The sequence below is a fragment of the Molossus molossus genome, unplaced genomic scaffold (assembly GCF_014108415.1).
Source record: "Molossus molossus isolate mMolMol1 unplaced genomic scaffold, mMolMol1.p scaffold_m16_p_1, whole genome shotgun sequence".
NCBI classification, from domain to species: domain Eukaryota; kingdom Metazoa; phylum Chordata; class Mammalia; order Chiroptera; family Molossidae; genus Molossus; species Molossus molossus.
In genome coordinates this window covers 214,009,656-214,070,603 of record NW_023425344.1, presented here as the reverse complement: position 1 = coordinate 214,070,603, position 60,948 = coordinate 214,009,656, and the positions used below count along the sequence as shown (strand labels likewise).

At 40.4% G+C, this 60,948-nt stretch overlaps 1 pseudogene; it reads left to right on the top strand.

Annotated features, from left to right (window-relative positions):
* Positions 1-2,734: 2,734 nt before the first annotated feature.
* Positions 2,735-56,839, top strand: LOC118623460 (annotated as a pseudogene).
* The last annotated feature ends 4,109 nt before the right edge of the window (positions 56,840-60,948 follow it).

The following is a 60,948-nucleotide window of genomic DNA, read 5'->3' as shown; positions in this document are numbered from 1 at the left end:
CAGAACAGAAGCAGACTCCTAGATACAGAGAACTTTTTGTTGCTTGCCAGATGGGAGGGAGCTGGGGGGATGGGTGAAAAAGATGAAGGAATTAAGAAGTACAGATTGGTTGTTAGATTGATGAACCTCAAAGGGAAGAGGGGAGGGAAGATGGGGAGGGATAAACCAAAGAATTTATATGCATATATGCATAACCAATGGACACAAACAATAGTGTGGGGAGGGCAGGAGCAGGGTAGGATTGGGGAGGAGGGGGTCAATGGGGGAAAAAGAGGGGACATCTGTAATACATTCAACAATAAAGATAAGTTAAAAACAAAAACAAAAACAAAAAGTAAAAATAGCCTCCCTTAGTTTCTGTCCTTAGATTTAAGATCCTTTCTGATTTGTGAGACGTTTAGAGAAGCAACACTGCCACCTTCTGGTATATGCATGCCATTTTTCTTTCAGTCCACTCATGGCACTCCTGGCCACCCATTTATAGTTCATGTTTAGTCAGTACAGCTCTAAAGTTTTGAAAAGTTTAAGTCAAGTCTAAATAATATATTAGACAAGATAGATGAAGACCAACGACCTGGAAATAGGCTCTTCTGACTTGTACCTTTGTTGGAGAGGGATATGATTTTAATATAATATAGAAAATCTTATAATATAGAAAATACAGAAAAGCTGACATCACATCTCACTGTGATGTCAGCTTCAAGACCTACTACTTTCCTGGAGTATTCTAATAGACCTTTAACATGACCAAGAATGTTCTGGCATTAGGGCTGGGGATGATGGGAGTGGGTGAAGAAAGATTATGGTGAAAAATTCACAGACATGTTGCCTCAATCATAAAAAATAGGAGTGAGCAAGCTGGTCAGACAGGTAGCCTAAACAGGTGAACAGGATTTTTCACACTGTGTTTTCAAATTTTGTAGCTCACCTTATTTGGGGTTAAATGTATTTTAGTTACATGGAAACCATGTAAACTCATGGTTTTCCCAGAGCTCAGCATATAGCAGGTGTCAATATGAATTAGTTGCATGAATGAATGTGAAAATATCTTTACTTTTATAATTCATATCTGAAATACTCTGCTGGGACTGGTGCTGAAGAATGTGTAGTTCATTTCACCAATCTTTTTGATTCCCCAATCCAAGCCTAATGTCACTGCTCATAAGGGAAGGAAAGTGCTCATGGATCAATCCTATTCATTTTTCTTCTACTTCATCTATGTAAGGAAACATTGGAGACATTAGAATAGCAAACAAGAGTAATATCTTTTCAAGGGAATGCTGTAACCGCTGGGGATTGTCTGCCTGTAGTAATATGCATCTTTGTCTTTGGCTGGGCTATTTTATAATTCCAGCAAACACAAAGTTAACTTGTAAAAACCTGAGAGCAATGAAAATGTGTCAATAGACATACAAATAAACTCTGTCCAGTAAAGGGTTAATTGACTTTCTCCCTCTTTCTCCACAAAAGTACTAGTTATGTTTCCATTTGCAAATTTGTTTCAGTATTCCTGATTTATAAACGCCTCTGCTTTTTGGCTTCTCCTTTGAACTGGTTGTTAATGGAGCCGTACTCTCTCAATCAACAAGCAATTGTACTCTTATCTGTTTAATGGAATTTCCTGTTGAGTTATTTGAGGCCCTCGTTTTACTGGTTCCCTCATTTAATTAATGAGTTAAATGAAAGATTTGACACATGTTTGTTTTTATACTTGTGTGAGAGTCATGATTGTACTTTCTTTTAAAGTTCCTTGAACACTCAATGATAAGATCCAAGTTGAGGGAGGAGTCTGGGCCTCTTCCCGTTTGGTTTTTACGGGAGTCGCAGCACAGGTAATCCAAAGTTTAGTTCCCTCGCCCTCCTTTGAAGTCGAGGGGATGACTCAGAATGACTGAGACTGTATGATAACAAAGGCAGGAGACTGTGCACCTCCAGTGTGATCTCCCCGCTAGGTGGCGCTGCACGAGCCCTGGCGATCCTGCGCCCGTGGAAACCACTTCGGGAACCTGCTCCGCGGAGGCACTTCAGCAGCCCGCTGCGTAGCCTCTGCGCTGACCTTGGGTTTGCAGCGCGGGCTCCATTTCACTACTCATCGCTTTGCTGTCGCTCAGATCTACTTCAGATTCTTGCTCTCCCATGTACTAGCTGTGGGATCTGGTGGAAGTTACTAGCTGGTTCTGGTTTACTCATCTGTAAGTTAAGGCTGATAGGAAGGGTGAATAAAATAATGCCTATTGTGCCTGGCACATAAGCTCTCCACAAATTTGACCAATTATTGCCACACAGAGAGAAAATCATAGACTGGGAGCTGGAAGCCCTGCTTTGCACGTTAGCCCTGCTGAGCTGTAGCTATGCAGTAAACGATGAGCGTGGTGTGTGATGGTCATGGCTGGCTCAGACAGGACTACACCACGTGGGCCCGAATAGATCCTGACATAGATCTACGGGGGCTGGGTAGACTGTATCAGGCGATTTCCCAGGGCGAGTAGACCAGGCCTCTCAATTACTTGATTGTAGGGAGGTCCAAGGAGTCCCTGGATAGGGCCCAGAACTCAAGATATGGTGAGTACCATGTGGTAGCCAAGGGCAGTGGCTGTGTATCGACTGCTCTGGAAGTATTTCAGTGTTTATTAACTAGTATGGTCCTGCCGAGTAAAAATCAGCCTTGCGAGAGGGTGAGTGAGATGAACTGGGTTTGGGGCTCATCGTGCCAGACAGCCAAAGTGCTGTAGGGATGGCCATAGGCAAGCAGGTAGTCAGGTAAGCAGGTAGTGTGTGTGCGATGGAACAGCTAATATGGAGAATTCTTCAGAAATGGGCTGGTTCTACCCCTCCACCCTTCTAATACACCTTTCACCTGCCAGCCGATATTACTATTGAACCAGGCCGGCAATAAACTAGAGGCTTCTTAAGTATGGCAGAGGCACAGCCACGCTTTAGAGATGCCTCAAAGTCGCAGTGATGGAGCCACGTCTATTCATGGCCTTCCCCTCAACCAATAATTTCTACACAACAGAAAGAGCTGACTCTGAAATTTGCATGTTAGGCACAGAAAAAAAGAATTCTGACAACAGTGAACTGATGTAGTAAAATTTTAATTTTAAAATGTTATTTAAAAAAGGTTTTGAAGATACTGTGTATTATTATTTTGGTTACTTTGCCATGTTATTGATGTTTAACTTCAAATATCCAGTAGAGGGCATAAAAGGAACTGTTTGGCTCCCTCCGCGGAAGATGGGATTTGAACAACAAAAATGAAAAAGCAAATGGATTATATATCGCAGCTTTTACACAGGGAACAACAAATAACATTAAACATCAACTTGAAATATATTACAACCTTTGCTTTGTCTTATCTCCTATCTATAGCCTTCATTTGAAATAAAATACTTGTCTCATTTCTCTAGATTATGAAATCATAAAAAAAAAAAATCAGCGAATTGATTCAGCTCTATTAGAGACAAATCTGAACAATATACAAAACCTTAGTACATGATGACATTGTATCTAAAATAAGCAAAGTGCCACCTTCTAGCGGAAACTCTTCTCTGGAATATACACTGTTCTCAGCCGGGCCCTCCACATCCCACCCACGCTCCAGAGCTGAAACCAGGCTTTGCCAGCGGCTCAAGAGCCTTTCCCCAGCCCGGGCTAAACCTGTCTGAGGACGGACTCAGGGGCTTGCTCACACTTCTCCGTTGTTGGTGGGCACACAAGAAAAACACACTATTGTCCTATTATTTAATGAGTGCCTACAGTGTGCTAGACATAGGCACTTGGAAAATAATTTAAACTTTTCTATAAAAACCCCAAGAACCTGGCAGGGTAGCTCAGTTGGTTTGAGCATCTTCCTGATACATCAAGGTTGTGGGTTTAATCCCCGGTCAGGGCACTAAAGGAGAAACATCTGTAACAAAAATAAATTAATAAAAATAAATTTTAAAAAAATTAACCAGTGAATGCATAAATAAGTGGAACAACAAATCTCTCTCTCCCTCCCCCTCTCTCTCTTAAAAAAAAAAAAAATCAATCAATAAAAACCCCAAAAAGCCAACTTCACTATTTCCATTTTGCTGAGGCTCGAAGGGCTGAGATCTCACAGCGTTTCTCTGCTTGGCAGTCATCACTATTTCTCATAGAACCTTTGGGATAAGAAATGAACCTTCCTTACGAATAGACCAGGATCTAGAAGCCTTAATTTAAGTCATAAAATAACCGGTCTGATCACTTCTATATTTACACATTTTGGATATTATCTTTTCCTATGTTTTACATAGCCAAATCCTGCATCTGGTTGATAATAATGTGTGAATTTATTTATTTATGCACTTTCCCTCCTGATTAGCATTTTAATAGCTTTTAAAACTAACCAGCACTCTCACACTTATAAAACTGTGATCTGTCCCAGAGTGGGAACCTTGTCTTGTGTCATTCTCTTTATAACTTGGGGTCCCAGTGTTTTTCAGATGATGTTTAAGGAGCACCTGCATTAAAATACTTTGGAGAACTTGTTTAAAATAGAGATTGTTAGAGCCCTGGCCGGGTAGCTCAGTTGGTTAGGGTATTGTCCCAATACACCCAAGGTTGTGGATTTGATCCCCAGTCAAGGCATATACAAAAATCAACAAGTGAATGTATAAATAAGTGAAACAACATCTCTCTCTCATCAATCAATAAAAAAAAAAAAATAATAATGAAATAGAGATTATTGGGCCATAGCAAAGATCAGTTGAGTCCGAGTTTCTTGGGTCGAGGCCCAGGAATCTGTACCTTCACATCCTCCCGATATTTCTTAGACACACGAAAATCGGATACACTTACTGGCTTAGGTAATGAGAATGACCAATGTTCAGACAGCACTTAGTGAACTTTAATTGTCAATGACTATGACTTAGGCATCAGCCCACTTCCACATGGTATTTGCTGGCTAATGGCCAACCACACAGGTGAGTAGAAAGACGTGGCCTTAGAAAGCATAAGTTAAAAAAAAAAAAGGAAAGCAGAAGTACCTACATCTTGACAATTTATTTAGCTTCAGTTTCCAACATCTGTAAAACTTTGCAGTACTTTTTAAAGATAAAATACATTAATCACAGACCTAGGACAGTATCTGGTCTATATCAGAACCTGATAATGGTAGACACAATAACTCAATATGAAATCCCATCAAATAGATATAATACCAATACTTCATATTTGAAAAAATAAGGCTCCTATAAAGTGAGATGCTTATAGAAACTGGATTTTATCATTTGCATTAAATCTGAACTCTAAAGAAAAATCATAATTAAATATATCTTCTAGAAATCGTTTTCCCAGTAAAGTGATAGATAAGTAGGACATACTTCCTTTATAAAACTGTTGCCAAATTTTGGGAGACAAATCTACACGGGCCTCTCACATTTCTGTATGTCTTGTGAGAAAGGCACTGATTGCTTTTTGTTCTGTGCTACCTTTACAAGGAAATTTGTATAGCAAACAGCATTGTAAAATAGTGTCTCCCTCTGGAGCAAAGGCAAGCATGCTCATTACCCATTATAAAAAATTTAGGGTCCCTAAGATCAGGGTTCCTGCCCTGAAATGCAATGAACTACGTGCAAGCTGTCTTTGGGGCCCACTGTCATACCTATGCAACCTGGGCACAAGGAGAACTGATGCAAATATACTGATTCTCACGCTGCTCGCTATGTCGTGATAACAAAATCCTTGTTCTCTGACCCAGGAATCTCATAGTTTTTGTTCCCAGCACCCATGAAATTGTGGCAGGCTAACTTGTAAAGTTTCGAGTAGGCTAAATCTTGGACCCTTCACAGTTCTTGATGAAAGCACCTTGATCACAGGTTCAGTATGTTTTATCTTGTTGCTTAGCCGACGTGCTTGTCTGGTGAAATCAACAATGAGAACTAACAGAAGTAGGTGACTTGACCAATACCACAGAGCTGGTTCCAAGCTGAGTCTGGAATGCTGGACTCATGACTTCCAGCCCTGTGCTGTTGTCTTTAGGCACTGACCCTTGGTTTAACAACCCAGGCAAAGAATATGCAAAGAGAACACGATTTTATTAGGGTAGTTAGACATTCTATCATGCAACAGGAATGCTTCCCACTAGGCCACTGGGAGTCGGATAAAGTCATCCTTAGGCCATTTCCTCTGCTAGCTTTCCTATGTAAAGACTGATGGACTGCGCTTTTTCAGCAGTACTTTCACAGAAAATTCAAGTTCGTGGATTTCCCAATGATGTGCACCACGTACGAAGGAAAGCAGAGTAGAGAATACATCGCCAACAAGCGTTGGGACGGACGGATGTGCGTGAGTGAGGAATGCTGGGTTACACTGGATCTGAGGTGATGATGTTCCCCGATAGGTAACTGGAGTACTGTGTGTGGGAGGCTAGATTACGTTTGGGATGGATGGTGGCAGGGGTGCAAAATTGGGAGGAAAATATAAAAGAAATAAGTCCATTGAAAAAACTATTTCTTTATAAGCTGTTCAATGTCTTGGTCAGTGAATGAAAAACTTAAAATCTTAAAAGTGAAAACAGCTGGAGAGCATTAAACCATCACCATGAGTTAGCAGACAAAGGCCACAAGAGATTGGGAGAGAGTCTCCAAAACAAAGAGCGTTTGATTTAAAGTTCCGTCAGGAAACTTGGCTTTGTGTTGGACATGGCTCCTACTGAGGAGCCAATAAAATACATGCATATTCTTCACTTTAGCTTAGAGCGTTCATGTGCCAGTAGCATTCCTTGGAGGACACAAGGAGTCCTTTTTTAGTTAGGTTTAGTATAATTAGGCAGCGACAGGGTGAAGCCAGAGCAGATACCGAGAGCAAAAGTGGTACCGAAAGACTCTGTCCTTAAATGACTTACAATCCAGCAACAGAGGCAGATACATAAACAAATAAACTACAGCAGAGCAAAAAAAAATGTGCAATAATATAATATTTATGAGATGCAGAAGAGGGTCATAAAAGTAATGAAAGTAATGTAGTAGACAGTAATAAAAAGGTCACAGAAAAAAGTAACATCTAAGTCACTGGTAAACCCTTTGGTTCATTTTTTGAAGATGACCTAAAATGGTCTGGTTTTCCCTGTGAACAGCATGTCCTTCTTTTGAGTAAAGGATAGCCTCTTTCTTCATCCCACCTCAGGGAGAAATAACTGGAAGGCCGGAGTAAGCTGTTAGCCTCTTCGAGATGCAGATGCTGTCAGATTGTGCAACCCGAGGTTATGCACCAGGACAATTTGCTTCTTGATTATGTCATAACTATGCTGAGGGCCACTTCATGTACATACTTCAGGTTCCAGTTGAGTTTAACAGATGAACCACTGAAGACTCTGGTAACACGGAAGAAGCTGCAACATCTTTCAGACCTAAAGGTTCACATCATGGGTACCTCTGATCCCGATGACAAGTGCTAATTCGGAACATGTAACACACGGACATCGTGGCTAGCTTTTCTTTCCACTTTAGTCATTCTAGTTTCCTCGCTAGATTCTTCGTGATAGTGCTTAGTACTTCCACAGCTGTCTTCCCCCTTATGTTTAGGAGCATCCCCTGGACAAAATGCTAAGACACTTGGACTTCACGTCATCAAAGTTCTTTGGCGGTTTCCTAACAACTTCAAACATATAAGAAACCTTATTATTTTTTTTCTTCAACTTCCTTCCTCATTCTTATCCAAAAGAGGGTCTGTCCACTAAGTGTTTAAAGGTCGACTTGTTCTCCCGGGAGTTTAAGGTGGAAGTGGGGTGGGCAGGTGAGGCATGCCAAGTGGAAGAGACAGGATGCACATAGACGTAAGGACGTTTGAAGAGCAAGGCCTTGGACGTCACTGCAGAACAACGTGCCCAGGCAGGGCAAACGAGTAGGATGGGGCAAGAGAGGGGGACAAGGGTCAGTTTCGGGGTCAGGAGGGAAGGAGGACTCAAAAGCTGCCAAGTTCACACCTTCAGGAAGTTTCTCCTCTACTTTTTATGACAAGTGGCTGTTTGTCTTTCCCTGCTTTTTTCCCCCCTCTCTGTCCATAAGCCAGGCTTCAAGATAAAGAATCTTCCTCGTTTCAGTAGAATTCCCAGCCTGTTGTGGGAATCAGAGCTGAAGGACAGTGATAGAAGTGACCTCTGCAGCCAAAGTCCCTCTCCTGTCCCAGGGACAGCTGACACTGTCACTCCACGCCGTCGGCCTCTTCGTAAGGGTAGCTGGGAAGAGTTAGCAGCTGACAGACTGTGTGTAGGGTGCAGGGAGACTATTACGCAGAGGAAGATTTGAACTGATCTGCCAAGTGGAAGATTCTTACAGAAGAGAGTCCTATCAAAGGCTTGAGTCCCTGCCCCAGGCATCAACCTGAAGTAGCAGTGAAGACACCCATGGTCACTGCAGCATTATTTACAATAGCCAAGGTACAGAAGCAACTTAGGTGTCCACTGAGAGAAGAATGCATAAAGAAGATGTGAGATTTATATATATAAATGTAATATTCCTCGGCCATAAAAAACAACAAAATCCTGCCACTTACAATAACATGGCTGGAACTGAAAGGTATTATGCTAAGTGAAATGTCAGACAGAGAAAGACAAATACTGCATGATTCTACTTATATGTGGAATCCAAACACAAAATTATTGAACAAACAAACAAAAAACAGAAACAAACTCATAGATGCAGAAGACAAACTGATCATTGCCAGATGGAAGGTGGGGTAAGGGGAAAGGTAAAAAAGGTGAAGGGAATTAAGAGGTACAAATCGCCACTTATAAAACTAGTCACATGGATGTAAAATACAGCATAGGGAATATAGTCCATAATATAACAACTATGTATAGTGCCAGATGTATAGTACTAGACTTATCATGGTGACCACTTTGTAAGGTATATAATTGTCTAACCATATGTTGTGTTCCTGAAAGTAATATTATATTATATGTCAACTATAATTAAAAAACAAATTAAAAAATCCATTCTATTAAAAAAAAAAAAGGCACCTAATTTCTTACCCCACCACACAGCAATCGATCTCTTGCCCATATCAGTAATTTTACGCTTACTACTACTATTCGGGTGATTTTGCAGGGTTAGTGGAGATTATGGGGTGGGAGATAAAATGTCTCCAGCCACTCCTTGGTGCTCTCATTACATTTTTAAATAATCTTTTAAAGACTTTGGGCCCGTCTCCTCTCTGGTCTGACTCCTGCAATCATTGCTTGCGTGGATGGCCCATACAACTCCTTCACGTCCATGTTCCTTGACACTCTCATCTCCAGTGACCTTATTCTCTCCGCAGCCACACTCCTTCACAGCCACGCACCTGCCTACGAGCCTCTGGGCCACCCGCTCCTGACTACCTCTCATCTGCAGCTTGCCGCTCTCCCCTTCCCTCTCTCCGCTCCGGTCTTGTTGAACATCTTTTAGACCCTTGAAGTTGTGTTGCTTCCCAGCTCAAGGCAACACTTGTGGGAACACATACATTCTCTTCACCTGAAACACTTCCTTCTCCCAACACCAAGATCCCAGCTACTTACTTCGCTTCTGCTTACTTACTCATTAAGTTTTTGCTTAAGCATCGCTCCCTTGGGACAGCCTTCACTGACCTAAATGATGAGATGAAGGCTCTCTGTTTTATATTCTCAAGGCACTGGACATTTTTTCACTGTAGCGTATCTCACAACTTTGATGAATTACTTCGATGGCGCAGTGGCTGGTAAACAGTATACTCAGCAAATATTGGCTGAATGAACAAATGAAGCAGTGACTCAATGGAGAGTCTGAGGTTCCAGAAGAAAGAGAAGATTCATTATTTTTTACCGTTAATACAATCCATCAACTTCATTCAGATTTCACTAGTTCGACATGCAGTTATTTGTATGTGCCTATGTCTAGTTCTCTGCAGTTTTATCACATGTGTAGGGTTATGTGGCCACCGCCACAGTCAAGACACAGAATAGTTCCATTACAGGGATCCTTCGCGCCACCCTTTCACAGTCTTCTTCCTCCCTTTCTTACCATTGGTCACCACTAATCTGTTTTCCATCTCTGTTGTTTTCTCATTTCAAGAACGCAGTATTAATAGAATCGTGTAATAGGCCTACTTCTGAGATTTGCTTTTTTCACACAGCATAGTGAGATTCATCCAACTTTCTATGTTTATAAGTTTATTTATTTTATTACCGAGTAGTATTCCATGGTATAGATGTAGCACAATTTAACTTGTTTATCTGTTGGAGGCATTTGGTTTGTTTCCAGGTTTCGGTTATTACAAACAAAGCTGAGCATTCATGTAGAGGTTGGTGTGAACCTAAGTTTTTCATTTCTCTGGGATAAGTGCCTAAAAGTAAAATTGCTTAATCATATGGTGAGCACATATTTATTTTTTTAAGAAACTGCTTTATTGCAGATATATGAAAACTTAATACTTTGCTTAATATTGGTAGTATTCATCGTCTATAAAAATAAAATTGCTCTGTATGTAGTCTTCCGGGACTTACTTTTTCACTCAACACTCAATTCCCAAGATTTCTCCATGCTGTTGCCAGTAGCTATAAATCATTCATTTTCATTGTGTATAAATATTTTATGTTGTGATTATGTCACATTATCTAATCAATGGTGGAACAAGTTGTACTACTTTGTGAACAAAGTGCATCGGTTTATGAATAAGGTGTTTATGTGCAAAAGTTTCTTTGGGTGTGTTCCTAGAAATAGGGTTGCTGAGTGTTCAGGAATTTGAGTGGTCAGCTTTCAGATGGAATGCTATATTAGATTTCTAGGGCTGCTGTAACAAATGACCCCACATTTACTGGCTTAAAACAACAGGAATTTATTCTCTCACAGTTTTGGAGGCCAAATGTCTGACATCAAGGTGTCAGCAGGGACACCACCAGCCTTTAAGTAGTCAGGTTCCACTGTGCACTGAATTGCTGCCACTACGACTTGCACTATGTTATTTTTAACATTTTTTTTGCATAATACTGTAGATCACAGCATACAATTTCAAAGAGTCAACTTTCCAATGAAGCTAACAAAATATTTAAACACTTCTGAAGTCATTATAGAAAGTCTCTCTGGTTTCTTCTACTTTAGGGATATGTAACAGTTTATGATGATGGTGCAACACAGAAAGTATTAGGAGGTTTTTCCTGTCGGTTTGGGGTCTGAGCAGTTGTTGCTTTGAAATAGAAGGAATCATTGAAAAGGATTCACTTATTTACTTGTACTTGGCAGAAAGCAGGCAGCACTGTTTACAGTGGCTAAGACATGGAGACAACCTTCCAAGGATGGCTGGATAAAGATGTGGTACGTGTATACAATGGAATACTACTTGCCCATAAGAAAAGATGAAGTACTGCTATTTAGGACAACGTGAATGGATCTTGAGAATACCATGGTAAGTGAAATAAGTCAGAAAAGTTAAGAACCTTATAATTTCACTCATATGTGGGATATAAAACTGAAAGCAATGAATAAACAAACAAAAAAGACAAATAAAAACTCATAAACACAGACAATAATATGGTGATTATCAGAGAAGAGGGGGCAGGTGGGTGGTAAAAAGTAAAGGGTCAAATACATGGAAGAAGCTTTGACTTTGGGTGGAGGGCACACAATGTAATACACAGATGATGTATCAGAATTGTACACTTGAAACCTATATCATCTTATTAGCAATGTCACCCGAATACATTTAAATAAAAATAAATACATTAGGGTTAACAAACAACTGTAAATTCAATATATTTAAGACAAAGAAAGCAGAGAAACTTCTATTAATAGAGTCTATAAGGTGATCTCTTAAGAACAACAAAATATTTTATATTATTAACTGTGGTATCAAATGGGCAAGTCCAGGGACAGATTCTTTCTCTCCCCCTTTTGTCCCCTAATCTCTTGTGATGATTTTCTTTATCTTTGTCCTTCTAGATTTTTACTTCATTGGGGCTTGAAAGGGACAGAAAGCTAAAGCCTGTGCCTAGTTTATTTTAAACCTGAAATTTATCTTTTTATAAATTTAAATGATGTATTAAATCTTTTACTTCTGGTCCCATCAGTATAGTCAGTATTTCAAGCCTTCCCTATGGGAATGGGACCTTGGCTCACCTACCACCCTTGACATTTCCTCTCCATTTCCCCCTTTCAGCTGCTGGAAGGGATGCCTTTGCATCGGTAATGCATAGCTTTCAACTTTTTTTTTAAATCCTCACCAGAGGACATTTTTGCATTTATCTTCAGATAGAGTAGGAGAGAGAGAGAGGGAGGAAGAGAGAGAGAGAAACATCAATGTGAGAGAGACACATCGACTGGTTGCCACCCACACGACCCCAACCGGGGCCGGGGACAAACTGCAACCGAGGTACATGCCCTTAGTTGGAACCGAACCCGGGACTCTCTGGTCTGCGGGCCGACACTCTAACCACTGAGCCAAACCGGCCAGGGTAGTTTCAACTTTTTATATTATATTACAAGTCTCCCTAGATGTTGACATCATTTGGAAAGAAAAAATCAAGAAGGAAAAGATTGGTGAAGTGAAGAGACAAGACTCGTTGTCAGTGACCTTAGGTTGTTTCTTCTACATGTTTCTATCTGCTGTTTCTTTTGCCCCTTGCCTGGAGATTTTTAAAGCATCCCTCAGGCCTAAGCTGAACTGCATCTCTTTAAGATGACCATTTCTAATATCAAATATTAATTTTGACCCCACTCTCACAGTAACCTGTTGTCCCATAGAAAACCCAACACACAGTGTAATTATGTGTTTGTTTTGTCTCTGTCCCTCCCCCTAACCCATAAACCCCACAGGGACAGGGATCCTGCGTATTTTGTTCTCCACTGTAAACCCAGTGCCTAGCTTAGTGTCTAGCACCCAACAGTTGTGGACTGAATGAATTGGGTGATTTTAAGCTGAGACTTGAAATATTAATGAGACTTCGCTTGGCAAGGGGTTGATGTTGAGAACATTACAGTGGATGGACCAGCATTTACTGGCCATCGCGTCACAGCCATACAGTGCAGGAACTGGCCTGTTTCCAGGACACATACTAAGAGGTCTAATCCATATCAGTAACCCCATAGCCTGTATCTCATGTAGCACACTCTGGCAACAATTATTTGTAGAGAGCCCATGACCTAAATTGGCCCAATCAAATCGAGGAGAAGAGATTTTGTTTCATGGTTGGGGAAAGACATCTACCCTTTCTTTGGCCAGATGTGAACACGGAACCATGTTGCCACGGGCAGCATCTCATACCTATGAATGTTTATAGAATTTTTCAAATGTGTCATATAAATGTATTCTGTGACATTTTCCTCACCAAAGATATTTTAAAATAAATTAAAATGTATCACTATTTCATTAAAATGTATCAATATTTCATTAAAAGTAAATACCTGATAGAAGAATTGACATAATATCCTATAATATACATGATTTGATCCTGAATATCCACTTTTTTTTTTCATTTCAAACATTGTTTCTTAAGAAGCAACATAAATGTGATAAGGAACACTACATCCTTCACTTCTCTGGTGACTCATAAATTTTAATTCAGCTGCCTTTTGTTTCTTCACTGTAGATGTTAATGGCATTTGCTTCTGTTTTTTTTGTTGGACGGGTATCGATTTTCTGTTTGATATCACTTAGTGATATTTAGGTCTTCTTTCTCTGGTTCTTCAAGAAAATGCTTCCTGCTGAGTTTGAGTAGTAATGGAGGCTCTGGTCCAGAAAGTTGTGGGTAATTACAGATCTCTCCGAGGTATGAGTCTCTCCAAGTGCTCAGCTCGGCTTCCACGGGCAGGAGGTGTGGATAACCATTCTGGAAACGTGGGTAACCATGGGGGCTCTCTGCAAATTTCCTCTGCCGTCAGACGCAGAGCCGACTCGGACACCCGCACCAGCCTCTGCAGCGAGCTGTGGTCCAGGTTTGTCAGCTTCAACCTCCAGTGTTGCCCTGTGTGGTCTGTCAAACACACACTCCTGCAGTTCAGACTGTGTCCACTGGCCCCGAAGTGCCAAGCTGTCTCGAAGACAGATGGCCCAAATAGCTGTGAGAAAGATCAGACCCAGGAAATCCAGTAAGTGGACCTAGCTAGCCTTCTCTGCAGCATGCCCGAGTACTGCATGTGCTCCTTCCTGGCCCCGAAGAATGAAACAGAGGCTGCTGGCGCCCAGGTCAGGGCACGGAGCACCTGGCCCTCGGGTTATCCATGAGGCACCACCGCAGCAAGTCCTGATGCCTGACCTGACCCGGGAGCAGGGAGACGGAGTGTTCCAGACTGAGGGGAATGGCGAGGACGGGCCCCATATTTGAAGAACAGGAAGAGGACGGTGCAGCTGGGCTGTTAACCTAGAGAAGCCAGATGCTGAGGAGGGATCAAATCATGCAGGAGGAGCTTACAGTCATACTAAGTGCCAGTTAAGAACTTGGTCTCTGATTTTGGAAAACTATTTAAAGGGTGATTTTCTGTTACTTTTTTAAAATCGCTGCTTGCTACATCTATCCTTTTCATGTGCAGCCAACTTGCAAAAATTAGCAGATTTGGTGAAAGGCGAAGTAGAGAATTTGGAACCAGGATACTAATAATTGCTCATCTTGACTTTTTAAAAATCCTAACATAAAGTGAATTTGACTGGAAAGGCAAATAGCTATTAGGGAAGCAGTGTGCTGTTGTTACAGAGTTATCTGTACTTTCTTTGTTTAATTGGGAAAAAATGTAGAAATGTATGGAAAGAATGTAAGGCAAGTGTCCAGAGTGGGTGATTTGTATGGGCTTTTACTATGTTTATTCTAGCAGCAGGGGAAGTTTCCATCTCCTCCCCTTTACCTGTAACAATTTTGTTTTCTACTGTTAATTACATTGTGTATTTGTAGTTCTATGTTTACCATTGCACACATACTGGCAATACTGTACATAACATTACTTGAAAAAAATAAAGAAAGAAAGAACTCAGTCTCTCTTGTCGGGCTGTGGACCAATGAGTCGCGGGTTCCATTCCGGTCAAGGGCACGTACCTCGGTTGTGATTCGTCCCCAGCCCTGGTTGGGGTCGGGTGGGAGGCAGCCACTCGATGTGTCCCTTTCACATCGATGTTTCTCTCTCTACCCCCCCTCCCCACCCTCCATTCTATCTGAACAAAAATGGAAAATAAAAAAAAATGTCCTTGGGTGAGGATTAAAAAAAGAACTCAGTCTCTGGAACTGAGCAAACCTGGACCCAAATCCCAAGTCTTCTATTTCCAGTGGGGTGATCCTGGGAAAGCTGTTAAATCTCCTCTCTCAACCTCAGTTTCCTCTCTTGTAAATGAGTAGCCTCCCCATAGTGTTCTGGGGAAGGGGATAGAAATATTACAAAGAATTAAGAAGTGCAAATTGGTTGTTAGACTGACAAACCTCAAAGAGAAGGGGCGTGTAGGGTGGAAAGAAATAAACCAAAGAACTTATACACATAACCAGTGGACACAGACAACAGTGTGGGGACAGGCAGGAGGGGGGCGGGAGCGGGCAGGAGGGGGTCAACAGGTGAAAAAGGAGGAACATCTGTAATACATTCAATAATAAAGATAAGTTAAAATTATAAAAATAAAATAAAGATAAAAAAAAAGATACAACTTAAAAAAAGAATTTAGAAGTTTGATAAATGAACCAAATAAATAAAATAAAAAGCGATTGTTATTATTATTGTGATTATTGTTTGGAGACAGAATTAATGCAAGCTGATGATGTTAACTATAATGATTTTGAGCTTTCTAAGAGTTTAAGCAGAGAACATCATGATCAAATTTCCATGTTAGGAAATCCCTTCAGGTTGCAAAGTGGGAAACGCATTAGAGCAGAGGCGGGGAGACCAGATAGGAGAGGCTATTGCATATTCTGGGGAAAGCTGTTGGAGGTTTGGACTAAGGCAGAGACAGTAAAGATGGAGGGAAATTGCTGGATTAGTCACTTAGGAGGTAGAATGGGCAGGATGTGATAATTGATTAAACATGAGGGATAAGGTAGAAGGAAGAAATATAGGTGACTCAAAGTTTCAGGCTTGGTGCATTTATTAAGCCAGGGATTGCTGAAGGAGAATAGAGCTGAGGATGCCTGCGGGGTGGGGGTGGGGGGCAATAACTAGGTTTGGACTTGATGAGATCAAGTTCCCGTGAGCTATCCAGCGGGAGATTCTTAGTCGGCAGTTAAATATATCTGTCTAACCATTAGAGAAGAGGTCTGGTCTAGAGATACAATTTTCATTGTTACTGGAGCCATGGGGATGGGTAAAAACTGGAACTAGAAATATGAACAGACGCCAGAGGAAATTTAAACATTAAAGGCCAAATAGTGAGGCCAACCCAGACTGGCTCCTACAGTAAAAAGGCTGTGAAATGGGAACGCCCATGACAAGGTGGGCTTCAGGGTTGATTAGATCTGGCAGTGGAATCATCCCTTCAAGTTCTCAATGTCTTTCCCTCTCCGGGCACTGCCTTATGTGGGGTTAGCTTCCTCCTAAGGCGGACTCCTTTACGTAGTGACCGGTGGCTGTCTACAGTTTCCAGGGCTAAAATGTTTCCTTTTCCACAGTGAGAAGGGAAAGCAGGTCTGTTATTTTCTCAGAGACGGAGGAGGCGTTTTCCTTTGTATTCCCTGTTACAAGCTCTGCTTTCATTGTCTAGAACTGGGTCAAATGCTTATCTCTGAACTGAAACTGGGTAAGCCTCCGAATGGATTCTGCTGACTGACCGGAAGCACACACAACCCACACAAATGATGAGCGTGAAGTCGAGTTCTCTATTGCTCATTGGCCGTGAGCCTGAAACCTGAGCCTCAACTACCTGGACAGCGTGGTTTAGCTGTCAAAGTAAAGACGGAGGAGGCAGTCACCACGCCACGACAATCGTGAAACACGGAGAGGTGGGTGGCGGATTACGGAGAGAATGAGGAGAGGACAACGTCATCTTTGTGTTTCAGGATGAAGGGATGTTCTGCTGGGATGCATGCTGCTGACAGACCAAGAGGAGGAGGAGAGAAAGGGAACATTCACTGGTGAACTTAGCAAGGGTCAGATGGAGAGAAACACAGATGGAAGTTAAGGGGTGTAGGGAGGTGAAGAAACAAAGGTGGAAAGTGTGTACATCTTCTTTTAGAAGATAGGGTGATAGAGGCTTCAGGTGGAATGGAGGGAGCTGGTTTATATGTTTGTTTGTTTGTTTTGAAGATGATAGACTCTAGCATATTTCAGGGCTCATCTAAATAATCTATTACAGAGGGAGCAGCTTTATATGAGTGGGACGGCACACCTTAAAATGCTACGATATGCCATGTTGCTGGACCAGTATCCCTTGATCTTCTGTCCACAGGCTCTATCATGACAGTGAGGATCCTTAGTCATAGCAAAGGTAAGTCTGACAGGTGTGTGGAGAGTTCAAGAATCCCATGTGCACTGTGGGGCACCAGGAGACAAACCCTGGCCTGGGGTTTTCAGGAGGCGAGAGAGAGGGTCCCGAACTCGGTGCAGGGATTGACGTTGGGTAGAAGGGATGGCTTCTCCGCTGTGACGGGAAGAGAAGAGGACGAGTTTGATCGCGCAGAGCTGAGGAGTTCTCACCTGGCAATTCCTATTTTATCTACACAAGGAAGAATCTTGTGTGTATTGAGAGAGAAGGGGATTCAGAGGTCTGAGGAGCAAGGGCAGGTTTGGAAATGGTCATTTCAGAGGATCTGAGAGAGATGGCCAGAGACATGTAGGGTTGCTCGGCAACACTGCCATCACGGAGGAGGTGGAGACCTCCAATCACAGAGGCAGATTGTCCTGGCTGCACACTTTCATCAGCAGCATTCATCGGCCGTGCCGAGGACCGGGGAAGCTGAATCGTTAGATTCATCTAAGGTGGTTTTGTGAGGGTCTGATGAATGCAAGGAGTCAGTAGGATTAGGGGAATAAGAAGAGTGATTAAAAGGAGGGTCCCTGAGATCTAAGTTTGATATTGAGAAAGTGAAAACAAGTTGGGGTTGGGGGATGAGAAGAAAATAGTCAATGTGAAGGAGGTCTCAGAGTGGTTGGAAAACAGCCTTCGTGGTAGTGATTTAAGGAGCAGGCAGGAAGAATGGGCAGGAGGATTAGAAGAAAATTAAAGTATTTAAATTAGTGATTTTGGTGGTAGAGAAACTCCAACCATTAATAATGCTTTGTGCGTGGTTGTTTTCTAAAAATTATTTTTATAGCTGACATACAATGTTATTTTAGTTTCAGGTGTACAGCACAGTAACTCACCATGTGTACACCGTCGGACGTGATCACCACAGGAAGACTAGTAACAGGCGCGGCTCTCAGAGTGGTCGCTCACATGTGGCAGTGGCGAAGGCTCCTTGCAGATGAGAGACCTGATTTTTTTTTTTAAATCCTCACCCGAGGATTTCTTTCCTCCATTTATCTTCAGATAGAGTGGGAGGGAAGGAGAGAGAGAGAGAAACATCGATGTGAGAGAGACACATCAACTGGTTGCCTCCCGCACGACCCTGACCAGGGCCAGGGATAGAACCGCAACTGAGGTACGTGCCCTTGATCAGAATCAAACCCACAACTCATTGATCTGAGTGCCGATGCTCTTACTGCTGAGCCAAACCGGCCAGGGTGAGACCTGACTTTTAAAGGAGCATCTTTGGATGTTGAAGCCCACTCAATAAGATGACAGGAGACAGATACAAAGATTTCAAGTGCCTATGACCAAGGTTGGCCCTGAAGAACATGAGTAAAGGAAAGATCACCGAATCCAAAGTCCAGAGAGCCCATTTCTCCTCTCTTCTTGGTCACCAACTACCCAAGGAACTTCAGGCAAGTAGCTAATGCCTCCAGGTTTTAATCTGCTCACAGAACACAAGGGAATTATTCTGCATGATCTCTAAGACTCCTTCCAGGTATAAAGATGCTCCCATTCTGCGATTTTATTCTGCCGATCTGTTGGGGCTTGACTGAATCACCTCTCCTCTCATTTTCTGGGCAGACTGAGAAATAGATGTAGGAATAAGAAACCAAAGTAACACCTGTTTACTGGGAAAGCTGGACTGGAGAATTAGCTTAGACCAGGGTCCAGAGACCTTTCTTAGTCCTTGTGCCTTGCATTGCATTTGCCAACCCAGTCCTGCCACGCAGCTGGCCAAGCACTGATTGGCCTGTACCTGCAGGGACAGGCGCTTCCCAGAGGCTCACAGAGCGGGAGGCGCGCAGAGGCAGCTGCAGGGACAGGATCGCCCTCTAGAGAGAGGAGGCCGGAGAGAAAGAGCGAGGCCACATGCGGCAGTGGCTGCTGACACATTGCCCCTTGCTGATAGGGGGCAGGTCTGCTCACTGGTTCCAGTCACTCTTCGTCCCCAAAGAGAGCGAATGGAGGAAAGAAAGGTGAAAGGCTTCTTCCCAACAACTACCGATTTAGTGAAAGTGTCTCTTTTATCGCAGGAGGCAGGAACTTGGGGAAAGAAGAAAATGTTTTCTCCTTTATGATATACGGAGTAACAACCCAAAAGCAATAGTTTTAAGTTATATCTTTCGTAGTTTTCCAAATGTTCCTTTGGTAACTTGGAATCAAGTCAGAATTATGAGGTTTCTAAGCAACATAGCCAGAGACAGTAAACAGAGCCTGCGTCATTTTAAAATAGAATAAACAGACTCCCTGTCATCTTAGCTCTACCCAGGTCAGGTGTCAATCTACTGACTCACTTTGGTGCTGTTAACAACTACAACAAGCATGATAAAAACCAGGCTGTAGCCCGCCGGTGTGGCTCAGTGGCTAAGTGTGGACCCATGCACCAAGAGGCCACCGGTTCGATTCCCAGTCAGGGCACATGCCCAGGTTGTGGGCCAAATCCCTAGTGGGGGGCGTGCAGGAGGCAGCGGATCGTTGTTCTATCTCATTGATTCTCTCTCTCTCTAAAAGATAAAATAAAGAAAGAAAGAGAAAAACAGGCTGTAAGCCAGTGAGAAAAATGCAACGTGAGTGTTCAGTCGTAGCTTTCTGGACGCCCCCTCTCTTGGCACTATTCTGTTAAGCTGACATCTTTGCTACTGTTGGTTCTGAGACATTAGTGGAGGAGGGGCCTAGAAAGCAACCAGTCACATGGACCATAAATCCTAGAACCATAGCAACTAGCTCCGAGTATCAGGGATGCGTCACAGGCCCTGACTTGCTCATAGACGTAGGCGGGCACTTTCATGCCAGCACAGAAGACATCAGGCAAATTCTGTTTTCCCTGCAAACTTCTTTCCTATGGAGCTTTATAAAAGTCCACTGTCAGGGGCTTATATGGGGGAGTTAAAGGGAGGTTAAAACATATCATATAATATGCATATTATTTAATACTCCTTATAATTGAAAAAAGAATTCAATTTGATTAACTCTGCTCTGCTTACTGAGGCAGGAAAATAGGCTACTGCATCTAGTGATGTTATAACGCAGTCTCAACTTTTATATACAGTTACTATATAGATGGCATTCTCTAGCTAATGCGAGGTAACCACGATCTTCTACTCTCCAAGCACTTCAGCTAATTGTGGTTTCTCCTAAAAACAGTGGTGGCAGCTTCCCCGGGCTGTGGTCGGAAGCGAGTACCAGGAGGGAAGCATGCATCGACTTCAGTAAAGAAGAATTATTTATACTTTGGCTCTGAAATCCTTTAATTACCATCTGTCGGCAATCTTTCTTTACTTCAACTTGGCACCGTCGCACCGCACGCACAGTTCACTCGTTTCTGGGGCCCTGGAAGTCTCTGGAGAGTCAACAGCAGGCTGCAGGGAGAAGGTGGTGTTGATCTTCCTTGTGTCACTTAATTTTCTGAGTTATTTAATCTCATCTCTCAAACAGGCGCATCGTCACTCTCTTTGGACAACTCACGCAGGAAATCAAATCTCTGCTTCAGTTCAGTTTGCATTTTCCTCAATTCAATGATCTTAGTCACATGGAGTCCCACTCCAGACCAGCCCCTGTCTGTCGTACTTAATTAACAAGGTCATGGACAAGAAAGGTCTGGGCTGCAGTGTTTTCTGTTAGATCCTGAGTCCCCCGCAGGACACCGATTGGGCCTGAACTCAGCGTTTGGGGATGCTTTCCAACTCTTTGTATTTTGACAGCTTTTGCATTTATTTATTTATTTATTTACTTATTTATTTATTTATGCCTTGCTTTAGAAACGCACCGAGAGGTCCTATACCCACTGGCAGAAATGGAGGAAGTTTAATTTATTGAAATACTTATTGATGTTTCTCCCTTGAACTTTTCCTTCTCCTGGATAAGCCAAGATAACTGGGCCCTAGGAAGCCCCCCGGGGGAGGAAAGCGCAGGCACTAGAAGCCTTTTCTTTCTTTCACAAAACGTTGCGCCCACGGCTCTGATGCTGGGTGCCTGCAGGGAGGAAAGAGACAGAAGGTACTGAAGAGCCCGAAGGGTAGACATGCAGGGGAGATTGCTGGAGGGGGGCTGCCGGGCTGGGGGCCGTGCTTGGTCCTCTCTGCCCACCTGCGAGACGGAATTGCAAAGGGAATGGACCTGGCTTCCCAGAAGGGGTCCAGGGAAGTGGCCAGAACAGGGCCGGCTGCGTGGCACACCCAGGGGGCAGGCCACAGGCGGTGCACCGGGATCCAAACAGCCACGGGTCACAGCAGGTTGTGAAGAAGATACAGACAGAGGGGTCTTCCTGCAGGTCCCCTTCTACTCCTGGCCCTGGCTCTTATCCCTGACCCCACTCCCACTCTGTGGAGAGCCTTCCACTTACTGAAATCTCACTCTACCTTCAAGGTCAAGGTCAAGTGTTGTCCCCTCTGCTAAGTCTGTTCCATTCACTCTGACCCACTTATAATCTGCTCTTTCTCATAGCTCTCCCCACACTTACAGATGGCTCCACACAGAGAAGCCCTTGATGACCCGTTGTCCTGAAGCCTCCCCTCATCCGTTCAGTCCACAGATACTAAACTCCTGCGGTGTGCCAGGCTCTGTTCCGGGCACTGGGCAGGGTACCATGTACAAAGGAGGACCCTGCCCTCAAAGCACTTACATTCTAGCAGAGAGGAGACAGGATTATAGCTCTTTAATCATGCTAGGCTCTTGTCCCAATCTAAGTATAGGTCATGAGAAGGGGAGAGTCACAGCACACCGGAGGGAACGGCTGTCAGACCACTCTTCAAGGGGAATGCACCGGGATATCCGGGCTCACTAGGTCATTACGAAAGAAGGATCCACTGATGTCAGGCAGGATCCTACAAACTCCAATCTCAGGCACAGTGAGAGTTCAGATTTTTGTCTACCCTAAATTTGTATTTCATTACTCTTATGGCTAAAGACACCTGCATGTAAATATCATCTTCTAGCATACTTCCTTTCACCTTAGAGTTGAATTCAGAGTTCTCTTACAGCGTAGTAAAAAGGCTATTGGTGATTCCCCAGGCGATTCATGGACCAGGAGTATCTTTCCTGCTCCAGCTCGAATGTGTCCAGTAGGTTAAAGGAACTTTTATACACTCAGGAGTTAGACGTTGATGATGCATTTATAGCTAAATATCTTCCTAGGCCTAAGTGGGATGTTGGTTTGAAAATTTAGTTTCCCTGCCAATAGATAAAAAGGGGAAGTAAAGCAACTTATAAGTGGGTGGTCTTTTTCCAAGTTACTGACATTGTCAAAAATTATTCCCCCACAATATTAAAACCAAATATGACCCTAGGGAAAGATGTCTTGGGTCCACATGGAATAGTGAAGACAGAACAAGGGATTGATGGTTTCTAAGAAAAATAATGATCATACATTTGGTATTAGAATCCCTTGGTTAGACCATTACTTCTGCACCGTTCTTCCTGTTGATGATTATCATTCTGTGAGGCAGCGATCTCGACCACGGAATTGGGAATTGCCTTATTTATTTTTCTTACAGTGGTGTGTCAACAGTAAAGAAAGAAAAATCTAGGTGAAGCAGGGTAGAGGAAAAGAGATGTTTGTAATCATTAACACGGTAAAGAAATAATTACGGACCTTAACTAGACCCGAGAGGGATACCAGATGTTACTAGCTGTTGAGAGGAATCCTGGCGGGGTATGTATGGGAAATAAGATCGATTCTTGCCAATGCCACCCTCAGCAACTGAGCTTTCAAAGAGGAAAATTGAGGCTTTCATCGCTTCGCTTGCAGGTTGGCATGTAGTATATTGTCTTAAAAAAGGGGGAAAGGAGCTCATATGTAAAAAAGACTCTTTTCCTTTGCACCTGCATTTTTTTATTACAGAAAGTTTCCTATTAAGGGAATAAATGTGTTGGAAAGCTGACCCAGGACAAACTGCAACCTTCCGTCACAATGACACCCCAGATGAAAGAATCCTAGAAGAACGTCAAGGAAAACTGCCTTGTGTCAATTTCATCCCAGCTTTGTTTAGTAAGTGACCGAGCCCATTGATCAGATGATGCTGGGTGTCCGGAGGGAGGGAAGAGAGAGAGAAGGTTCTGAAGTCAAAATGGCCACATTTTGGGGTCCTTGAGCTTCCGTTTGCTATATGGGGCCCCTCATCTGGTTAGAGTGCCATCCTGTCAGGTGTCTTCAGTTTTCTCTGTGAAGTGATCATTTGACTTGAAGAGGCACACTCTTCAGAGTTTTGTTTCTCACGATATAGATATACTTGAATATTTTGTCCTTTGGTAGGAACAAAAACGTGAGGTAGGAGTCACTGGGAGGTGTGTGTCTCACAGACAGGACACCGATGCTGGTTGCCATGTAAGCAGGACGTGGTCGGGCTGATCTGGTGGATACAGTGGAGCCCAGGACACGCCGGCTGTTCTGGAAAGTGCCATTCCGCTCCTGGCACGACAGTGCTAGGTTTTCTTGGGAGATCTTGTCACTCCTCCAGCTCTGCTGGGTGGTAAGATGATGTCATAATCTTTGTAGACTTCCCACAGATGCTGCGCCTCTTGCAGCCAAAAGCTATCATTTAAGTTTACTAGGCTAATAACTGAGAACTAATTTCCCAAAACTGAACGAGACAATAAAAATTAGAGCAAGAACAGATGACAACCGAAAACAATAAGAGTTACAGAGCACCGAGATAAATGAAGTTTTCTGGATAGTTATTTGGAGACCTAGAATACGAAACAAACACACTTTGTTTGCTTGGGAGAAAAGAGGAGCAAAGAGAAAATTTTGCACTGCTACCATTTTTTGTTACTAGGAAACGCTGGATCTCAACTACCTTGGGATTGCTAACATCTCACAAATAAGATGAATTCCAAGAAAGTCTGGCTCGGAGCATATTATGAACCGCTTATTTCTATATGCTGCTGGGACATGTTCACAGCAGCAAAGGATTAGCTAATAAAAAACGCAGCTGGGTAAACAAAGTGATCCAAACACGACAACTACACATGTGTTGTCTGGAAAGGGCAGAGGTCTGAATCATAGGACTCAATAGTTTCCATGTTCTTCAGTTATTATATGCACATTAAGGGTGATCACAGCTTTGACATCCTCCGAAATAACAAAAAGACCATGAAGAAGAGAGTGCCACTGTCTATCCAGGTGCCCCCGGAACAATCCCAGAGCATCACAGTTTGTGAGATAATCGACTTAATTTATATATTAGACTCTGCTCCCGTATCTTGTGGTTTGGTCTTAAGTTCTGAAGCATAATTGAATTAAAACTGTATATACCGTGTTAATAATTACAGTCAATATGGTTTATTATAAATATTTATTAAAAACAAGACCATCATGTACCATAATATGGTGCCTAAGTTTCTGCAAGATTAGGATAAATTAAGGTCAGAACTAGAGGAACCTGCTGCATTACCTTTTCTTCCCAGAAGCATGGAATAAGGCGGGGGACCCCATAAGTGGCTGGGTCCTGGGTAAATACTGTGTTGCCTTTTGGGATAACCTACCTCTATCTAAATTCTAGACTCTCAGGAGTGTAAAACAAAGATGTTTATTTTAGCATTCCTCTGAGTTCCAAATAAAGCTACCTTGGAGTTACTCGTGCCAATGGGACAGGACAGAACAATTATCTACCATTCGGAACAGGATAAGATCTGCTGAGTAGCCCATAAATGTGCTCAGTGAAATGAAGTCTCTGCAGAACGGGTGCAAGCATATGCAAAGCAAACACACTGCCGGCGTCATCGCCAGCGTCATGTCTATTAATGGAACAAATTGAAGTTTTAAGACCTCCCCCCCCCCCCCTTTTAAGTTAAATCACCTGAGAATGCGTTAGGTACGCATTTGGGTACTTTGATGGTTGCTCTCAGTTCTTATTTCAATGAACCAAATTGTCATTGGTAGAGCCTGTGCCCTGTTTGTTGGCTTTGGTTTTCTACTTGCAGGGTCTCTGAAATGATTCGGGGGCAGGGGGCACTTGGCTTGGGAGTAGAGATGAGTAGTTTGAGGGGAGAAACCCCTGGTTTGTTTCAACCAGAGCAGCTTTAATCTTTTTCATGAATTAGAGTTTCTTGTAAGATTTTCTTGTGGGGGAGAAAAGGATTTTCACTGCTTAAAAACATACTTGAAAATAGTTTGTAGAGAACATTGTGCTAAAAAACCTACGTAGGTAAGTAAAGCATCATTCTCAAAATGTGAGTTAATACCTCTTATGGCCCATGGAGATGAGCCAAAGTTGGCAAATGTATAAAACCAAGGGGCACAAAGCTAGGTGGACCCGATGAAAAAGAGAGCAATGGTGCCTGGGAAACCAGTTCACAGGGAAGGAGACCTTTCCCCACCCTGCAAGGAAAGCCCCCGTGAAAGTCTTTGCTAACTTCCAGGTCACATCTAAACTGAAAACAGGCGATGACGATCTTGCTTGTATGTCATCTCTGCAGAGGTGACGGCTGCGGAACGTGTGTCATTTGAAGTCAGCCAAAACATAAGGTAGAACCTGACGCACTCTTTACGGCTAAGTCTACCGAAGGTTTATACCACAATCTGACCTATTTGACCTTTAGATTACAACAAGGATTACTGCTTTTTGCAAGGGTTTTGTCTTAATGAAAAGGAATATCAATTTGTATGCTTTGTTCTCAGAATTAAAAGGAGTATGTTTGGGACTGAAAAATACCCTTTAAAACTGGATTCCTAGCTATTAGTGAATTATCCCAGGGTAAAAAGCTAGGCTGTAATTTTTTTTTTTAAGTAAAAACTAAGGTAACATTCTTGTTCTTTGGGAGATAAAAAGGTACATTACCCTTTGATGTGTTCCTACAAAGGAGAATCTTAAATGTTTTACAAATAGACTTGTCCAATAAATTCCTGTATGAGAACACATCCTAAAAAATATTTAGAGATGAAAAAAAAAGATTTATGTACAAGAATGTTTCAGCTTTAGTTATTTATAATGAAGAAAAATAGGAAACTACTCAAACATCAAGCAAAGGAATTCAGTTAAATAAATTATGGTACATTCACATATTGGAATGTTATATAACCCTTCAACATCATGTTTTTGAAGACAAATTATTTTAGAAAATTCTGATATAAATGTTAAGTGAGTGTACATTAAGTATTGTGATAAAATTAATTTAGTGTTAATGTTAAGTAAATCAAATTTTATCCCTATATATTTAAAAATGTATAGATATAAACATAAAAAGACAAAAATAAAATTTACTTAAATACTAATAGCATTTATGTCTGTGTGTTGGAATTAATAATAATTTTTTTTTTTATCCTCACCCAAGGACATTTTTCCACTTTCTGTTCAGATAGAGTGAGAGGGAGAGAGAGGGAGAGAGAGAGAGAGAAACATCAACATGAGAGGGACACATCGAGTGGCTTCCACCTGCACAACCAACCAGGACTGGGGACAAACTGCAACCGAGGTATATGCCCTTAGCAGGAACCAAACTCAGGTCTCTTTGGACCGCAGGCTGATGCTCTAACCGCTGAGCAAAACCAGCTGGGGCAATAATAATTTTTTGAAATTTTCCTCTGGGCAATTTCCCTCAGTGGTTAGAGCGTCAGCCCGCAGACCACTGAGTCTCAGGTTCAATTCCAGTCAAGGGCACGTACCTTGGTTGTGGTTCGTCCCTGGCCCCAGTCGGGTTATGTGGGAGGCAACCAGTCGAAGTGGCTCTATCACATCGATGTTTCTCTCTCTCCCTCCCTCCCTCCTACTCTATCTGATGATAAATAGAAAAACATTCTCAGGTAAGGAATTAAAAACAAAATTTTCCCTCTGGAAAAGCGAATGGCATGAAGTATTCAAAGTAATGAAAAGCAAGGATCTGAATCTAAGACCACTCTATCCAGCAAGACTATCATACAAAACAGAAGGTGAAGGTAAGACGTCCGGTCAAGATGGTGGCGTAGGTAAACGCAGTATCACCTCCTCCCACAACCACATCAAAATTACAACTAAACTACAGAACAACCATCATTCAGAACCACCTGAAATTGAGCTGAATGGAAGTTCTACAACTACAGAATTAAAGAAGCAGCTACATTGAGACTAGTAGGAGGGGTGGAGGCAGAGGGGCTGGTACCACACCCATGTGTGACAGATAAAACCAGGAGGCTACCTTGGCTGGGAAGGTCCTCCCTGAGGAGTGAGAGGTCCCCGTCCCACACCAGGTGCCCCGCTCAGGGTTCCAGTGCCAGGAAGTGAAGTCTCCATAACTTCTGGCTGTAAAACCAGAGGGAACTGAGGCTCAGGGAGGCTGAGGCCTCTGAAGCCTCAGGCAGCTCCTCTTAAAGGGCCTGCACACAAACTTACTCAGACTTGCACCTTGCAGGCTCCAGAATGGAGGAGGCAGCTTGAAAGGCACCAGAGACATATGGGGAAGAACTGAGCTGTTTGTTATTGGGGCAAGAGCTAGAGGGGCAGCTTTATCCCAGACAGATGTGCTGATGGAGGCCGTTGTTCCTTTGGTGAGATCTTCCCCCATATCTGGGACTCCAGCATCCTGGATCACACTGTTTGCTCCACCCTGGTGATTCCCTGAGGCCCTGCCCCACCCAATCTGTTTCTAGTGGCTTTACCACAGGATTGGTCTGTCTTGGCTCCTGCTTCAGATTTTCCTAATTTCTCTCAAACAAGCAGCATCTGGTCTCAGCAAGACTCATACCTCTTGCTAAGAGACCCCAGGTCTGGTACTAGAAGCAGCCAGCCTTGGTTCACAACCTGGTTTTGCCTGGGCACCTCCAAACCCAGCACAAGAAGTAGCCATCGGCAGATCACTTTGTAGCTTATGCCTGGTGGCCTTGGATAGAACACAGGCAGTGGCTGACCGTGCCCCAGAGCCAGAACACTCAGAGGACAGCTTCAGATCATGGTGAAGTACCACTACCCAACCACCTCTACAAGTGACATACACTCAAGGAGTGGATGCAGTGGGTACCAGAGCCCTACTGAAGTATATCTTTGTGTTGTTGTTATTGTTGTTGTTGTACGTGCCCCCAGTGGGAACTGAACCCGGGACTCTCTGGTCCGCAGGTCAACGCTCAACCACTGAGCCAAAATGGCCAGGGCTGAAGTAAGCCTTGCTCTATGTGGTGGGACCCTGCACAGCTGATCCTCCAAGGTAGTCAGAGGTCAGTGGTCAGTGGCCACAGCCAGTCCTTGAAGCTGATCAGCCTGAGTGAATCACTCTCTTTGATATGCCAACAGAAATCAAGACTCAATTACAACAGAAGGGTGTACAGTCCACACAAGAGGTACACCTCAAAGGCACAGGTGAGGTGATCAGGAAGGCTGTGCCACTGGACTCTATAGGACACCTACTACAATAGGCCACCCTCTGAAGTCTAAGAATCATGGTAACTCTACCTAATGCATTGAAAAAAACACAGAGAGGCAGCTAATTTGAGGAGACAAAGAATCATGTCCCAAATGAAAGAGCAGAAAAAAATTCCAGGAAAAGAACTAAACAAAATGGAGATAAGCAATCTAACCAATGCAGAGTTCAAAACACTGATTATAAGGATGCTCAGTGAACTTAGTGAGGACTTCAAGAACATAAAAAAGGGCCAGTCAGAAATAAGGGGTGCACAGTCAGAAATGAAGGGTGCACTAAAATAAAGAATAATTTACAGGGACTCAATAGTAGAATAGGTGAAGCCAAAAAGCAAACCATAAATTTGGAATATAAGGAAGCAGAAAATACCCAATCAGAACAGAAAAAAAGAAAAAAGAATCCAAAGAAATGAGGATAGTGAAAGGAGCCTCTGGGACAATGTCAAGTGTACCAACATTCACATCATGGGGGTACCAGAAGGAGAAGAAAGAGAGCAGGAAATTGAAAACCTATTTGAAAAAATAATGACAGAAAACTTCCCTAACTTGTTGAAGGAAACAGACATATAAGTCCAGGAAACACAGAGAGTCCAAACAAGATGAACCCAAAGAGACCGACTCGTCATTATCAAAATGCAAAAGGTTAAAGACAAAGAGAGAATCTTAAAAGCAGCGAGAGAAAATCAGTTAGTTACTTACAATAAAGCTCCCATAAGGCTGTCAGCTGATTTCTCAAAAGAAACTTTGCAGGCCAGAAGGGAGTGGCAAAAAATATTCAAAGTGATGGAAAGTAAGGACCTACAACCAAGATTACTTTATCCTGCAAAGCTATCATTTAGAATTGATGGACATATAAAGAGTTTCCCAGATAGGAAAAAGCTAAAGGAGTTCATTACCACCAAACCAGTATTATATGAAATGTTGAAGGGTCTCCTTGAAGAAAAAGAAGATAAAAAATATGAACACAAAATGTCAATAAATATGTATCTGTCAACAGTTGAATCTACAAACAAAATGAATAAGCAGAACAGAAAAAGACTCATAGATATAGAGAACTTTTTGACGGTTGCCAGATGGGAGGGAGGGTGGAGGGATGGGCAAAAAAGATGAAGGGATTAAGAAATAAAATTGGTTGTTAGACTGATGAACCTCAAAGGGAAGGGGAATGGGGGGAGGGAAGAGATAAACCAAATAACTTATATGCATAACCAATGGACACAGACAAGAGTGTTTCCTCAAGAAAATTAAAAATGGAAATACCATTTGACCCAGTGATTCCACTATTAGGAAGCCTACTACTAAGAAACCTGAAATACCAATCAGGAAGAATAAACGCACCCCTTAATTCATAGCATCGCTACTTACAATAGCTAAGATATGGAAACAGCCCAAGTGGCCATCAGTAGAAGAGCAGATAAAAAAAGCTGTGATACATTTACACAATGGAATACTATGTAGCTGTAAGAAAGATAGATCTCTTACCCTTTGAGATGACATGGAGGGACCTGGAGAACATTATGCTAAGCTAAATAAGTCAATCAGAGAAAGACAAGTACCACATGATCTCACGTATTTGTGGAATATAATGAACACAATAAGCTGATGAACAAAATAGATCCAGAGACATGGAAGTAGGAACAGACTGACTAACCTCAGAGGGAAGGGGGGTGGGTCAGGAATAAAAAACTGAAGAACTTATATGCATATATGCATAACCAATGGACATAGACAACAGTGTGGGGAAGGCAGGGAGTAGGGGTGGGAATGGGGAACGGGATGTCAATGGTGAGGGGAAAAGGGAAGAACATCCATGATACTTTCAACAACAAAGACATATGTATAATGTCTGTGACACACCTAAAGAGATAAAATAGCTCTGGCCAGTTTGGCTCAGCGGTTAGAGCATCGGCCTGTGGACCAGAGAGTCCTGGGTTCGGTTTCCGCTAAGTGCATGTGCCTTGGTTGCGGTTTGTTGCGGGTCCTGGTTGGGTCATGTGGGTGGCAGCTGGCCGATGTGTCTCTCTCACATTGATGTTTCTCTCTCTCTCTCTGCATCCCTCTCTCCCTCCCATTCTATCTGAAGATAGGTGCAGAAATGTCCTTGGGTAAGGATAAAAAAATAATAATAAAATAAAATAAAATGATCTGGAATTTTCTTGAAAATCTAATCAGCCTTCACAAAACATTGAATCCATGGGGAAATGTTATAGTTTGTAAGTTTTGTAAATAAAAGAGGATTTAAAGTTAAAAAAAAGTTCCCTCTGGACTTTCATTTATTGCATACATTTTTTATTAAGAGAATGCGTCATTTTTAGAGTCAGGAAAGCTAATTATGTAGCAAGGCATTTATGCAGGCAGAGTTGACATTCTTTTTTTCTTTGAGAAAATATATTGGCAAAAGGAACTTGGAGTCACTACGGAGGAGATGGGTAATCTGCCTGAGAATTCCCAGAGCATCGGGAGAGAAACCCAGACACAAGTCCCTTTTTTCTGATTCAAAGTAACTGAAACTGTTGGGTGGACTGGACAGCTCTCACCATGACCCAGTGATATCATGATCACAAGGATAAAAAGAGGCAGCACAAAATGGTTGTCAGAGAGTACTGATGTCGGATCTGGTGGGGTAAAGACAGGTATCTGTCCTGCCCATCCAGGAGTTTCTAGCTCTGGTCTGATGCTTTAGAAAAAAAAAAGAATCTCAGGGTCATTCGATCTTATCCCTGAAGGGGTCTCTGCTAAGGAGAGGCATTCTTTGAGAAGGGAAATATAGACACAAACCATTGAGCTGAAATCTTAAAAGAACATGGACACTAGGCTGGAGAAGGCAAGACGGGGGTGGGAGTGGGCAGGAGGGAGTCATTGGGGAACAAAGGGGGACATCTGTAATAATTTCAACAATGGAAAGAAAGAAAGAAAGAAAGAAAGAAAGAAAGAAAGAAAGAAAGAAAGAAAGAAAGAAAGAAAGAAAGAAAGAAAGAGAAACCTTAAAAGAAGATGCAAACTTATTTTCTACCTCCAAGCCGATAAAATGGAACCTAACAGTTGTCATTAAAAAAAAAAAAAGGATAAATTAGCTAAGAACACATACAAACAAGATATTGAAATAAAGTTCTATAAAATGAGATGAAATGGTATAATAAAAGTCAAGAACGATGAAGATTAGAAAAAAAACTCCTCAATAATTATAAAAATAAAACAACCAGATTAAGCATATTGACATTATATAAATAGTAATAAAGTAGTTTAGGAATATTTCAGATAAATATTAATATTTTGTTATGTATCCTTTGAGATTCTCTACCATACACAACCGTTTGCAACTTGTTTAACTTAAACATCTATCAGATGTGTATTTGTACATCAACAAATATAGATCTACATCATCTCTTTCAGTGGTGGTATAGGATCCCATTTTATGGCGTAGTGACAGTTTTTAACATTCTGATTGTGGTGATCTAACTTGGGGGTTGGGCATAAGATGCTGAATAGCATTCTGTCTGTAAGTGAAATCTTACCTCTACAGATGTTTTTTTTCTTTTCTTGTAAAAATACAGCAGCCCACGACATGCTCATATTCAGAGTTAAGATAATAAATTCCCATGAATTAAAAGATAATTTTGTGAAGGTCAGCAGGACCCTGGCAGAATAATACTCTGATTTACTAGCCTTGTCTCCCAGTAGTGGATAAGACAGATGAGCCAAAGTTAGTTTGACCTATGCCTCTCTTCCTAAGTCGTTTTTTTTTTTTTTTAATTAATTTATTTTTTTAATTTTATTTTTGTTACAGATGTTTCTCCTTCTTTACCACATTGGCACCCCCCTCCCCATCCCTCCCGCCCCGTCCCCGGCTTTGTTGTCCATGTCCATTGGTTATGCATACATGCATATAAGTTCTGTGGTTTATCTCTTCCCTGAAATATATACAAAGAGAGATACAGCCCCTGTTCCTTCTGACGTAATAACCTTGATCTGGGATACAAAGTTATCTATTCTGGTGGACAGAAATCTGGAGAGACACTCTAAATGCCATGAGCTCTGGATACACAGGGGCGTTGTAGTCAGTATTACCTCTGTCTTACCTGGATGAAACCTGCCCAAACTTTTCCTTCTAGGTCAGTTTAAGTTGGAAAGTCTATAGACTTACGTAGATGACCTATGACCTAGGAGAAGTAAAATACATCCATTCTGAAGTGAAACAATTCTGGATCCATGAAAGTCTTTAATTGGGACAAGGGTGGGAAAGTCTGGGTGGTGGTGGGGGGATCACTGGCAATAGTTATAGCTTTAATTTTATTTTTACATTCAATAATTAAGATTCTTTTCCTTTTTAAAAATACGGTGGTAAAAGAGCTTATAATAACTGAACTGTTCAGGGGGCCTAAAGAAAATTAAAACAGACTGGATGCATCATAATTTATTTAGCCAATTTTTTCAAATAGATAAACATTTCATTTGTTTCTGGTTCTTTTTTGTGTCTTGGCCTGCAAGTACCCTTGTACATCCATCTTGTCACATTTATTTGAGCATAATCTATAATTGCCTTAAAATGCAATTGCTGGGTAAGAGTTTGTAAAACGTTAAAGTTTTTCATATATATTATTAAGTTGCCCTCCAATAAGATAATTAATATTTCTACAAAAAGTATATGAGAATGGTTATTTCCTTAATATTGTCACTAACACCATGTATTATAATTTATTTAAAAATTTCAGAATTTGTCTTATCTGAAATGTGAAAAAAAATGGTGCGTCATTGTTTTATTTTCAGATTACTCCTGATAACAATGATCATGACCACCATTTTCACTAGTATTTATTTAGGACTTACTGTGTGGCCAGTTACTATAATAACTGCACATCTTATTTTCTTCTGAGAACAGTGCAGTGAGGTAGGTCCTATTAATTCATATATTCACTGGCCACTTATAAGTTTTTGGTGAATATCTCTTCCTGTCTTTTGCCTATTTGTATTGGTGTACAAGTGTACCTTGAACATTAAAGAAATCAGTCTTTTCCTTATAGTATTTTTTGGGGGGAATATGTCTTTATTGGTATTTCTGTTGGTCATAAGTAATGGATAAATCAGAAAGTATTTTTTAAAAAAACCTTTGAAACTGAATACAAACAGAAACAAATGAACCTCAATGTATATCAAAATGCTAACATAATCACACAGAACAAAAATAACTAGTCCAAGTGAAGTTTAAGTACAATACTTTGATGTAGACCCTTAGTGGAATATATTTCAAAAACAAAAAAACAACTGTTAAAAATTAAATTACTTAGTAGAATTTTTGCTAATAGAGGTATCACAGTAGTTTTAAAATTACTTGTGCATATTTTGGAATTGAGACAATGAGGAGAGATCAGTGTAGATATGGATAATGCTGGGAAACAGGCCCGTACTGAGAAAGGTGGCACTTAGACGCTCCAACCAACTGAGCCGCCTGAGCGCCAGGGGGCGTGAACTCTTTGACGCTCTGCCTCGCCCGCTTGATAGCCTGCTCCCAAAGCCACATAAAAGCTCTCGGACTTTTTCTCCAGAGAGGTAATATTTGGGAAAGTATGTACTGATAACATCTGCTCCAGGGTCATCTGTACTTAGACTTTTCAGGTATGTGAGCTGATAAATTTCCTATTTTTGTTTAAGAAAATATGAGTTGGGTTTATATCACTTTTTGCCTACAATGCTGACGAATTCATATAGCAGACATATATTGGATACTTATTTATGTTATAGCTGTAATGATATATAACCACTATACATCACTGTAAAGTTATTGTGAGAAATACCAAAATGAATAAAGTGCAGGACTCATATCAAACATATTAATCACTAAGATTAATAATAGCCACCACTTATTAACAGTTATACTTTGAATTTAGCGGCCATCTATTATTCATTGGTCCCAATGCTAGTAAACTATGTGGAACTAAAAATAGTTTACACTTACTGAGTCCTTAAGTTGAGCCAAGATTTTTAATTGTATTATTTTGTTTAATACATATGTTATTTTACTTGGCAAGGAAAGAATCACGGTTGCCAATCAGCTGAACTTGAGACAGGGAGATTACTGAGGATTATCAGGGTGGGCACAATGTATTCACAGGGTCCTATAGGGAGAGTCAGCGTCGGAGGGAGATTTGAAGATGCTGTGCTGCTGACTTGGAAGATGAAGGAAGAGGCATGAACCAAGGAAGGCAGATGGTCTCTACAAATTGGAAAGGCAAGGAAACAGATATTTCCCTAATGTCTCCAGAGGAATGTGGCCCTGCCAACACCTTGACTTTAGCTCAGTGGGACCCCTTTTGAACGAATGACCTCCAGAATTCTAATTATAAATGTGTGTTGTAATAGTTTGTGACAGCAGCCTCAGGAAACCAATCCGTTGTAACTGAGGGGAGGGAGACTGTGTAGAGAACTAGCCTCTCCCAAGGTTCCAGAAAGAATGGTGGTGTTGATATGAGGTCACTTAGAAGGGCGCTGTGTCACCGTGCAGGTGCCGAAGGAGCATTGTCTAAGCACACCATGAGGGAGCAAGATAAAGAGAAATTTTCATGTAAAGGTAGGACTGCTTTCAGATGTTCTGTTTGAGAGGGACCTTAGTCTGATAAACTCTGGCCTAATCTTGGGTAAAAACTTCCCTGGGGGTTGTTTTCTCCCCGTAGTATAGCAAATTCTTGACAAATTACTGAATGTATTTTACTTTTCCATACTCTTTTTTTTTTTATCCTCACCCGAAGACATTTTCCCATTTTTTGTTCTGACAGAGCAGGGGGGGAGAGAGAGGAAGAGAGAGAGAGGGAGAGAGCGAAACATCGACGTGAAAGGGACACATCGAGTGGCTGCCTCCCGCATGACACAACCAGGGCCGGGGACAAACTGCAACTGAGGTACGTGCCCTTAGCGGGAACCGAACCCGGGTCTCTCCGGACAGCAGGCCAACGCTCTAACCACTGAGCCAAACTGACCAGGGCACTTTTCCATACTCTTAAGGTGAATCTTAGAATGGTTTTTTTTTCCTTATTCATAGAGTACAATAAGATAAAAATGAATGTGATAGGTCCGACTTAACTCTGGTCCCTTTCTTTTTGAAATCTAATATTACAGTTGACCCTTGAACGACACAAGGGGAGGGGTGCTGACCCCCTCCCTACCCTCACCTCTACCCTCACCCCCCACTGCTGTCAGAAATCCACATATAATTTTTGATTTCCTAAAACGTAAGTTGTCCCTCAGGATCCACAGGGAATTGGTTCCAGGACACCCCATAAATACCGAATTCTGTAGATGCTCATGTCCCTGATACAAAATGGCGTAGATCAATGCATGCAGTCTGCCCTCCTTATCCGCCTACTCCCACCTGCAAATAGAAAACAATACCGGTATTTTTATTTTTTTCCCTTTATTGATTTTAGAGAGAGAGGAAGGCAGAGGGAGAGAGAGATAGAAACATCAATGAGAGAGAAGATCAGTTGGCCACCTCCTGAATGCCCTGCACTGGGGATCAGGCCCACAACCTGGGCATGTGCCCTGACCAGGAATCGAACCGGCGACCTCTTGGCGCATGGGTCGACGCTCAACCACTGAGCCACACCGGCCAGACAGTACCGGAATATTTTTTGTTTAATCCGCATATAAGTGGACCCATACAGTTCAAACCTGTGTTGTTCAAGGGTCAACTGTATTCTTTACTTTAAACACAGACAAGCAAACATCATAATCCTATCACAAATGTGGAAAAAAATTAAATACTATTTGTATTGTTTTAACAGAAGTTGAACTATCTGAATACAGATTAAATTTATTGTGCTTTGAAGATTCTACCTCTCTATCATTTATCTTTATGTTGACGTATTTGATGTTTTAAAGTATTTACTCAAATTGGTATATTGAGTTGAATATGTACCTATTTGAGAAAGTGTTTCTAGTTGTTATGAGTATGACACCTCTAAAGCACTAGGATATTTTTTAGTTTGTAAATCACGCAATAACAAAGTTATCCCACAGTGCTGAGGGCTTGTACTATTGAGATCTGACAGTTTCTGATGACAGAGATGGGTGGGGAGGTAGGTTTGATTTGAAGAAAGAGCTATGTAAAAATCAAGTATATTTTCAAAGAATTTCTCTGCGAATCGAGACTGTCATTTGGCCACCTTGTCTTAATATCCGTGTCAAGCTTCATCAAGGTAATAGTTATCTTTTTACTCAGCAGGCATTTTTTATTTCTTCATGCAGCACAGACAGGAATGAGAAATGGGAATTAGAAAAAGAGACCTCAGGGTAGAAATCCATCCAAATTCATCCAGATTTGGGCAAACTAATAGTAAATATTTTTGAACCTACAGTAATCATTTCCCCAAAACTAAGCTGTATTGGACTCACCTGCCTCTACATGTCCGTAGACGAGTGATTCAACAGTGATATTTGACAAAGTTCCCTCCTCTGTTCTTAAATTAACTAACATTCCCCAGAAACAAAATTTTTCCCCCTGAATTTTCAATTTTGTGTTAGGATACAATTGAAGTTCAAATTCATTTTGCTATGAATATTTTGGGATTGTTTATTTTGCATATTTGTTTAAAATATAAGGTTGCTATTTTTTATGGGAAAGAGAGGTTTTTTGTTGTTGTTCTGTTTGGGGGAAGGAGGCCTTTCATACTAAAGCACTCTGACCCCTGTGCTTCTCCCTGCACTGGTCTTCTGTTTTCTGATGGAGTTGTTGCCTCTCAAGCCTCTAGGTGCATACTCTTGACTGGCATACTCTTGTGGGCTACTGCTTGATGGGGGCGAAGATATTTCAAGCACTGGAGACGGACATTCAGGAAGAGTTGAAGAATTCCTTTCTGAAAGCGAAGAAAGCTTTACTGAGTAACTATGCCAACACGACTCCAGAAGAACTTGAAACCTTTTTGCAGGTAAGAGCTAAAAGGGTTTTTTTCTGAGAGTTATAAATTTGCCAACGGTGTAAAAGAAAGCTGTAGATAAAAGATTTTATGAGTTTTATCTTAATTTATATAAATAATAGCACTAGTTTTCTATCATCTAAAGAGAGGTGAAAAAATAAAGATAAGCCCTTATGCAGCGGTTCTCAACCTGTGGGTTGTGACCCCTTTGGAGGTCAAACTACCCTTTCACAGGGGTCACATAAGACCATCAGAAAACACATATTTCTGATGGTGATTCATAACAGTAGCAAAATTACAGTTATGAAGTAGCAACGAAAATAATTTTATGATTAGGGGTCATCACAACATGAGGAACTGTATTAAAAGGTCGCAGTATTAGGATGGTTGAGAACCACTGCCTTATAGTGATAGGGGACATAAAGACAACAGTAAGAATGCAAAGGGGTAAAATAGATCCAGGAAAGAGGGAAAATTATAGAGCAGAGAGCCTGAGGGTCAGGAGAGAATACCTAGGATTGGACTAACTCTCCCACTGATAACAATTATAAAGCAAAGTAAATATCACGGAGAGAACTGTCTGAAAACACAGAAGCAAAGCAGGCAGGACCCAGAGGGGGATGGCCATTTGAAGAAAGTGTGTGAGCTGAGTTCCACTTTTACTGTGAGCATTTCCAGTTAACACAGCTCATGGCCCGGCAACGAGCCCCGGTAGAAAGCAGGGGTCTCACTGGGCTGAAGCGACAGGAAGTAAGAAGTTGGGACCTCTGACAGTGGTTGGAACTGGAGGAGAAGACCCCAGAGAGGAGGAACCCTCGGAGTGAGAAAGCTCCCAAATTCCAAACCTGCTATGAATTCCTCTCAATTCCAGTCAAGCTGTTGTCTGACTCCGAAGTTGTGCAGAGTAAGAGCTGAGAAAAACAAATGCAAAGAGAATTTGTGACTGGAAGATCTCCATACAGATGCTAGCAGCCCTCAGCTGCTGGGGAGACAGTAATTGGACTTCAAGGCTCACCAAGTCAGAGGGTTTGGTGAACACCGTAGGCTTTCTGTTGAGATCCCAGAAACACCACATCCTAGGGGAAAGAAAGAGAGAGAGAGAGAGAGAGAGAGAGAGAGAGAGAGAGAGAGAGGAAGGAAGGAAGGAAGGAAGGAAGGAAGGAAGGAAGGAAGGAAGGAAGGAAGGAAAAGAAAGAAAAGAAAACAGAGTGAGCCCTAACAAAGGATAAAATGAACTCTCTAGAGGATCAAGGTGATCTGCTGGTAGTCCATCTGCCATCTGCCTGCCAAATAACACAAAACCTTCATTTAAGGAAGATAAGTATCTAGAACCTACAGATTTTCATACACCATGGTGAGCATCCAATTAAAAATGAGGACGTATGATTAAAAGTACAATTGACTGGAAACTAAGTGGAACCATAGATATTAAAAAGAGACTCCTCAATAATTTGATGCACAGTTATCTAAAGGCTTTAAAATAAATATGGTCACTAGTTTAAGAAAATTTAGGAAAGGGAGAGAATTACAGTAAATATCTAGAATTCTTTTAAAAGCATCAAACCTGGAGTGTAGAGATAGAAACATATTAATGTTTACAGAGGTTAGAGAGCGGGTGGTGTGGGTGGATGGGACTATAAAGAGGTTGGTATGAGGAAGATCATTGTGTTTTGTTAATAGAATAGCTGTGTGTTTTTATTGTGGTGGTGGTTACATAAATCATAATTCACTTTACAAAACAACAACTTTATTGAGATATTATTCACATACTCAACAATTCACTTATTTAAAGTTTACAATTCAGTGGCTTTTAGTTTATTCAGAAATGTACAGTCATCCTTTTACACTATTTATTTTACTTCTGGTTTTGCTGTCAGACTTATGCCAATCATATAGAGAATATTGGAAACAAAACTCCCTCCTTCTCTCCTTCCCTCCTTCCTTCCTGCTTGCCTTCCTCTCTTTCCTCCTTTAGTAACTATTACGTGCATCTACTTGGCCCACGTCTAAAGAACGAGGCTGAGCTTGAAGCTCCTTTGGGATCCTGGTGTGAAAAGCAGCACTCACCATGGCCGATGGTCCCTATTTTTCTTTTGAGTTTTGGGCTTCTTGTCTGTTTCTTTAATAATCAATTCCATTTCTTTTAGAAATTCTTCACAGTCCAGGTTTACCTAGGATTGTTGCTTTTCAGTATGTGTCTTATTCTTTGTATACTTCTAATATTATTTTAATGGAATTTTACGTGAGCAGGCAAAAAAAAAAAAAAAAAAAAGAGCCCATCCTACTGCTTTAAATCACAGGTAGTCCTAATGTGGTCTCGTGCCATTCTTGTACACTATTTACACATGATTATGGTTTCTACCATTTCGATCAGCAATCTACACACACTCCTTCTACAGACTCACTCAATAGCAGGGCCATCATTACAATCTGTTCACAATATGCTCTTATCTTATATCACTTATAGCAGCATTTGCCACAGTTGATCACTCTCTCCTTCTTGATATATGTTCTTCACACTTTTTCTAAGACATCACACTCAAATTCTGATTTTCCTCCTATTTTACCAATTGTTCTTTCTTCATTGCCTTTGCTCGTTCCATTCTTCTCAATGTGAAATGATTCCTGGGCTCAGTCCTCAGACTTTTCAACTTTTCTATTTTCACTCATTTCTTTTGAGGTTCTTCTTTCTCATGCATGGCCTTGAGTACTATGTATATGCCAATAACTACCAAATTTTTATCTCCAGCCGAGGTCTTTCTCACAAATTCCAGATTTTACATCTACTTGCCTATTTAAAATCTCCACTGAGGTCTGACCGGTGTGGCTCAGTGGCTGAGCGTCGACCCCTGCACCAAGAGGTCACCAGTTCGATTCCCAGTCAGGGTACATGCCCAGGTTGTGGGCCTGATCCCCAGTGGGGGGCATGCAGGAGGCGGCCAATCGATGTTCTCTCTCATCGATGTTTCTATCTCTCTCTCCCTCTCACTTCCTCTCTCTCTAAATCAATAAAGGGGAAAAAAATTTATAAAAGGATATCCTGAGATGTCTAACAAAAGACTCAGACTCATCATTTTCAAAAATGAACACCTGCTCTTTCCTCAGAAAGGGAAATGTGTCCCCTACCCCCAACCACCACAGCCTTCCTTACCTCAGTTGATGGCAACTCTGTCCTTCACATTGCTGAGGTGGAAAGTCTTGACTGTACTGTTTATCTTAGACTCAGTTTGACTCTCCCAGGAAATCCTGCGGCTGAACTTTCCAAACCTCAAAATCTCACTGCTTCTCATCACCATCACTGCTCTGCCTGGTCCGACTGAGTCACCACCTGGCCCCGCTGGAGCTCGGCCGTATTCTCCTAACACACCTCCTGGCTGCAACTTTGCTCTCTACACTCTCCTCTAAGGACCGCCGCCAAAGCAACCCTTTGTGGTCTCTTAAGTGTATAAGTTACATTCTCTGCTCGAAACCTTCCAATGACTCTCCCCATTCCACTCAGAGTAAAGCTAACGTTCTCAGAGCTTCCGTGATCCTGTGCTCCTCCTCCACTTCCTCTCTTACTTCCTCTTCCTTTCCTCTGCCCTCAACTTCTACTTCTACTGCTTGATGTTTCTAGAATATTCCAGGCTCTTACCTTAATGATCTTACTTTTGATCTAGTTGTTTCTTCTGCTTGGGATGCTCTCTCTCCTCAAATACCTGTTTGGCTAACTTTCTCGCTGCCTTCATGTCCTTGCTCAAATCTTATCTTCTCAATGAGGCTTTCTCAGATTACCCCCACCCCCCACAACACTCCTGTTCCACCTTAGTTACTCTGCTTTATCCCTTATCTCCTAACATAGTGTATAATGCTTGCATTTATTTCCCCCTGCTAGAATCTAAATTCCACAAAGGTGGGTTTGTTTTCTATATTCTTTAAGGGAAAGATCGTACATTTCATCAAATTAATTCTAACTTCTTTTTATTTTGTTTTAACTTGTAGGTGCTGACGATTTCTGTAACACATGGAATAGTCCCCACGATAAATAGAACTACTTATATTAGTTGGACATTTCAAAATGCTTTCTTATTTGTGGCATCAACATTAAGCACAATAGGTAAGTAAGATACTTTATGTTTAGTTTAGTTTTATTTTTTACTTAGGATGCCAATTGTTAAAAGTGTTACCATAGCTAGAACTTTGTCTATATGAGCTATACCCCTCCAACCTTCAAATTCAGAACCTGCTTTTGTTTTTAAGATGATGTTTCATCAATAGATGTAGCTTCCCCTCTATTTTGTAATTTTAAATCATTTGTCTTTTTGATACCAAAGCCTATGAGCCTTTTCTCTTTAGTGGGTGGTCTTGGCAATGGGACTTCCATCTAGTCTTCCAACATATTGGTGAGATAAGTAGCAAAGCCAGAACCAGCCAGATTTTCTAGAACTCCTGGTAGAAGACAATGCTACCTGTTTCTCTGGAATTCAGGGAGAACTTAGCTAGAAGATTGTGTGATTTAAAAACAAAAATTTACCAAAGGTTCTTTAGATAATTCTACAATATTTTATTATCAACTAAGAGCTATTAGGGTTTACATAAAATAAGCATAGCTTAAGATAGCTGTTGCCAAAGACCCTCAGGAGATTCCTGGGAAATACCACTACAGACTGTAGAGACCTCTGGCACTGCCACAGAATTTTGTTCTTGTGGGAACCGAGAAGGTTAATAAGTGATGAGTGTTATTCTCAAGTATGGCACGCTCAGATCTATTTCTCCTTACTAGAAATAGGATGCATATTCGCAGTTACGGAGAATGTGATGCCTGCCAGCTCCCAGCAAAATGACTGTATTTGTCTAGTAACCATTCTCACTTGCTTATTGCATTTCAACAAAAGAGTTGGGAGAATCTTGAATTTCATGGGGCTGCACGAGGTCAGAGTGCTGGCACTGGATATCACGTAAGCCGTGATTTCTGCCCAGGGAATAACATGGGGGTCTGAACATCCCTCCTACCTTGAGTCATGGCCTGCTCACAGATGCCCAGTGGAAGGTGGGCATGTATTTTGTCATGTGATCTCCAAGCCCAGTAAGTCATTCCAGCTCTGGGCCCCAGCAGATGAGCCTCTTCGCTTCAGGCAGTTCTACAGCATTCAATGGCTCTGTTCAACAAGGAACTAAGGGAGTTGAAAACATTTGGCCATTCTCTATCATTTTGATGTTCTGATATTTTTATATTGAGATAGAATCAAAGTACCAGCTTTCCTGAAGAATAAAGGCAGTCCTGTTTTGCACTGAAAATAAGCCTACTTTTTGCCTTTATTCTTCTTTTTCCTTTTTCATTGAATTTATTGGGGCAACACTGGTTAACAAAATTATACAGGTTTTAGGTGCACAATCTACAACACATCATCGGCACACTGTATTGTGTGTTCATACCCCAAGACAAGTCTCCTTCCATCATCATTTATCCCCGCCAAACCTTTCTTCCCTGCCCCCCACATCGTCCCCTTAGTACTCAACATATGTTGTCCATGTCCATGAGTTTTTTCTCTTTTTTTCTTTACTGCTCCATCCCTCCAAACCCCCGAGAGGCACCCCCTCCAGACAGCTGTCAGCCTGCTCCCTATCTATGAGTCTGTCTCTATTTTACTTGTTAGTTTATTTTATTCATTAGATTCCACATAGGAGTAAAATCATATGGTATTTGCCTTTCTCTGACTGGTTTATTTCACTTAGTTTAATGCTCTCTAGGTCCATCCATGTTGTCACAAAGGGTAAAATTTCCTCCTTTCTTTATTATGGCTGAGTAGTATTCCATTGTGTAAATACACCACAGATTTTTTTGTCTACTTATCTACTATGGACACTTGGGCTGCTTCTAAATCTTGGTTATAAATGATACTGCAAGGAACATAGGGGTGCATATATTCTTTTGAATTAATGTTTTGGGTTTCTTTGCATAAATTCTCAGAAGTGGAATTGCTTGGTCATAAGACAGTTCCATTTTTAATTTTTTGAGGTAACTCCATACTGCTTTCCACAGTGGCTGCACCAGTCTGCATTCCCACCAACTGCACAAGGGTTCCCTTTTCTCCACATCTTCACCAATACTTATTGTTGGTCGATTTATCGATAGCCATTCTGACAGGTGTGAAGTGATATCTCATTGTGATATAATTTGCATTTCTCTGATGATTAGTGATGTTGAGCATCTTTTCTATTTATTTATTTATTTTATTTTTATTTTTTAATTTTATTTTTGTTATAGATGTTTCCCCTGTATGTCCTCTTTGGAGAAGGGTCAATCCAGGCCCTTTGCCATTTTAATTGGATTATTTATTTTTGGGTGTTGGGTTGTATAAGTTTGTTATAAATTTCAGATATTAACCCCTTATTAGATGTATCATTGGTAAATATGTTCTTCCATTCAGTGGGTTGCCTTTTCATTTTGTTGATGGTTTTCTTTGCTATGCAAAACCTTTTTAGTTTGATATAGCCCAATTTATTTATTTTTTCTTGTTTCCCTTGCAAAATGAGATATATCAGAAAAAAAATATTGCAATGAAAAATGTCTGAGATTTTACTGCCTATGATTTCTTCTAGAATTTTTATGGTTTTGAGTCTAACATTTAAGTATTTAATCCATTTTGAGTTTATTCTTATGTATGGTGTAAGAAGATGGTCTAGTTTCATTTTTTTTCATGTATCTGTCAAATATTCCCAACATCATATATCGAATAGATGATATTTAGCCCATTGTATATTTCTGCCTCCTTTTTCAAATATTGACAATAAAGGCATGAGTTTATTTCTGGGCCCTCTATTCTGTTCCATTTATTTATATGTCTGTTTTTATGCCAGTACCATGCTGTTTTGATTACTATGGCCTTGTAGTATACTTTGATATCAGGTAGTGTGATTCCTTCAACTTTGTTCTTCTTTCTCAAAATTGCTGTTGCCATTGAGGTTTTTGTTTTTTTAATTTTTATGGTCCCATACAAATTTTGGAAATATTTGTTCTAGTTCTGTGAAATATGCTATTGGTATCTTGATAGGAATTGTGTTGAATCTATAGATTGCTTTAGATAGTTTGGACATTTTACTGATGCTAATTCTTCCTATCCATGAACATGATATATGCTTCCACTTATTTGTTTCTTCTTTAATTTCTTTCTTCAGAGTCTTACAATTTTCTGAGTACAGGTCTTTTACATCCTGGTTAAATTTATTTCTGTTTTGTTTTGTTGTTGTTGTTGTTGTTTTTAATGTGATTACAAATGATGAAAGTGAACAAGTGAACATCCTGTCTTGTTCCCCATTTTAAGGGGAAAACTTAGTTTTTGCCCATTGAGTATTATATTGGCTGTAGGTTTGTCATATATGGCCTTTATTACATGAAGGTATGTTCCCTCTATTTCCACTTTTCTGAGAGTTTTTATCATAAATGGGTGCTGGATTTTATCAAATGCTTTTTGTGCATCTATTGATATCATGATGTGGTTGTTATCCTTCATTTTATTTATGAAGTGTGTCACATTTATTGATTTGCAGATACTGTACCAACCTTGCATCCCCAGAATAAATCCCACTTGATCATGGTGTGTGATTTTTGAATGTATTGCTTGATATGGATTGCTAATATTTTGTTGAGGATTTTAGCATCTACGTTCATCAGGGATATTGGCCTATAATTTTCTCTCTTTGTAGTATCTTTATCTGGTTTTGGAATTAGAATAATTCTGGCCTTGTAAAATGAGTTTGGAAGTTTTCTCTCCTCTTGAATTTTTTGGAATAGTTTGAGAAGGATAGGTGTTAGTTCTTCTTTAAATGTTTGGTAGAATTTACCTGTGAAGCCATCTGGTCTAAGACTTTTGTTTGTTGGGACTTTTTAAAAAAATTTATTACTGCTTCAATTTCACTAGTTGTAATCTGTCTATTCAGACTCTCTGACTTTTCCTGGTTCAGTTTTAGAAGATTGTATGCTTCTAGGACTTTCCGTTTCATCCAGATTGACCTATTTGTAGGCACATAGTTGTTTGTAATGTTTTCTTACAATCCTGTGTATTTCTTTGGAATCAGGTGCTACTTCTTCCCTTTCATTTCTGATTTTATTTATTTGGGTCCTCTCTCTTTTTTCCTTGATGAATCTGGTCAAAGGTTCATCCATCTTGTTTATCTTTTCAAAGAACAAGCTCTTGGTTTCATTGATCTTTTATATTGTTCTTTAGACTCTATATGTTTTTTTCTGCTCTGGTCTTTATTACTTCCTTCCTTCTATCAGTTATGGCTTTGTTTGTTGTTCTTGGTATAGTTCCTTCAAGTGTAAAGTTAGATTGTTTATTTGAGCTTTTTCTTATTCCTTGAGATAGGCCTGTAATGCTATGACTTTCCCTCTTAGGAGTGCTTTCACTGTGTCCCATAGATTTGGGGTTGTTTTGTTCTCATTTTTGTTTCAAGGCATCTTTTGATTTCTTCTTTCATTGCATTGTCAACCCATTCATTGTTTAATAACATGCTGTATAGCCTCCATGTCTTTGTGTGTTTTTCAGGGTTTTTTTGTGTGATTTATTTCTAGTTTCGTACCATGATGGCCAAAGAAGATGCTTAATGTGATTTCAGTTCTCTTAAATGTATTCAGACTTGTTTTGAGTCCTAATATGTAATCTATCCTAAAATAATGTTCCATATGCACTTGAAAAGAATGTATATTCTGCTGCTTTGGGGTGAAATGCTCTGAACATATTAACGAAGTCCATCTGATCCAGTGTGTCACTTACAGCCACCATTTCCTTGTTGATTTTCTGTCTGGAAGATCTATCCATTGATATCAATGGAATGTTAAAATCCCCTACTATGATTGCATTACTGTCAATCTCTCCCTTTATGCTCATCAAGACTTGCTTTACCTCTATGCAGGTGTTCTTATGTTGGATGCATAAATGGTTAGAAGGATTATACCCTCTTATTGGATTGCCCCTTCACCATTATGTAGTTTCCTTCTTTGCCTTTTACTACAGCCTTCATTTCAAAGTCTGTTTTGTCAGATACAAGTATTGCAACCCCAGCTTTTTTTCATTTCCATTTGCATAAAATATCTTTTTCCATTTCTTTCGGTCTTGTGCATTTTTCATTCTGAGGTGGCTCTGTTGTACTTAGACAGCATATATGTGGGCCTTGTTTTCTTTTCCAGTCAGCTACCCTATGTCTTTTGATTGGAGCATTTAAGCCATTTACATATAAAGTGATTATTGGAAGGTATGTATTTATTGCTATTTTATTCTTTTAAATATGTTTCACTGTATCTCTTTCTCTTCGTCCTCCTCCTTCTTTAAGCTGGCCCTTTAACGTTTCTTGTAATACTGGTTTGGTGATGACAAACTCCTTTAGCTTTTTCTTGTCTGTGAAGCTCTTTCTTTTTCCTGCAAATTTAAATGATAGCCTTGCTGGGTAGAGTAGTCTTGGGTGTAGTCCTTGCTTTGCATCACTTTGAATATTTCATGACAATCCCTTCTGGCCTGAAATGTTTCTGTTGAGAAATCCAGTGATAGTCTTATGGGAGCTTCATTTTAGGTAACCAACTGTCTTTTTCTTGCAGCTTTTAAGATTCTCTCTTTGCCATTTTAATTATGTGTGTCTTAATGTGGGCCTCTTCAGGTCCATCTTGTTTGGGACTTTCTGTTCTTCTTGTCTTTTTCCTTCACCAGGTTAGGAAGTTTGCAGTTATTATTTTTTCAAATAGGTTCTCAATCCCACACATTCTCTCTTCTCCTTCTGGTACTCTATGATGTAAATGTTGTTATGCTTCATATTGTCCCAAAGGTCCCTTAAACTATCCTCATTTTTTAAAATTTTTGTTTGTTTGTTTGTTTTGCTGCTCTGACTGGGTGTTTTTTCTACCTTTTTTTCCAAATCACTAATCTGATGCTCTGCTTCATCCAGCCTACTATTTATTTCTTCCAGTACATTCTTTATTTCAGATATTGTTCTCTTCATTTCTGACTGCTCCTTTTCTATGATTTCTATGTCTTTTTTCATGTTGCTGAGCATCCTTGCAACCATTTCTGTGAACTCTTTATTTGATAAATTGCTTGTCTCCATTTTATTTAGCTTGTTTTCTGGAGATTTCTCCTGTTCTTTCATTTGGGGAATGTTTCCCTATCTATCCATTTTGGCTGCTTCTTTGTGTTTGTTTCTATGTATAAAATAGATATGCTGTGACTCTAAGTCTTTGTGGGGTGGCCTTATGTAGCAGGTGTCCTGTGAGGTCCAGTGGTACAGTTTCTTTGATCACCTGAGCTGGGTGCTCCAGGAATATCCCTTGTGTGAGTTATGTGGGTCTTCCTGTTGTAATTCAGTCTTGATTGCAATTGGACCATTTGGGTGGGGGATCAACCTTCAGGCTGGCTGACTGTGAAGCTCAACTTTGACCATGGCATGTGAGCTGCTCTGCAGGTACTGACCATGTGAAGCAGAATTTACCTCAGCATGGTTTGGTGGGTGCCTGCTGAAATCTTCCTTTGGATATACTGCTTGTAAAGCTTACTGGATCCTGCTCTGATGTCTGAAGCTGGTCACTGGGTGTATTGGTTCTCAGCCTCTTGGGAGAGATTCTAGTGCAGGCAAATGTCAGATGCTGCCTGTGACTGGCCCTGGGCAACCTGTTTGGAGCGTTAAGTGATCCACAGTTTTTGGCTGCCTGAGTTTAGCCTGGGTGCATGTAGGAAGGACCAAGCTGTACACCACGATTTGCTTTTATAAGCACCAACCCCAGGAGCAGGTGAGCAATAGTTTCTAGGCACCCCAAGATCTGCCTCTGCCTGCCTCCACCTGCCAGCTGCCTATCTGGCTCAGCCACTGAAAGAGCAAGCATCTGGCAGTACTCCTCAGCAGGGCATAAATTCCACAGGGTGGGGTGAGAGGGATTCCAGAGGGTAGGGCTATTGTTTTCCCCCAGGCTGATGCCACACAAGGAGAGTGTTCCACCCAAGAAAGATGGTGTCTGCAGTATGGGAGACTGGCTTAGCACAGGGACCCTGGCAGCTGTCCCTTCAGCTCTCTCCCCAGAGCCACAAACCCCAGACTCTCCTCATGTGACTCTTGTCTGTTCCACCCTCCCTCCACTGGAGCCCAGGGTGAGTTGCTGCAAACAAAATTTTGTGCATTGGCCCTTTAAGATGATGCTTATGTCTCCAGCAGACATCTTTCTCTCCCTGTTTGACAAAAACCACACTGCTTTTCACAGCCAAATTTTTTGTGGGTGAGTCTTCTTAGCTCGGCGTTCTGGGCTGGGGCGCCTGCGTTGGGGAGGCCAGATTGGGGTTTAGACCCTGTGCTTCTTGGGGGAATCCCCCCATAGCTGATATAATCCCCCTGGAACCTCAGCTGCCATCAGTGAGAGGAGGGCCAACCCTTTCCATGTCTCTGCTCTTCCTACCAGTCTCAGTGTGGCTTCTCCTGTAAACCCTTGGTTACAAGACTTCTCTTCAGCTAGTTTTAGTTGGTTACTAAGGATAATTCTTCTATAATTTAATCGTAATCCCATTTGGGTCCTGGGAGGAGGTGAGTGTAGCTTCCACCTACTCCATCACTATCTTGGTTCTCTGACTTTATTCTTAAAACAAAGTATTCTAAACAAATGTGAGTCAAGGCAAAGTATAAATTTATTTGACTTCAGGCATGACTTCAAATGGGCATGAACTTCTCATTTGTTGTAATGGCTTTGACATTGCCAGGTTGTTTAAAATATTACCACAGGCAGCCAAGGGAGCTTTTGTGTAAACTCCATGAAGAATTGTGAAACCTTGGTATAGCATTCTTCTTCGTGTGTGTGTGACAGCATTCTTATTCTCCTTTTTATGTCATTGAAAATAAAAATTGAACTTAAGAGACATAAGCATAGAAAGGACAAAGTTGTTTAGGTCTGCGATTATATGTGTGTATATAGAATGTTTTCAGAAAAGCAACCCCAAATCTATAACTTAGAGAAATTAGATTTTGTTAAATTTCGTGCTATACATAGGACAGCAAATACTGACATGTAAATTAAAATTAGATTCAGTAATAATTGGCTTATTCAAGTTTGACTGTACACAAAGTAGCAAATTTCTTCATTTTTCTTTCCCTTTTCCCATAAATAGGTGTTATGCATGGTTATAATAAAATCTACAAAAAAAGTCTTTTTTAACTCAGAAATATATGATACATTTTTATATCATTGACTATACTTCCACAATGTAATTCTTAAATGCAAAGTATTTTATTAGGCCATTATACTCAGCATATCCTTTCTAATGTTAAATATTTATGTTAGTTCCAATTTTTCACTGAAACACAGCTTTAGTGATAATCTTAAACATTTCTCACTTTTCTGACCATTTTGTTAGGAGAAATTCTTAGATATAAAATGACTGGGTAATGTTTTCTCTTAAAAGCTGTGTGTATGGCTGGGAATCTTATCACAAAACATCAACAACAACAAAACATCAAAAGTGCATGTTTCAAGGAGTAGTAATATTGAACAGACACGAAGTTTGTCTCTTATCATCCATCAGGTTACGGATCAGTTGCTCCCAGGACTCCTATGGGCCAGCTCTTCTGTGTCTTCTATGCTTTACTGGGGATTCCTCTGACTATCATATTCCTGAAATTTGTGGGTAATGCAATATCACAACCATTTTCAGGACTTTCAAAATACCTTCAGAATCTAGGCATGAAAGAGGTAATGCTTACTAAATGATTTTTTTTACAGCTTTGGTTTATAACCTTACATAAAATAAGCACATGACACTTTATAAATTCTTGTTAAATGCATGCTAAAAAGAATCTCTCTATATGTATATATGTACACATATGTGTAAGTATGTATGTGTGTGTATTTAATGTATATATTTGATATGCTTGCCCTATTTTTTATGGAACTCCCTGATTAAATAAGTGGTACTCAAACCAAAATATCTACAATGCTTTGTTTTTCTTTTTCAGAAAACAGGAACATTATTTCAAATAACACTTGTAGAGTATCATAGTATAAATGCAGTTTCAGAACCATGACTTTATTTCATTCCCTGAACCACCCTATAAATAAGTATGAACAACCTAACATCTAGGTTTTCTAGAGGAACTTATCAACTTGAATTCAATTCTTCTGATCCTAGGTTCTGAGTTTTTTATCTCACAATTTCTTTCTCAACACTACCAAGGACAAGACATTATTTAAGGCTATAGCTTGTAAAACTGCATAAGTAAAAGAGGCTGTTAGGAAAACTGTCAGGCACATTTGAGGTGAGTTGGAGCAAAGTGAGATAAGAGAGATGAAGGGATGGACGGTCCGTTCCTGATAGTCCAGAGGACAAGGACAGGCACACATCTGTTCTTGTTGCCAGAAAGTCTGTACCAGGCATTCCTGTGAACCAGGCTGCACCTCAGCAATAACTCCTTGCACCTGACTAATCCATCTGGAGTAGATGACTGAGGCAGGACGTTCCTTTCCCTTCCTCTCTGAGCTCTCATCCCCTGTCTAAGAGTGAGCAATAATAAGGCCGACCTGGTGACTAAACAGGCCTTCCCAGGAAGAGAGCAGTGCTGAGGAAGAGCAGGTCCGGCGGGTGCTACTTCCCCGTCTCAAAGAAGCGGAGTCCAGAGGAAGAAACCCCTGGGAGGTGTTTGCCCGCCCTCCCCACACACGGTGCCCGTCACCCATTCATACCAGCAGTTCTCTCCTGGGGGTGGCTGTGGGAGGGATGGAAGGAGAGGCAGGAGCTGTGCGCGAGCCTTCCTTAGAAACCCAGCTCCTCCATGAAATAGTTCAACCAGAAAAGTTTCTTTCCCCTTCAAGGGAGGAGATCGGACAGCATCTGAAAAGATTTTGCCCATTTGCTTTTCCTGAGGCCATAATTCCTTGTAATTGTGTCCGGTATCAAAGACTTGGCTGTTTCAGAAACTCAAGATTTCTTGGATGTTGCCTTTCAAAGCCTGCGAGAGGCCAAGGTTGTACCTTATTCCATGCTTATAAATATGTCTAAACAAACTTGTCAGACCGGGTCACTCAAGTGCACCAGATAACAGTGTGACCCAAGTAAAACAATATCAGTGATACAGAATGCTCTGAGTGTGCCTCCCCCACACAAAGTTAAACAAAAGGAGCTATTAACAGCGCTTCTCACAGAAAATGAAATTTGTAATATCAATCTCTTATTTACCAAACTCCTTAACAGTCCTAAAGTATATACTACAAGTCAGCTACCTATTTCATCCACTTTCTTCTAATTCTGCTGTTTCGCTCTGGGTATGTTATATAGGTTGGCACATCTCCAAATATCAATAATGAGTCTCTGTTTCCAAATGTATAGAGAAATAAGACATATAAGAATTGTATTACATCAGCTTCATATTCCTTCAAATTTAGAAATCATTGCAAACCCCACAATCCAATGTAATCACTGTAATAAGCACTAAAATGTAAGGAAATAGTTACAATATGTGCCTTTATCATAATAAATCAAAAAGGTATGTATAGCCCTTAGCTTAGTGTCTGTCCCATATAAGGAACTTTATAAATGAAAGTTTAAAACATGTTTTAAACTTTTTATTGGCTTACTGTCTCTCCTCCTCTCCCCACCCCCCAAAAATGGTAATTTCTGTGTGGACAAACTGTCTTACTGTTAATCTGTGTCTTTCATAGTTCTCATTAATAGGTAAACCTCAACAAATGCTTGCTGAATGAATTTTAATTCTATCATAAAAAGCATTTAATCAATTAATGTAATATAGAATTAAAAATGGAATATCTAGTTTTAAGATGAAAAAATACATTTCTCTTATAATTTGAAGTGTTGGAATGTCTCTTAACAAAATACGATTAGTTTATTTGTCTCAAAAAGCTAATGTCCTAAACTTGCAGATAGTGACTGTCTTCTTTGCACAGTCAGTGGGACCCAGAGTTGGAGGTGCAGGTGAGCCCGGCACAAGGCAAAAGAACCTTATAGGCTGAGACCTGGGGAAGGCAGGAGGGCAGGGGCTGTTTTACACTTAAAAAATGGGAAGTACAACAAAATGCGTGAAGAAAGAAAACTGGAATAAAGGCTAAGCAACAGAGATTCATAAGGGAAATGACTCCTTTGAAAGAGCTGGGATATTCTCCCAGATGCAAAGGAAGTCTACGAGTCAGAGTGTGGGAGAGCTACCCAAGCAAGCCCCTGGTCAGGAAGGATGAGTGAAGAGCAATTGTTGGTTTAGTCGACAATAGCTCTCTGATTGCTGTTGGATTATTAATATTTTTCTCCCTTCCCTCCATCTCTCCTTCCTTCCTTCTTTTTGTAGAGACGAATTAAAATTCACATACTCCTTTTTTTTCTTGGTAACTAGACTTCTCATTTTCATCCTGCTACCACCATTACTTTTCATGCATACAGAGGGCTGGACGTACAATGAAGGATTATATTTTGCATTTGTCTCCTTAAGTACCATTGGGTTTGGTGACTATAAACTAGGTAAGTCGACTGATATTAATCTTAGAATTGCATTAGCATTCATAGCCACAGACCCATAGGATTTGAAGTAAAAGTATAACCAGAAATATAGCATTTATCTATCAAGTGAGGGTAGAGGTCCAAACAATTAAGAAACTCCAATCACCTGACAATCCATGAAAGATTCCAAAATAATTCCTTTCCATCCACCTTTCTCCTTTTTCACGTCGATGTTTCTCTCTCTCTCTTCCTCTCTCTCCCTCCCACTCTATCTGATTATGGGGAAATGGAACACAGCAGTTCCTCAAAGCACGTCACCACTTTCTCATATGGGTATTCAAAGTTCATATATAATGACAACAGTAGGCACAGAGGTTGAATCCCATGCAACAGGCTCTTAGTATCTTCTCTAGGAGACAAGTCTACTTTCACTGTGGAATAAATACACTGCTTAAGGAGGAAATAAAGCTCCTCAGACCTTAGGTATTAATGTATATACCTAAACTGCAACAGTAAAATATCCAAAAGTCTTTTGTATACAGAATTATTTCTACAAAGCCTTTTTATGTTTATAAATTTCTTAGAGGAAAAAAGCCCATCTCCAAGTTATATATTTTTGGAGAACCTTTCTTGATTCATCTCTGCCTCAAATTAGTATCATCATATTAGGCATCATTCTTAGTTAACATATTTTTTAATTAGCCCAAACAACATAGGTATAATACCCCGTTGCACATACCTGCTCAGGTCTCGTACCTACACAGAAGAATTAGTTTTTACCGCAGTGAGCACAGAGCTGAGCATGTGGTGCCTCTCCTACCACAATCTATCTGGGTCAACTTGGACAAACTACTTGACCAATAGGACTCAATTTGATTTAACATTAAATAGCCGGGGTGAGGGAAGAAACCTTGAAGTAGTTGATTTTTTTTTCTGTCAATAGTCATTCAACCAATCTAGCAATCAGTATTTCTTGAGCCTTTCTTACCATATGAAAGTCTAAAGTGATGTGTGCTTCGGAGTCAACCACGACCGTCTATAAGGATCACACATTGGAGTGGTCAAGATTTGCACATAAACAGATCATTACAAATTGAGGCTGCAATAAGTCATAATTGCGTTAAATACATAGTGCTGTAATAGCAACATTGAAAAAGAAAATGTTCTTGCCCTGGCCGGTTTGGCTCAGCGGTTAAGCCTGTGGTCCAGAGAGACCCGGGTTCGGTTCCCACTAAGGGCATGTACCTTGGTTGCAGTTTGTCCCCGGCCCTGGTTGGGTCGTGCGGGTGGCAGCCACTCCATGTGTCCCTTTCACGTCGATGTTTCTCTCTCTCTCTTCCTCTCTCTCCCTCCCACTCTGTCTGAACAAAGAATGGAAAAATGTCCTCCGGTGAGGATCAAAAAAGAAAGAAAGAAAAAGGAAATATTCTTGACTGTGAGGATCCACAAAGCCTTACCAGGTGCTTCAGTTATGGCTGAAAGTCAGAAATAGCTGATAGCCCAGGAAGAATATTTATAAAAAACCCTTTTAGCTCTCATGTTTACTAGTTTCTGATTAAGTTCCTAGAATGGACATGTAGTACATATCTAGGTATTTGTTTTTTTAATCACTAGGTCACAGAAATAGAATAATCTCTATTAGTCCTTTTATCTAGAAAAACGATACTAAAAAGAGAATGTGGTACATGTGGTACATGTGATACTGGGTGGGGGAGAAAGGCAGTCACACGGAAGAATGCCTTGGGCGTGCCCTTCTCCAATGTCAAAACGTTGACAAATTTGGTATGGTGAGGCGGGAGAGCTGTGTGGCTAACGACCTCTTTTGGGGATAGGGGGGTTGGTATATCTGGGTTCCAGTTCATTCTGAGAGCCCACCTGTCATTTAAGAAAGGGAAAATTTTGCTTTGCCTCTGCAGTTTTTCACCGCCTCTAACACTTCTGCTTGGTCTGCTCTGTCCATGCACACCCAGGTCGGTCTGGAAGCTGCCACGGCCTTCTGCCGTTGAAGACGCTCTTCTCTCTAGGCCCTAGCTCATCAAGATTTCCTGCATTCGCTGTTTTTTGCTAGCACCACTGAAACAACCAGAGTCTTGTCTATTTCCTCTTTTGTTTGTTTTTTACTGTGGAATAGAAAACCTGGCCTATCGCCCTAATTTTCTAACTGGAATTGGGACTTCATAGATGCTTTATTAGAAATTTAGAAGGTGCTGGAAAGGGACTCTAAGCAACGTGCCATTTTAAACCGGAAAACAATGCAATCTTTTCAACATTCATGTCAGTCAATAAAATTATGCTTTCATAAAGTTAAGTTTGCTCATTTATGCCACCGGTTTACATTCTCCTCCCCCTTGTTCTAAGATAAGGTTGGATGTAGTTAGAATGTGTCCTTTTTGCTGAATGGCCATTAGTTTACCCTGTGCTCTTTGGCAAATCTTCATTGAATGACATGTTTTTCTTCATTAGCAAATGTCGGAATGGGACCAAAATTCATGTGATTATTTACATTTTGATGTACACTATTAGTTTGAAGGATATTTGAGATGAAATAAATAGCATAAAGATTGCAGGAATGGAGCCAGTGTTATTGAATCTCAAAATAGTGTGAGATGGTTGTTGGGATTTGGGGCATATTTTTTTGTGTGTTTCTTTCTTTTTTTTTTTATCATTGCCCAAGGACATTTTTCCTTTTTTTTTTTTTTTCTTGTTCAGATAAAGTGGGAGGGAGAGAAAGGAAGAGAGAGAGAGAGAGAGAGAGAGAAACATCGACGTGAAAGGGACACATTGAGTGGCTGCCACCCGCACGACCAACCAGGGCCAGGGACAAACTGCAACCAAGGTACATGCCCTTAGTGGGAACCGAACCCGGGTCTCTCTGGACCACAGGCCGATGCTCTAACCGCTGAGCCAAACTGTCCAGGGCTTGTGTGTTTCTTATAATTACTTCAAATTGCTTTTCACAATAAAAGGTTAGCGCCATAGAGAACACAGCAGTGGCAAAGTAGGAGTGCATATACATGGATGGCTACATCACTTTTTTAAACAAAATTTGAGTTTCAAAAAAATGTTTTTACAGCTTATGTTTGTTTATTTTTTAAACCCCTAACAGCAATAAAAGCAAAAATACTTACATTAATGTATGCCCTAAAGGTTTATGGCACTTCTAGATTCCTATCTATCCTGTGAGATGTTCAGTCAGCTTGGTGTATTTGCACAAAAACCTTTCAAATCATTCATAGAAATAGAGCTTTTTTTCTCTTCATGCAACAGATATGTTACAAAAAAGTTTAATCTCAAGTTTGTACCTATAATCTTGTATTCTCACTGAAGACGGTATTCATTTTAGAAGTACCACTTCTTAATTTCCAATTGGTCCTTAATAATCAATGATTACACTCCAAATGTAGACATTTTTATGGGTTTATACTAATTTGGTATATTTCATGAGGGTCAAGAAAAGATCAGAGGCAAAAGTCATCTTCCAATCATTTAAATGTCATTTTCTTTTTGTTTTCAGGTATGAATAATTCTCAGAGTTACTCACAAATTTACTCAGTATTAGTAATACTTTGGTATACCTTTGGTCTTGCTTGGATTGCTCTTCTGTTTAATCTGTTTTCAAAACTTTTGGAAAAAAATAAAATATCACTTCAATCTGTTATTGCAAACAAAAAGAATTTCACCTATGAAAAGATTTTTTTTTTATTACTGGCCTTTGCTGAATAAACAATCAAAAGGAATATCTCAAACTGTTTTTGCGAATGGTGAGACAAGATGAAGCAAAAGAGAATAAATTGCTTCCTTTATTAACCTGCCATGTGGGCCACACCCACAGTGAAGTTGTGTAATTCATATTTTATTGTGAATTATAATAAATACATAAAATGCAAATCCTCAGCTGTCCTCATCCAACCTTTCATTTTCAAAACCTTCCATTGTATAATATTTGATATATTAAAACTAATTTATATAATCATAGAAGTTTAAAAAAGAATGAACTCCCATGAGCCCATCATACAGCTTGTGCAGTGGGACTAGTGGCAACCGGAGCTGTCTGTTTGCTCCTCCCAGCCCCTCCTCTTGGTCCCCAGGGGGAGAGATCCATCCCCATTGCCAGCTCCCAGGTACAGTTATTCTTGAAAGTAGTTATTCAATTACTGCTCACACCAGAGGGGCGTCTGAGTTTCCATTCTTTCATATTTTCACTATAACTTGATATTTTCAGGTTCAAAATGTTTGCCCATATAATAGGAATAAGATGTTATTTTGTTATAGTTTTGCTTTGCTTATTCCTGATTACTAGGAGGCTGAGTACCTGTTTCTGGACATTCTTGTTTTTACTTTTGTGAATTTCTTCTTCATGATTTTTGCCCACTTTTTCTACTGGGTTATTTGTCTCCTATTTATTAATTTGTAGAAGTTATTTTCTTTTTAGTAAATTCTGAATATCAATCTATTTTCAGTTATATTGACTGTAGATATATCCAATTTGTGACTCATCCTTCACTTTTCTGATATCTTTTATGAACAGAAGCTTTTTTTTTTAAATCCTCACCCGAAGATATTTTTCTGTTTATCTTCAGATACAGTGGGAGGGAGAGAGGGCAAGAAAAGGAGAGAGAGAGAAACATCAGTGTGAGAGGGATACATCGACTGGTTGCTCCCCGCACGACCCTGACCGGGGCCAGGGATGAACCGCAACTTGGCCGGGATCGAACCCACGACTCATTGGTCTGCAGGCCGACGCTCTAACTGCTAAGCCAAACCAGACAGGGCAATAAACAGAAGCTCTTAATGATAATGAAGTCCATTTTCTTTTTTATAATCACCACTTTTCCATTTTGTTTTAGAAATCCTTTTATATCTTAAGGTGACAAAATATTTTCTGATTAAGGTACTAAACCAAATTAATTGAGGACCTAACATGGGTAAGTGACTGCCTACGCACCATGAGGAATATGAAATGAAGATCTATAATTACTGTCTTAATGGGATTTAAACATTGACTAATATTAGATCCAGGATGAGTGCCTGTTGTGTGCCAGTCACCGTGGTAAATGTTTTGAAGAACTAAAATATATTGCACACTTAAATGCTACTCTGCATTTATCATTTTACCTAATCTTCACAATAACCTTGGAAGTAGGCAAATAATACCATTTTACTGATGAAGCAATAGATATATGAAAATTTGTCAAAGTCACCCAGCAACTTAGAGGCTGAACATAGTTTAATTTAAACTGATAACTTGATTTCAATCATACACAGAAATTCTACACTTTTACTTCCCCAAAACATACTTTGTTATCAATGTTTCAATTTACTTTTTATATTGTGTATCCATTAACACATTTTTATACTTCCTGGATTAAATAGTTATAATGCTACAGTAAAAATATAACAATGTGGTACTCACATAGGATAGACATATAGATTGATGGAATAGAAATAAAACCATACATCTATGGTCAATTGATTTTTTTAAAAATTAACACTAGACTTTATTTTTTAGAGTAGTTTTAGGTTTACAGAAAAATCAAGCAGAGAGTTTCTAGATACGCCTCATCTCCCTGCACAGTTTCTGCTTTTACCGACTTCTCACATTAGTGTGGCACAATTGTTACCAATGATGAGCCAGTATTGATATTTATCAACTGAAGTCCATAATTTACATGGGTTTACTCTTTGTGTTGTACAGTCTGTGGTGGCTAATTGATTTTTGACATGGTGCCAAGACCATTCAATGGAGAAAGAGTTGTTTTTTCAACAGGTGGTGCTGGGTCAACTGGATATCTACATACAAAAGAATGAATTTGGATTCCTACCTAATAACACATACAAACTTAACATGGACAAAAGATATGAGAGCTAAAATTGAAAACCTCTTAGAAGAAAACACTGAGTGAGTCTTTGTGACATTAATTAGGTGACATTTCTTAGCTATGACACCTAAAGCACAAGCAATCAACAAAAACTAGAAAAATTGAACTTCATCAAAATTAAAACCTTTTAAAAAAAGAATATATTTTCATTGACTTTAGAGAGTGAGGAAGGGAGCGGGAAAGAGAGAAAAACACCACTGTGAGAGAGAAACTTCAGTTGGCTACCTCCTGCACACACTCCAACTGGGGCTAAAGCCTAAAACCTGGGCATGTGCCCTGACCAGAAATGGAACTGGAGACCTTTCAGTGCGAAAGGCAATGCTCAACCCACTAAGCCACACAGGCCATAATTAAAACCTTTTATGAGTCAAAATACACTATCAAGAAAGTGAAAAGACAACCCACAGAATGGGAGACAGTATTAGTAAATAAATATCTGATAAGGGTCTAGTATCCAGAATGTATATAAAATTTTTACAATTCCACAACAAAAAGACAAAGAATCTAATCTTAAAATGAGCAAAGGATTTGAATACACATTTCTCCAAAGAATGTACATAAATGGCTAATAAACATATGAAAAGATGCTCAACGTCATTAGTCATCAGGAAACATCAAATCAAAACCTCAATAAGATACCACATTACACACACTAGGATGACAATGATAATAATAATGAAAGGATAATAATAAGTGTTGGCAAGAATGTAGAGACACTGGAACCCTCTTATCTTGCTTATGGGACAGTAAAATGATGCAGCTACTATAATAAACAGTTTGGTACTTACTCAAAATGCTAAGTGTAGAGTAACCATATGACCCAGCATTTCACTCTTAGGTGTATACACCCCCAAAATAAGAACAATTTTTCCACACAAAAACCTGTAAATGATTGTTCATAGCAACATTATTCATCACAGCTCAAAACTGGAAACAACCCAAATGCCTATTAACTGACGAATAAATAAATCAAATGTGTTATATCCATACAATAAACATTCAATTCCTTATTAAATAGTTAAATGCTTTATTTTTATTGCATGACATTTATATTCAAGCCACCCAACTCCTTATATATACATCTGCATAAATGTGGTTCGTGGTGAAATAGTTCATACGTGTTACTGGCTGCAGGACATTAATCTCATTAAATTAACCAGTCACAGATAGTTTCTCACTTCCTGTAAAGTTCTTGAATTCATCAAAATTACATAGGACTTTTAATTCTATTACATATATATCATATTCATTTTCATTGAACCACTGGAGAAGTCATAAATCAGAATATTTGTTTCATCTGTATTTGAAATAAATATAGCCTATGTCATCATTCAGACCCATGGCTATAAAATTTTCACCACCAATTTAAATGTGAAGCTATCAATTCATTGAAATTGAACCAAGTCCATAAAAAAAGGAGCTTGAAGTGTTTGCAAAAAACAACAACAAACTCAATTATAAGGAAGAATGGAAGCCAACAGGGTAGATAGCTAACCAGAACATACTGAAATGGCACAATATTTAGAAAGTTTTAGACAGCATACCAAATATTTTCAAGAGGCTTGCCTTGAGTAACATTCACAGGCAAGCAGAGATCACAAAGGAATTAAATGTAAACCAGCAGGCCCTGGCCGGTTTGGCTCAGCGGTTAGAGCATTGGCCCGCAGACTGAAGTGTCCCAGGTTCAATTCCCACTAAGGGCATGTATCTCGGTTGCAGTTTGTCCCCAGCCCCGGGTGGGGTCCTTTGGGTGGCAACCACTCGATGTGTCTCTCTCACATCGATGTTTCTCTCTCTCTCTTTCTCCCTCTCTCCCTCCTGGCTCCTTCTGAAGATAAATGCAAAAATGTCCTCTGGTGAGGATAAAAAAATATAAATAAATAATGTAAACCAGCAGTATCACTGCCTCAATGTACACTATCAAGAGCTAAGAGGCCATCAATAGAAGTGACACTGACAGAACAACATATCCAGATGGGAGCTTTCCAGAACCATTGCCAGAGAC